General features: G+C 42.2%; 1 protein-coding gene and 1 long non-coding RNA gene across 5 annotated transcripts; one reads left to right on the forward strand and one right to left on the reverse strand.

Moving 5' to 3' along the window:
- The first annotated feature begins 1,010 nt into the window (after positions 1–1,010).
- Positions 1,011–9,942, forward strand: LOC134337528 (uncharacterized). Its single transcript, XR_010016019.1, has 3 exons — positions 1,011–1,256; positions 1,489–1,599; positions 6,046–9,942. It is a non-coding gene; the product is annotated as an uncharacterized LOC134337528 (long non-coding RNA).
- Positions 9,943–9,967: 25 nt separating this feature from the next.
- LOC134337527 (AN1-type zinc finger protein 5-like) lies at positions 9,968–52,385 on the reverse strand. 4 transcript variants are annotated; one of them, XR_010016018.1, is made up of 7 exons: positions 52,287–52,385; positions 27,042–27,226; positions 23,489–23,609; positions 21,918–22,018; positions 19,305–19,418; positions 17,183–17,670; positions 9,968–17,063 (listed from the first exon to the last, which is right to left on the reverse strand). XR_010016018.1 is itself a non-coding variant. In XM_063032615.1 (6 exons), the coding sequence occupies exons 2-6, from the start codon at positions 27,190–27,192 to the stop codon at positions 17,522–17,524; spliced, it is 633 nt and encodes a 210-aa protein (XP_062888685.1). In that variant the 5' UTR covers positions 27,193–27,226; positions 52,287–52,385; the 3' UTR covers positions 9,968–17,521. The 4 variants fall into 4 exon arrangements, 2 of the variants coding, with proteins under 2 accessions (XP_062888685.1, XP_062888684.1); XR_010016017.1 differs by having other exon boundaries at positions 9,972–12,621; positions 14,671–17,670; XM_063032615.1 differs by having other exon boundaries at positions 9,968–17,670; positions 23,489–23,606.
- Between the last annotated feature and the right edge of the window lie 19,704 nt (positions 52,386–72,089).

Consider the following 72,089-nt stretch of genomic DNA (forward strand, 5'->3'; position numbering starts at 1 on the left):
GATCTCCCCTTCCCACTTTCAAATCTCTTACTAGCTCTTCCTTCAGTTAGTCCTGACGAAGGGTCTCGGCTGCAAACGTCAACTGTACCTCTTCCTAGAGATGCTGCCTGGCCTGCTGCGTTCACCAGCAACTTTGATGAGCATTGTAATTTATCGTTTTTCTTTTGTTATATATTGCAATGTACTGCTGCTGATAAAACAACACGTTTCACCACAAGTGCCAGTGGTATTAAACCTCATTCAGATTTCAAAAGTGGTAAAGAAGCAAAGTAAACAGAGGGCCAAGTACATTGCAGACATCCCACCTCTCCCGGAACTTCCGGGAGTCTCCCTCATATTAATAGTGGCTCCCTGATGCCCGCAAATTATATACAATATCACAGAAATCAATTTTTTTGAGAGCGAGCGAGCAAGAGAAAACAAGAGAGAGCGCTTGAGAGCGACCACGAGAGAGAGAGAGCGAGAGAGAGAGAGCGCGCCATGGCAGAGTGTTCCAAAAAAATATAAAACGTACGTCACCCCAGACTACACTAAAGTGTACCCCTGCCTAATAGGGGTCAAAATAATGACAGTGTTGCTCGCCGCACTGTTTGCAACAGTGACTTTTCTATTGCCCACGGTGGGTTAAGACTGTAAAAGACATGTTGAGGTGAGTTTAATAGGTGTCATTCGTTCATTAGCATAGTTAACGTTATTTAAACCAGCTGGCCAGCTGCTAGGGAGCTACTCTATTGCAGACATCCCACCTCTCCCGGAAATTGATGGTGCTACCTCCCTGCAATGAGTTTTTGCAGGGTGGGATGTCTGACATTGGTTGAGATAAGGCATTATATTAGGTGATTCACGGCTATGTTTCGTGTCTCAGCAATGGTTGACAGAAAGTAGGCCACCATGCAATTAATTTGGATTTCAAAAGAACGGGGTGTAAAGTTGAAAAGGGAGCGCAATGTAGTAACCTACAGCAAGGGGAGGAATGGGGGGGGGTGTCTAGCTCTTACTCCTGTTGCTTGCTGTGTTCTGCCAAGCATTGCGGGTATGCCATGTTGATGCCAGAATGTGAAGTGACATGCTAATGGAGATGAGAAGTTGGTGACCTTGTCTTTCCGTTAGACAGACGAGCAGGATTGTGTCATTGAGCCCTGTTAAGTCTGATACACCATTCGATCATGGCTGATTTATTATCCCGCTCCTGCCTTCTCTCCTCCCCCCCAACCTTTGATGACCTTGATGAAGAAGGCAGAGTTTGTCATCAAAAAGTCAGTACCTGTACCCGGCTGGAAGCCTGAGAAGTGTGAGAGTGTGTGAAAGAGAGTGTGTGTGGGTGTGTGTGTGTGTGTGAGAGAGAGAGTGTGTGTGTGAGAGAGAGAGAGAGAGAGAGCGATTGATTATATTTATATATATATATATGTTTTTAAAATATTTATTTATTAAGGCCGGAGCAGAATTGAGAGGCCAGTTAGCCGACTCCTGTTTCTTATGTTCTTACAGCAGAAGGTCTTGAGGAATTATCTCCTATCTTTGGTCAGCTGCCTGATGTTAGACAATGGTTTCCAATGCTGTGTGGGTGTATTTGAGTGCTTTATTGCATTGAACAGCAAGGTAAGTGAAGTTCTATTGTCACATTTGCCCACACAAATTGCTGCTTAACTCTTACACTGCTTGGTGAGAGTAAGTGTTTTAGCTGTGTGGAAAATTCCAGATCTATTGCCAGAATAACCATTTCCAAAATTACAGTATAAAAAAAATTGAAGGGCAGTCTACCAAAATGCAAAGCAATTTTTCATGGCAACAGGACAACATTAAGTGTACATTTTTCTATTGTTGACATTGAATCATCATACCATAGCCAATGGTCAATCTGTGTGCCTGGGAAACCAGCCAGAGAGGGAAGATCAGAGGTGATGACTTGCTAGTTTGCAAAGCAGCAGGAGATAAAAGGTTCACTGTCCTTGAATTAGAGTTGCAGCGTGAAACAGCGTGTGGGATGGGGGACACATTAAGCAAAGTGAGCCAGGAATTGTTATTGTTGGACTTGATGCTTCAGAATACTCTGGAGACAACTTGTATTTGAACGACTGCAGCAGACAGTGGTAGTAATGTTCTAAGTTTAGGATTTTAAATGCCATTTAGAAATACAAATGATACACTGTACTGGTAGTTATACAAGGCTAAAATACAGCACAGGATGTGAGATTTATACTCTGAAATCTACAACAATAATTTGGTTATTGATGTTGAGAGATATACTGTTACACGTGGCATGTCAATGACCACTCTGCAACCTTTTTTAAAGACCAAATTTGACTATATATGTTTGTATAACTTTAATATTTGAATGTTGATAGATCAATTTAATATTGAAATAGTAGTTTGGGGTTTCTTTAAAGAAAAGCAATGTGAAATATAGCTTATAAGTAATGTATCAGCCACTTTTGTTGAATACAGTTCCCCTTCATTAAAGAATGTTTGGTTAGATGTATCTTTTTGCTGATAAAAATGCAGTGTAAAAGACCTTTGAGTGCTGAATAGCTGTTAACAGATCCACAGTTGTGTAATAAAATGTTTCCTTAGAGCAGCAGCCTGCAGTTATACTTAAAAAAAAATTAATTCAAAATTGATCTAGAAACAGCTGATTTCCTTATTTTTCTCGTGTCCCATTGTGCCAGCAACATTCTGTTAATAGCTGCAGCTGAAGCTGAATGTTATCTTGTGAGAAACACTGCAATTAACTACCCAATTATAATATGCAAACATGGTATTGGTACTAAATATATTATACATACATACATATACACACACAGTTAAAATGCCAAGTTGGCAAATGGCAACATGAATGGATTGAATAATACAGAATTTTACTGTGCAGGAACAGGCAAATTGCTTCAATCAATCCACCTGCATTTTCGCCACACAAAAATATCTTTCCATCCCATTTCTTCCTACTCTATCTGCATAAAGGCACACATTGAAGCCTACCTTACCTTTTTTTAAAAAAAAAATTCCCTAACGAGAAAATATGAAGATGCTGAAAGTCAAAGTAATACACACAAAACTGCTGGAGGAAAGGTTCAAAGGTTAATTTATTATCAAAGCATACAACTCTGAAATCCTTACTGGAGATATTTGAGGATATAATGAGCACAGTGGATAGAGGGAAACAGATGGACGTTATTTACGTGGATTTCCATGACACATTCAATAAGGTGAAGCATAAGACACTTACGTATAAGATAAGGATGCATAGAGTTGGGGGTGATGTATTAGCATGGATAGATGATTAGTTAACTAATAGAAAGCAGAGAGTTGGAGTATATGGGTGTGACTCTGGGTGGCAATCAGTGGTGAGTGGTGTGCCATAGTGTCCAATCCAGTACCCACAACGGTTTACGATATACATTAACGATCTGGAAGAGGGGACGAAGTGTGGTGTATCTAAGTTTGCTGATGTTACTAAATTGAGTGGAAAAGCAAATTGTGTAGAAGGTACGGAGAGTCTGCAGAGAGATATAGATAGGTTAAGTGAGTGGGCGAGGGTCTGGCAGATGTTAGTAAATGCGAGGTCATCCACTTTGGAAGGAAAAATGGAAGAGCAGATTATTATTTAACGGTAAATAAGTGCAGCATGCATGCTGTTGTGCAGAGGGATTGTACACAACTCCTCTGCACAGAGAGTCCTTTTGTGCATGAATCACAAAAGATTGGTTTGCAGGTGCTGCAGGCTATCAAGAAGAGAAATGGAATGTTGGCCTTCATTGCTAGAGCGATTGAATTTAAGAGCAGGGAGGTTATGCTGCAACTATACAGGGTAATGGTGAGGCCGCACCTGGAGTACTGCGTGCAGTTCTGGTCTCCTTACTTGAGGAAGGATATACTGGCTTTGGAGGCAGTGCAGAGGAGGCTCACCAGGTTGATTCCAGAGATTTGGGGGGGGCGCGGTGGGATAGACTATGAGGAGATATTGAGTCGCTTGGGACTGTACTCACTGGAATTTGGAAGAATGAGAGATCTTTTAGAAACACATAAAATTATGAAAGGGATAGATAAGATGGAGGCAGGAAAGTTGTTTCCACTGGTAGGTGAAACTAGAACTCGGGGACATAGCCTCAAGATTCGGGGGAAGTTGACTTAGGATGGAGATGAGGAAGAACTGCTTTTCCCAGAGAGTGGTGAATCTGTGGAATTCTCTGCCCAGTGAAGCAGTGGAGACTACCTCAGTAAATGTATTTAAGACAAGGTTGGATAGATTTTTGCATAGTAGGGAAATGAGAGTTATAGGGAAAAGGCAGGTGGGTGGAGATGAGTCCATGGCCAGATCAGCCATGATCTTATTGCATGGTGGAGCAGGCTCGAGGGGCCAGATGGCCTACTCCTGCTCCTATTTCTAATGTTTTTATGAAAAAATATATCTCAAGTCACTATGTTTTGAGCACTTTTACCAATAAAGTGGTGTTGGGGTGGAATTATACTTTATAATATGGAAGAAAATTAAAGCAGCATCAACCCGAGAGCATGGTTAGAGAGTAAATGAAATACTCTCTATGTATTGAATGAATGAAAATGAAATGAAATAGAAAGTCATGGGAGAAGACGAGGAATTGATACGGGGCCAGGGTCGGGATAGTGGGCGAGAGATGGGAGAGTGGGGCAGGTGAGGGACAGGAGAGTGGGCAAGTGATGGGAGTATGGGAGAGTAGGGTGAGGTACTGGCCAGTGGGGGGGGGGGTGAGGTTCAGGAGAATGAGAGAGAGGTAGAGGAGCATGGGATTGGGGCAATTATTCATTAGAGTGATAAGAACAAAGAAATACTTTGAGCATGAGAACAAGTGTGCCTTACAGAGCTGGTACAGTGATGGTTGTATTAAATTACCCAGATTTACAATCATGAGAGCGCCAAATGAATTCTGGATACTCAAATGTTGTGGCAAGAACTCCCCCACCCCCACTACTGGTCTACTGAGGAACAGCTTGTACAGAAAAGGGCAGCATGGTAGCATAGTGGTTACCACAACACTTTACAGTACCAGCAACTCAGGTACAATTCCGGCCACTGTCTGTAAGGAGTGTGTATGTTCTCCTCATAGCGTGTGGGTTTCCTCAGGTGCTTGGGTTTCCTCTCAGAGTCCAAAGACCAAAAGATATAGGAGCAGAAGTAGGCCATTCAGCCTGTCATGTCTGCTCTGCCACTCAATCATGGGCTGATCCAGTTCTTGTAGTCATCTCCACTCTCCTGCTTTCTCCCCATACCCTTTGATGCCCTGGCTAATCAAGAACCTATCTATCTCTGCCTCAAATGCACCCAATGACTTGGCCTCCACAGCTGCCCGAGGTAACAAATTCCACAGATTTACCACCCTCTGACTAAAGTAATTTCTTTGCATCTGTTCTAAATGGACGTCCTTCTATCCTGAAGTCGTGCCCTCTTGTCCTAGACTCCCCTACCATGGGAAATAACTTTTGCCCTATCTAATCTGTCCAGGCCTTTTAACATTCAGAATATTTCTATGAGATCCCCCCTCATTCTCCTGAACTCCAGGGAATACAGCCCAAGAGCTGCCAGACATTACTCATATGGTAACCCTTTCATTCCTGGAATCATTCTCATGAACCTTCTCTGAACCCTCTCCAATGTCAGTATATCCCTTCTAAAATAAGGAGCCCAAAACTGCACACAATACTCCAAGTGTGGTCTCAGGAGCACCTTATAGAGCCTCAACATCACATCCCTGCTCTTATATTCTATACCTCTAGAAATGAATGCCAATCTAGACTTTTCTTCTAGCCCAACCCAGGGTCATCTAGAGACTCCAGCCTTGGAACCACAGCTTCCTTACCTTTCTTTTTATTATTCACTTTTCTTGGTTCTTATTTGTTCAGGGAGTAGATCGATTATTATATTCTGTAAATTTCAATGATATACTAACTTAGAGAGAAAGACCATATATTTTGGGTATATACCTCAAGAATGGTTGAAAAGAGATAAATATAAATATTTAATGACTGTACTGCTGGTGACTGGTAAAAATCCCTTACTCACTCTTCCTTCAGTTAGTCCTGACGAAGGGTCTCGGCCTGAAACGTCGACTGCGCCTCTTCCTATAGATGCTGCCTGGCCTGCTGCGTTCACCAGCAACTTTGATGTGTGTTGCTTACCAGGAAATGGTTATCTCCGGAGAGCCCAACTTTAAATGTATGGATGGAAATTACAATGGACATTTACAAAATGGAGAAGATAACAACATCTGTTAATCATAAATTGGAACAATTTTATTCATACTGGAAAAGATGGTTTAATTACATAACATCTTATAGGCCTGATTTTATTCTCACAATCAATGAATATGTTGTTTAAAAAATCACTCCCTACTCTGTACATAGTTTTCTTCTTTCTATAGTATACTTCAGATAAACATTGTGGAGATTTGTGACAGATATGATTATATGATATATATGTACAGTATCTGAAATATATCTTATGGAAATGTTTGACGATGAAATTCAAAAAAAAAATTACAAAAATAGAAATGAATGCCATCATTTCATTTGCCTTCTTTGCCACCGACTCACCCTGGAGGTTAACCATTAGGGTATCCTGCACAAGGACTCCCAAGTCCCTTTGCATATCTGCATTTTGAATTCTCTCCCCATCTAAATAACAGGCTGCCCGTTTATTTCTTCCACCAAAGTGCATGACCATACACTTTCCAACATTGTAAGACTCCCTGTTTCCTCAGCATTACCTGCCCACTCACTGTTTGCATCATCTGCAAACTTGACCAAAAAGCCCTGAATTCCATCATCCAGATCATTAAAACATAATATGAAAAGCAGCAGACCAACAGACTGATTGGAACACTACCAATCACCAGCAGTCAACAGAAAAGACTCCCTTTGTTCACACAATTTGCTTTCTGCCAGTCAGCCAATCTTCTGTCCATGCTAGTATCTCTCCTTAGGTTCTTATCTTGTTTAGCAGCCGCATGTGTGGCACCTTGTCAGAGGTCTTCTGAAATTTAATATCCACTAATTCTTCTCTGTCTGTCCTGCCTGTTATTTCCTCAAAGGATTCCAACAAATTTGTCAGGTATGATTTCCCCTCAAGGAAACCATGCTGATTACAGCCTATTTTATCATGTGTCTTCATGTCTTTTGCCTCCATTCCTTCTTGAAGTGTGGAGTGACATTTGCAATTTCCAATCTTCCAGAAACATTCCAGAATCTAGTGATTCTTGAAAAATCATTACTAATGCCTCCACAATCTTTTCATCTTTCAGAACCATGAAATGAAATCATTCTGGTCCAGGTGACTTCTATACCTTTACACCTTTCAGCATCCCATGGTACTTCTCAGTAATAGCAACCATACTGATTCTTCCACCCGACACACTTGAATTTCTGACATGTGACATGAAATACTTATTCAGTTCACCCACCATTTCTTTGCTCCACATTACTATGCCTTCTCCAGTGTCATTTCCTAGTGGTCCAAAGTCCACTTTCGTTCTTCATATACCTGAAAAAAAAACTTCTGGTATCCTCTTCTATATTGGCTAGCTTATCTTTTCACTCTTTAATGCAGTTTTAGTTGCCTTCCGTTGGTTTTGAAAAGCTCCCAAGCTTCCCACTAATTTTGCAATATTGCATGCCTACTCTTTAGCTTACATGCTGTCTTTGACTTGCCTTGTCAGCCATAATTACCTCATCCTCCCTTTAGAATACCGCTTCTTCTTTGGTATGAACTGATCCTGCGTCTTCCGAGCTATTCCCAGAAGACTGCCGGTTTGAAGGTTAATAGGTCTTTGTAATTTGTCCTGTGATTAGGCTACGATTAAATTGGGGGGGGGGGGGGTGTGGAATCACTCAGCTCAAAAGGTCAGAAGGGCGTATTCCGTGTTGTATCACAATAAATGAGTAAGTGATAAGGAACTATGGTGATTTGTGCTTTGGCTTGCAGCAATTTCTTTTTTAGCATTTTAAAAATATGAGTTAATGTGTTGAAAGAATGATTTCAAATGCCAACATTGATCCCACTGCTAGTCAGAGTACAAAATCTCCTGTTCTACTGCTGTCCAATGATCATGGACACTAGAACTACCTCTAACACATGAGCATCAGCTGAGACAATACGTTAAAAGTAACTCCAGCATGTGATGTCACAAGACGATGTGGCACTTGAGGCCAAAACTATTTTAAAATGTTGCATGCGTCTTACTCAGAGGTTAAAATGCAATTGGAATTTTTAGTCCTTTCTACACGTTTTAATGAAATGGAGATCTACGTTAACAAAATGACACTTCATTAGATGGAAAAATTGTTCTAGCAAGTGGTGTTGTTCAACTATAATTACTTTTTTGGGAGATGGGCACAATAATAAATGGTCTACAACTATTATTCAGGAATCTGTCTTCATGATTTCTGGGTAAGTACCTCCAACAGTCTTTTAAAATTAGTGTAGTTTGTATGTTGTAATTTCAACTTGACATACAAAGTTCCATAAGCCCCTGGGATCAAATTTATCAGCCATACACATTACATATACAATTAATTTACTGTGGTGCTGGTCAGGGTGTGACATGCAACAAAAAAAACATTGAACAATTATAATAATTATACAAAATCAAGATTTGGAATAAAATGTACATAAATACCGATATGTATTTACAATGTAAACAGCATTACAAAACATTTAAAAGAGGTTGCAGCGCAGTGATGGGGGGTGGGCGGGAGAGAAGAAGAATAAATAGAGGGTGGGGTCAAACTTGAACGGTTGATCAGATCAACTGCCTGGGGGAAGAAACTTTTAAGATGGCGTGAAGTTCATACAAGTCCTGTGGTGTTGGTCGATTACAGCCAATGACCATTCTCTACACTTGAGTATTTAGCATTTCAACTTGGTTTTGTATCTTGCACTACTTTTTGTTGTGTAAACTAGATCCACCCAGTGGGTTTTGTTCAGAGGACAGCAGTGGTGACAGAGATTTGCTGTCATCTGCAAACACCTACATCTACCACAAATTCCAAATTTCATCTCCATTGCTAATCTGAAGCTATACTAGACCCAGGAAGCTTGACATTCAATTTACATCCAAGTTTCAATCTTCACTCAGGCCAGAGATTCATTTTCTTGTAGGCATTCACAATAGAATAAAGAAAGAAATAGAATCAATTAAAAACGGCACACAGAGTGACAATCCATGTGCAAAAGAAAAACTGTGCAAATGCAAAAGAAACAATAATAATAGTAATAAAATATGTCAATAATTAATACTGAGAACACAAGCTGCAGAGTCCTTGAAAGCAAGTCCATAAGTTGTGGAATCATTTGCCAAGTGCTAAGTATTGACCAATTCCAAAATGGTAAGACTGTAACCACATACCCATTGTATTCAATGGCATCACAATCTTGAACAGCTGGTTGACCCACTTGAATATAGTTCAAGTTAATGATCAAAGTACATAAATGTCTCTTTATACTACCTTGAGATTCATTTTCTTGTGGGCATTCACAGATACAAAGAAACACAATAAAATCACTGAAAATCTACAAAGCCAGACAGCCAAATTGTGCAAATACAAAAGAAAAATTAACAATAAATAAATAAATGATGCTGAGAACATGAGTTGTAGAGTCTTTGAAAGTGAATCAGTTCAGTGCTGAGGTGAGTGAAGTTATCCACACTGGTTCAGGAGCCTGATGGTTGAAATGTAATAACTGATCTTGAACCTGGTGGGGTGGGACATCCAGATGGCAGCTGTGAGAAGAGAGCATGGCCTGGATGGTGAGGGTCCTTTATGATGGATGCTTTCTTCAGGCAATGTTCCTTGGTAGATGTTTTCTGTGATGGACTGAGCAGTATCCACCACTTGTGTTTTTTCCATTCTTGGGCATTGGTGTTTCCATTCCAGGTCATGATGCAACTAGCCAGGATACTCTGCACTGGGCATCTGTAGAAGTTTGTCACACTGTTACAGCAAATTGAATTGTTATACTTTCAATAATTCTTGGCCAACGTCTGAAATGAACTAACCTTACCTTTAAGCTTAAAGATTTTCCATCACCTTTCCCATGTTGCTTGGTTCAAACAACTTGGGTGTCTAATCTTGATAAGACACAGGAAGCCGTGTATATGTCTTTTAATGGCCAATTTCCATCCACCCACCCTCCTACCCCATTCAACTCACAGATTAATTCAAGTGCCTGCTCCAGATATTTTATATCGTCACTAAATCACAAGGAACCTCAAAGTCTTTAAATGAAGATTTTAACTCAGGATATCTCACATCTCTACTCTGCAGATCTGTGCTCCAAAACTGAAAGGAACATATAATTCTATCAAAACTGAGCTGCAAGTTTTAATTAAATACTAGACTTTAAGATTTATTTAGCTTGGGAGATTCCTTAGGATAATTCTTTCGGTACTGCATTACAATCAGATATTTAACAGAGATCAGCCTTTGTCCATTTTGCAAATAGAAGCACAGCAGTTACAGAACCAGCGAGTCAATTTCGCATCGAGCAGGAGTGAAATCAATGAGGACGAGAGAAGGTAAGGTGGTGTTCCGCACCGTCTGCTGCACTTGACCAGTCAGTCTCTCCCTCTCGTTGCTGGAGTCTTGGGTAAAGTGTAATGAATGTGGTTTGTGGATTGGACACTAGTTCATGCTATGATGTTTCTGGGGTTTTTTTATTGCTATTTTGCACAATTCTGATCAGGGCAGCAGGCTCTGCAGCCTGCAGTCAACATAAGATACAGTGGTAAATTGAACTGAACATTCCCAGACTGCTTCAATGACTGTGACTTGTTGTTTTATATTCTATGTTTTTTGCTTTTTTTTTGCCATTTGTGTGATTTGTTCTTTTTATTTTGCGCGTTGGGTGAAATCTATTCTTGAGCTAGATAAATCATATTGTGTACAAATGAAACTACAAATTTTTAACTAGATGAGGGTGAAAAATCATGCAGTATTATGATTGAATTCCAATATGCTATTGCTACATTTTAAGCAGTCCTCTATTTTAGGCACCTTCATGCTTATTGGTAGAAATGTTGGTCGGCAAATAAAAGTCTGCTTTTAAGTCCTGGAGTCAGATACTGTGAACCTCTGCACAATTATACTTCTAATCTTGGTACACGGAGGCAAAGTACTACAATGCAGTACACAAATAACTCAGTTTAAACTTAGAACCAATGAGAGTTAAAAGAACACTCATACAAATTTAAATAGCTCTCCCATAAAGTGCAATTAATGCAAAATTGTTTCAACTTAAAGTCAATGCACACACTCCCATTTATAGTCACTCAACAGTACATGTGTCACTTCTATCAAAGGCTCCTATCCAACAGCAGTGCTTGGATGGAGTTACATCTCTATAATGTTCATTTGTTGGATATATCTAATTAACACAAAACTGGGACAATAGAATATTCTCATGTCTCTAGAGCAGAATTGTGTTATTTTGGGAAGAATGTGATAATTGCATAGGACAGACTATCTTTAAATCTATACAATGTTACATTTTAGTGTTTCAACAGAATAACCCTTAAGTGAAAACCAGGCAGTGTTAACAAGTCTCTGACAAGAAGTCACCTTATATGGTACCTTATATGTACAAGAATTTATTTACACATTGCATTTTCCAAACACAAGCTAAATCAAGTATTGCTTGAATATAATAAATTGTGCTCTGTACAAATTCAAAATCCTAGGGTTTTAGTGAATTAATGTACAATAAATGCAGTCAATATGTTGTAAAATATAACAAAAGTAAATGAAGTGTATGCACCAATTAAAACCAGAAGCCTGCATTTTGCTGGGCAAGAAACCACACATTGAAAATAAAACGCATTAAAGAGGGTCACTTATGAAGCAACTCATTAAATGAACATTAAACTATTCACCTCTAGTTTTGAAGTACAATAGAAAAACAGGTAATGTATGGTGACATTGCTGACCAGAGGCAATATTCCACTCCCATCAAAGAATAACAACCCAGTTTTATGGTACTGATGGTCATGGAAGCTTTGTTCAGAGTTTTCTGTATTTGCAGCACATCATATACCACTCTTCCAGAATATGGGTCATCGCAAAATGCATCTGCTCCCTCTCAAAAATTGCTAGGATTTCATTTGATTAGAGGCTGTATTAGCCCAGTTCTTTTTTTTTCCCCGTTTGCAGAAATATCCATCCTTAAAGTTTAGATCATGAATCAGTCAATTTCTTTATGAACCCTTACCAATTTCAGTGACTAATCCTGCCATGATTTATTATAGGGAAGCAGATAAAGTGAGGAAGATTAAAAATTTAAAAAAAAAGAGCAGCTAGTTAAATTTCAGTGCTGCCACCAAGTCACACACAAAAAATCAAAAATGCTACATGTAATCTAACTTCATTACAAGGAGCAGTGTACTAAAAGCCCACGTAATTATAAAAAAAAAATCCATTTCAAAAGGCACCATTAAGTCCAGTCTTTGAGGCTTCACGGGGACGTAATGAATCTTCATGTGCATCAGTTGGTCCCGTGATGGTTTCTTGCCTCCTGTGCAGCTGATGAAGTAATTCCACTCAGAAACCAGGCTCAGTTTATAGTGAAGATGCTTTTAGACTCAACCTTGTAAAACAAAACTGCTTAGCAGTGGAAAGATTACATAAAGTTAATTTGCGATGTGACAAAATTTATGTACTAAGAATTACGGACAGCACTTTTAAAGAGGCAAAATTAGCCACAATAGTAACCAGGCATTTCAAATAAAATGCAAGAATTAACAATGAAAGTGTTTCAGGAATTCTTAAGTATTCAAAACTTCAGCTATGAAGAACATATTTTAAGTTAAATGTAGCAAAATTCATATTCTCAACTCTAATCTAAAAAATTTAATCTTCCACACAAAAAAAGATATCTAGAATAAATTTATTTTATAAAACAAAATGAAGAATTCAATCCAGGTAGACCGACCCACAAAATCAAGTTATGTCTGGGATACCACATACTTGTGCGCATGCTTGGCAAAACCGCACCTTTCAAACTGAAAATCAAACTTGACAATCATATGATCAAATACTTCAGCTTTGATTTATGCATGTTATATTGCAACAATCAGTAGAGAAGAGTTTGGAAGCTAGGACAATGTTTCACTATGCTGCCGAAACAAGAATCTCTCATTCAGTCTTAAGAGTAAGGACATTTCCCACTGGACAAAAGAAAAAGGACATTAAAATGGTCATGTACTTTCCTTTAAAATATCATTGTGTATTTTGTCCTTTTTAAAAAGGGCTCTGAAATTTCAATAATGCAACTAATTGTCTAGTGATTTAAATGCCGAGTCACGTTTCACCTTACAGATGCTCATCCAAACCACTACTAAGCAAACTGAACATAAAAGTTCAGCATTTTCTGTACTTAAAGTTTCAATAAATAAAGATCAAAATTTTAGAGTATGATTGTTTCTCTGGGAAAATAAATAAGCACAAAAAGAGCTCCCTTTGACTTGCTGCATATTATCCAGAAGGAGAGGTTTTCAAAGTAAAAGTCCTTGTTACAGCATACTATTCACATTAAATTCTCACTGCCAGCTCCAAGTGTGACAAGTCACCTAAGACAATTTCTTGTCAGCAAGCTGTGTCCAAACGAAAGGTGAAGGGCAAAGGAAAGCAGCAGCTGGGGGCATGATGGATAAAACGAAGCAATATCTACATTGAAGACAAAGAGTGCTTCCCAATGGATAAGATGTGAATCATGAACAAAAGCAATGACTGTGAATAAACATTTTTATCCAAGTAAAAATGGGTTATATAGGCCTTTTTGAAAGTGCTTATAAAATGCTATGCAATTAGACAATAAATCAATGACACAAAATATGCTGCATCAAAAACAGGGCAAATACTTTGTGAAAACTATAGTCTCTACAGTTTTAAATGAACATTAAACACAGGAGACAGAAGGTTATAACACATTTTCACCTGCATGAATTTGAATTTAAAATAGCATTGTTCAGCCTTTTAATAGCAAAAGCCTACTTTCATTTTATATGTTAACCAATTCATGATATTTCCTCAACTGCTGAACACATTGTATTGCAGCATTAGTATTAACATGCAACAAAATGAGGAAGATAATTCTACTCAAGCCAGGAAATTTCTAAACATGACAAACACAATTCTTAGTGTTCAATACATTCTAGGAAACACTGCAGTATTGGAATTGCTGTTTAGAGTGACAATGTGGAGATCTTAACTGGTTGTCTCTAGTTCAGTTTGATGTTGAAATGCACCACAGAATTTTTCCAAGACAACTGGGAAGTTCTTTCCCTGTGCAGGCAACACTGCACACTCAACCTTTGCAGAGTGAAAATAATTGTTGATCCAGCCAGTGGTTAGTAAGCACCTTGCTGTGAAAGGACTGGCCGCTATGTTGGACAATTTACAACAAAACCCTTTGTTGAGACATGGTGAAGAGCTAAATACAGGGTAGGACTATTCAAACTTTGTTGATTCAGACAGAAATCCCCCTATCCAAAAGCTTGCACTGCAAAGATTTAATTTATGGGTAATTCAAGAAAAATGCATTAATGATAAACTATAAATGGAAGTTTATTCCTGAATGGTGTGCCAATCAGAGCAATAAGTATTGTTAATTTAACTAATGCTTTGACTAAAATTGATTTTGATATTTACCTGGGTTTATGTGGGGCACCAGTCATTTTGAGGACTGGCATCATATTGACACAGTCTAACTAAGACTCTTTAACATGGTAAATCCAATTAAGAATAATGCTAAATGAATTTTCTGAAATAAAAATCAGAAACATAATTAACAGTGGCTTTGTATTCTCTCCACAATTCATGCATACTGAAACAACTAACTTAAAGAGAATTTATGACATTACACAGTGTGAGGAAAATTCTTTAAACAAGTTTAAAAGCAGCAACATTAAAGATTGCTTCAAAAGAAAACCAGTCTTCTTTCATCAAAGTCACTGATTTTTAAAGAATTAAGTTTGGATAATAATAAACCATGGTGGTTGGCTCATACACTTCAGCCCTCTGCAGAGCTGGACTGGCTTGAGATTCAGCTACCATTCCCAAGATGAACATTGAAGTATTCCATCTTCATAATTCTCCTATAAATTTGCTGGATATGTAAATTTTCCACAAGCTGAGGTACAACTTGTACTTAATTTTCAACACAACTAAAACTGCAGCATCAATACAAGACTTAGTTGATGTCAACTGTGGTGCCTTTTTCTCCCCAGAATAGAAACAGCAACTCCATGATACTAGTAGGCAGTTTGAAGAGGCTAGGAGTGTTGAGTGAAGGAGTGATACTGATCTGATGTAATGCACATTTAACATTATTCGACTTTGTAAGAAGTTGCTTTTTTATTGGTTGTATTTTGCAGTTAAAAGTTTGTCATTATGATTGGAGTACATATTTCAATTGCATAGGAGTTGTAAGCTTTCAAAATTAAATGTTTCACCGACTAATATTGCTGGTGTTTATTAAAATATAACATTTGGATTTGCATTCCTCCGATATGCAATGAAAGTCTAGCACAGAAAGGCCAACAAAATTGATATGTGTTTGACTTCACAAAGTTCACATTAGTCTCAGGATTTGTGAAGGTGGAAATTGACCACAGCACAAAAACTTGAGGGAAAATTACTTTTACAAACTAAATTAACAGTGTGAAGCCTAAAATAAAAGTACATTATACTTTACCATCTCAATCCTAACTTGGACAAATAATTGCCTACTCAATTTTTTTTGCTCAGGATGTTTTGTCCTCAGTACCCCAATCCATTTACCAGGTATATATTGGATTGAACAGATTGTAAATCAAACTCTACTCCTGAGAAGCTACTTTCCTTTTTAAGTGCACACCATGAACTAGGGTCTCTAGATATTTTGCATGAAACATGGTGGCAATTGAATCAGTGCTTTGATTTGTTTTCCCCCATAATTTGTGTGTGGGCCAAGAAAGAAAAATATGTTTCACAAGAGATATAATGCTAACAGATCAGTTGCTTGGTTTGGATGTAATATACAGTGAAAGGCTACAGTTAAGAGCATGTGCACAACATCTGGTCAAAACTTCAGAAATCCAAAACTTAACTAACATGACCGGAAACACACAATTCAAGCAAACTACAATATATTATCATTTTATACCATACTTTTCATTAAAGGAAGGAAATCATGGGAAAAAGAAAAGCACACAACTAGCACCCAAGGCATTCAGTCATCAGCGTCTTCCACCCACATCCCTTTCCAATTTACAAGTTTAAACTGTACATTGTTACAAAGTGAGTAACTATCAAAGCTGAATTTAGTTATTAAAAAGGAAGGAGGGAGGAAAAAAAATAGGTATAAGACCGCAACACTGCAATTTATTTGCATGTAGCTCAGCTTGAAGTGTGCAGTGAACCGGGCCACACCCAAACCAGTGTCACATCCATTTGAGACAGAATGACCTTCTCTTGCTCCAGGTTGCCTCAAAATAAATCTGGATGCTACAACCCCAATGATTTTCATCCAAAATTCAATAAAGACAATAATACTGCAAAGAAAACCCAAGTCATTTGCCAGTCATGGATTTTTTTTTTTGTTTTCTGTTAAAGTCATGCTGTGAAGATCCCCACAAAAGTGGTTGACATTAAAAATAGATTGTGATCTTTTGGTATAATCCATCACTAAATCTGATACAGCAAGCTTACTAAAAAAAAGAGATACTGTCCCTCTAATTTGCCTGGGTAAAGACCCTTTTGGCTAACCCCTGCTTGCTATAAAGACCCATAAAAATACTTTAGAAATCTTGTCATTAATGTATCTATACTTACCTGTATGAATAAACCTTTTAAACTCAGAAAGCAGCCATGATACACAGCATAGTGTTTGACAGTTGCAATTTTTAGCTTTTTCATTTAACACTGAAAACTAATTTTAATTAGTTTATTAGATTGATTTCAACATCATTTCTTCTTGTGTACCATGGCAACTTCTAAGTCCATTCTTTCGGTCTGTAGAGTACTGGACAATTCCAGGTGCCTGTTATATATCAAGTAATTTCCTGAGGGGAGAAAAGGAATATAATCATCTAGATCAGACACACAAAGTTAATAGCTCATTAAAATAGAAGTAAACCAAATGAGGTCATTACTCAGGTAATGAAGGGGCACAAGTACCTACAGGCACATAAATGGGTACACTGGCCTGGTTCCCTGCAGACTTGATCTCAGTAGACTATTAAGGCAGAAGGCACAGTCAAAAGCCCACTGCTGAAAAAGGGACTGCATGTGTGGTACAGTTCACCTTATTCCTTTGCTGGTTGAACTTGCCACACTTGATAATATAGCTTCTTCATTTGTACCACAGGGCAAATTTCCACCAGCAGGAAGCCATTGACTAAACCATCTGCCAACCTCATGCCTATCCGTTTGCACAAAAACAGGATTTGTATTAAGCTGGGCTCTTCAAGATACCATGTTGGATTTTTCCCACATGAAAGTCTTGCTACAATATAGCAGTTCATAATTTCTGAATCTTTTCAGCCACCACAATGGGATTCTCTTTCCTGATCTTCTCTGCTGCTTCGGCCTTGTAATCATAAGGACAGCTGTGTTTGTCTGAATAGCGGTGAAGCCCGCAAAAAAGGTTTCCACATCGACAATCGAACCCTGTTGGACATAAAATTGGAGAACCTTAGAGAAAAAGCATTTCTCACCTATCTCTTCAATGAAAGTATGAATCTAGTTAACATTGTCCAAGCAACAGAACAAAACATTAAAAAAAATACATAAAACTTAGAAATAGACCATCGATTCGATACCACATGAAATTTTGCAGATGCTATAAATCCAATGCAACACACACACAAAACACTGGAGGAAACCAGCAGGTAAGACAGCATCTATGGAAATGAATAAACAATTGATGTTTCAGGTCCTGACGAAGAATCTCCGGCATGAAACATCGACTGCTTACCCACTTCCATAGATGCTGCCTGGCCTGCTGAGTTCCTCCAGCACTTTATGTGTTGCTACCAATTCAAGTACAGGTCCACAATCCCTTATCCGAAATCCTTGGGGCCAGTTGCATTTCGGAATTCAGAATTTTTTGGATATCAGACCCCCCCACCCCATACCAAAAAACACGTATGCTCAAGTCTCTTATTTAACCTGGCTCAGTGCGGTGGACTTTAGGACCCGGCGGTGCACCAAACCTACGCACATCCTCCCAAAAACTTCAAATCATCTCTAGATTACTTACAATACCTAATACAATGTAAATGCTATGTAAATAGTTGTTATACTGTATTGTTTAGGGAATAATGACAAGAAAAAAATTTCCAACAAAAACATTCAATAAAACATAAAAATATACAGCTCCAAACGAACCGAATCAAACACATGGTAAATGACTTTTTGGAATAAATGCAGAACGTCATTGTCACTATAAAACTTCAGTAACGTCATTGTTATACATAGGGGTATCTGAAGCTCTTTTTGACATTTTCACAGTGAAATTAAACACACAGTCAACAGTGAACACAAAATATCAGCGAACAGCAAATGCACGTGTAACCAGTACGAGCGCTGAGCCACAACTGACGTCTGGCGGCCTCTGCTAGTGCTGCCACGTCACATCTGAGTGATGTCTGCTGTTGGCGAAAAAAACTTAGGTTTTCAGAGCTTTTTCGATTTCAGAATTTCGGATAAAGGAATTTGCACCTGTACAAGAAATATTGCTGGAGTCAGAGGCCACTTTATTAGGTACACCTGTACACTTGCTCATTAATGCAAATATCTAAGCAGCCAATCATGTAGTAACAACTCAATGCATAAAAGCATGCAGACATGGTCAAGAGGTTCAGTTGTTGTTCACACCAAACATCAGTATGGGGACGAATTGTGATCTAAGTGACTTAGACTGTGGAATGATTGTTGGTGCTAGACAGGGCAGAGTGGTTTCAGTATCTCAGAAACTGTTGATCTCCTGGGACTTTCACACACAATAATCTCTGGAGTTTACAGAGAATGGTGCGGAAAAAAAAAAATCCAGTGAGCAGCAGTAGTGTCGGCAAAAACGCCTTGCAGGTGAGAGAGACCGGGGAGAATGGCCAGACTGGTCCAAACTGGCAGGAAGGCGCCAGTAACTGAAATGACCACATGTTACAACAGAGGTGTGCAGAAGACCACAAACAAACACTTAGCAGCCACTGTATTAGGTACAGGTGATACCAAATAAAGCATATATTCAGTGTAACAAATCTATGTAAAGATAATGTATCAATATTTAACATTATCCTTACCAGTCAATCCAACCTTCTTCCTGCAGGTAAAGCATCTGTTCTTCTTGGGCTTTGTTTTTTCTGGAACTTTCTCTCCTTCCGTGGAGCTCTCTGCAGTTTCTAAATTCACAGCAGCTAGAAATATGTTGAATAGATTCAAATTTGTAGATATGGCTAATGCAAGCAGAAGGTTGAATACTGCTTCTGCCAGCTTACAGATTAGAACAGATATATAACAGATTTGTGACAAGTTAAAGCCAAGTCATTTTCTACGTAGTAAGCAGCAGGCAGGAAACCAAGTCACAGCAAGCATGGGTTAGATTAGGGGTTCCCAACATGGGTCCACAGACGCCTCGGATAAAAAAAGGTTGTGAACCCGAGTTAGATCGATAAAGTGTCAATATAAACTTCCTTCTGTGGATATTTTTATTTTAAAAAAAGCAGTTGCCACTAGAATGATTGTGGAACAATTGTTAAATTATAGACAAGCTATGTTATCCGAGTTTATATTATAAAGTCATTTAATTGAGGTATTGGTAATTAACAGATTATCTAAGAGAAAGTAGAAGAAATCCAGTACACTCAAACTCAAGGAATTCTGCAGATGCTGGAAAACTTGAGTAACACACACAAAATACTGGAGGAACTCAGCAAGACAGGCAGCACCTATGGAGTGGAATAAATACTCAACTGTTCGGGCTGAGACACTTCATCAGGACTGGAAATGAAGGTGGAAGAAGCTAGCATTAAAAGAAAAGGTGGGGGGGGACAGGAAGAGCACATGCTGGCAGATGAGAGCAGATGAGTGGGAAAGTGGGTGGGGGGGAGACACTCACTAAGTTAGGTCAAATGAAAAAGACAAAACTGAGGTTGATAAGAATTTTCTTAGTGCATATTTTACTACAATATAAATGCAAGGTAAAATAAATCTGAGAGGCTGAATACCTACACCAGTTTCAGCATATGAATTCTGCAAGTACAACTGCAAGAAAAAGTTTGTGAACCCTTTGCAATTAACTGGTTTTCAGCATTAATTACTCATAAAATGTAATCTGATCTTCATCTAAGTCACAATAATAGACAAACACAATCTGCCTAAACTAATAACATACAAACAATTGTACTTTTCATGTCTTTATTGAACATATTGTTTAATTATTCAAAGTTCAGGCTGGAAAAAGTATGTTAACCCTTGTATTTAATAACTGGTAGAACCTCCTTCAGCAGCAATAACCTCCACCAAACATTTCCTGCAGCTGCTGATCAGACTTGCACAATGGCTAGGAGGAATTTTAGATCATTCCTCCATAGAACACTTTCAGTTCATCAATATTTCTGGGATACTTTGCATGAACAGCCCTCTTCAGGTCATTTGGGCTAAGGTCTGGACTCTGACTTGACCATTCCAAAACATGATTTTTCTTCTTTTTAAACCATTCTGCTGTGATCTACTTTTGTCTTTCAGATCACTGTTTTGTTCCATCATTCAACTTCTATTAAGCTTCAGGTGATGGTCCGCTACCCTGACATTCTCCTGTAAAATGTCTTGATACAATTTTGAATTCATTGTTCCCTCAACAACTGCAAGCTGTCCAGGTCCTGAGGCAGCAAAGCAGCCCCAAACCATGATGCTTCTCCTACCACGGTTCACAATTGAGATGAGGTTTTGGTGGAGTGCAGTGCCCTTTTTCCTCTATACATAGCATTGTGTATTTCTGCCAAAAAGTTCAACTTTTGTCTTATCTGTCCACAGAACATTGTCCCAGAAGTGTTGTGGAACATCCAGGTGGTCTTTTGCAAACTTGAGATGTACAGCAACTTTTTTTTTTTGCTTCCTCTGTGGTGTCCTTCCATGAACACCATTCTTGTTCAGTGTTTTTCAGATAGTGGACACATGAACAGAGCAAGTTATAGAGATCTCTGCAGGTCTTTTAGTGTTATTCTTGGTTTCTTTTGGTGTGATCCTTGCAGGTCGCCCACTCCTTAGGAGAGTAGCAACAGTACCAGATTTCCTGCATTTGTAGACAATTTCTCTTAATGTGGACTGGTTAACACTCAGGTCTTTAGAAATGCTTTTGTAGCCTTTTCCAGCTCCATGCATGTCTACAATGTCTAAGGTCTTCTGAAAGGTGTTTTGATCGAGGCATGGTAGACATAAACAGATCTTTCTTGAAGAGCAGGCTCTGTCAGTAAGCTGACTTTATGTATTTTTTTTATAGGGCAGGGCACCTCTACAACCCACGCTTCCAATGTCATCTCATTGATTGGAACACCTAGCTCCAAATAGCTTTCATAGAAGGCATAATCCCAGAGAGTCACATTCTTTTTTGAACCTAGACTGTGTTTACTTAAGTGGTGTACACAATATTAACGAGAAGTAGAATTGTTTGTGTGTTATTAGTTTAGGCAGATTGTGTTTGTCTACTATTGTGACTTAAATGAAGATTAGCTTACATTTTACAAGTAATTTATACAGAAAACCAGGTAATTGCAAAGGGTTCATAAACTTTTTCTTACAACTATACATTACCAAATTAAAATAAATATTTTCTTTACTTAGCAACTCTGCTGAATAAATGTCATGATTTTCACTAACAAACGCACTGCTCTTTAATTCACAGGAAGAAAGCCAACCTGATGCTGTGATGACTTCCACTTTTAGAGCTCCCTCACTTTCAGTGCTTGGTTCGTCTTGAGAGATACTCATTGCGGTCATCTGCTGTGTTACAGGAGTGCTAGAAAGGGGCGAGAGTGTTCAACATCAGAATCAGAACCAGGTTTAATATCATTGGCATATGTCGTGAAATTTGTTGTTATGCCGCTGCAGTACATTGTAATACATAATAAAAGCTGTAAATTAAAGTACATACACACATTTAAAGTGTTAAAAAAGTAGTGCAAAAAGAGAAAAAAAAAGTAGTGAGGTAGTGTTCATGGGTTCAATGTCCATTCAGTAATCTGATGGCACAGTGGAAGAAGCTGTTCCTGAATTACTGAGTGTGCGCCTTCAGACTCCCGTACCTCCTCCCTGATGGTAGCAATGAGAAGAGGGCATGTCCCCTGGGTGATGGGAGTCCAAATGATATCAAACGCCGGCTGGTTTACTGACATTGTATTCACTACTGATCAAAAACAATTAAAGCTTCCTGAAACAAGCACCAATCCATTCTAGTGGGTGCACTATTAATATTAGCAAACACTAATCTAACACTGCCAGGCACTCATTTGGCAGATATTAATGTACGGAGTGTTGGAAAACAATTTCTTACAACTTTGTGGGCAAAGAAATAGCCTCAAGTCAGGTGCATCATGTGCTTGCTGCATTGTTTCAACTGAACAAAACACTGTTTTACAATATCAGTCCAACTGTGTATATTATAGGTTGATACAGTCATAAAGGAAGCTTTTGGCACATTGGCCTTCATTAACAAAAGTACTGAGTACAGGAGATGGGACGTTCTGTTGAAGTTGTGGAAGACATCGGTGAGGCCTACTTTGGAGTCCAGGTACAATTTTGGTCACCTACCTACAGGAAAGATGTAAATAAAGTTGAAAGAGTACAGAGAAAATTTACAAAGATATTGTTGGGTCTGAATTTATAAGGAAATATTGAAATAGGTTAGGACTTCATTGCTTGGAACATAAAAGACTGAGAGGAGATTTGATAGAGGAATCATGAGGGGTAAAAGCAAGCAGGTTTTTGCCATTGAGGTTGGGTGGGACTACAACTACAGGTCAAGGCCAAGGGTGAAAGGAGAAAGTTTAAGGGGAACATAAGGGGGAACTTCTTCACTCAGAGGGTTGCAAGAGTATGGAACGAGCTGCCAGTGCAAGTGGTGCATGTGAGCTTGATTTCAACACTTAAGAGAAGTTTGGATAAGTACATGGATATGGAGGGCTATGGTCCCAGTGCAGGTCGATGGAAGTAGGCAGCTTAAATGGTTTGGCACAGACAAGATGGACTGACATTCCAGTTTCTGTGCTGTACTTTTGTTTGACTCTAATACAGAGAAGAGGTGATATTGCGATGGATGTTTTTATTCCATGCTGAGTTGCGAGATATTTCTGCTTATATACAGGAAATCATAGCTCAGCAATGCTCAAGGGAATAAGAACCAGGAGGGCCAAAACACTCCACAGCAATCCAGAGAAGTGTCACACTTCTCTCCTAGGTTGGTCATTAATCTCAAGGATACCATACATACCTAGTTTTGGCAGATGTGGCATTCACAGAGGTATCCGCCGACATTTCAGGGTTTTCTTCTGTACATTGAACTGGGATCGACTCTGTACTTGAAGTACTGTTACTACTGCCTCCACTAGCTGCTGGTAAGCAAAGAAAACACTAATGAAAATTCAGATTGTGTTTGAGTTGTTCATTTCAACTCTGACAGTCGCCAGGATGTAGGCTATAAATTATAATGGTAAGTAAAACAAGGCATGGGGATTTCCATTTGCAGCTCGATTGGGAAAATCAGGTTGATGCTGGATCCCAAGAATAGAAATTTGGAGAATGTCTATGAGATGTTTTTTTTTTTGAAAGAGCAGATTAGGGTTGAGCCCACTCAGCTAAAGGCAATTCTGGATTGGGTATTGTGTAATGAACCAGATTTAATTAGGGATCTTAAGGTAAAGGGACCCTTTGGAGGCAGTAATAATAACATGATTGAATTTATCCTGCAGTTTGAGAGGGAAAAGCTAAATAGAATATATCTGTATTCATCAACATCATTATGTGTTGTCTTACCTGACTTAAGTGATCATTGTCCGATGACCATTAATGTTCTTGGCAAATTTTTCTACAGAAGCGGTTTACCATTACCTCCTTCTGGGCAGCGTCTTTACAAGACAAGTGACCCCAGCCATTATCAATACTCCTCAAAGACTGTCTGCCTGGCATCATTGGTTGCCGGCTGCATAACCAGGACTTGTAATAACACGTGTTTTACTCCCATGGCTTCACGTGACCCTGATTTTGGGGGGGGGGTAGGGGGGGCTAAGCAGGTGTTGCACCTTGCTCAAGGGCGACTTGCAGGCTTGCAGAGGGAAGGAACACCTTGAACCTCCTTTGGTAGAAACTTATCTCCACCCTACCGCCCAAATATCGATATTACAGATGAGTAAAGTTAACTACAGAGGAACAATAGAGGAGCTGGCAAAAGTTGATTGGAAGGGAACACTAGCAGGGATTGATGACAAAGCGACAATAACTGGAGTTTCTGGGAGTCACTTGGAAAATGCAAGATTGATTCACCCTAAAAAAAATGCATTCCAAGGGAGGATGTGGTGACCATACAATATAGGAAAAATTAGTGGTAAGTTAGAGGATTGGGAAGCTTTAAAAAAATACAAAGCAAATAAAAAAGTAATACAGAGAAAATATTAAACACAAGGATAAGCTAGCTAATAATATAAAATAATATGGTTTGTTTCCAGATATATAAGAGAATAAAAGAGAGGCAAGAGTGGATATCAGACCTCTGGAAAATGATGCTGAAAAGGTAGTAATGGGGAACAAGAAATGGCAGACAAACTAAACAAGTATTTTGTGTCAGTCTTCACTATGGAAGACACTGGCACCATGCCAGAAATTCAAGGGCAGAAATGAGTGAGGTTGCTATTGGTAGGGAGATAGTATTAGTAGGAAGCTGAAGATCCGAAGGCAGATAAGTCACCTGGTCCAGATGGATTACATCCCAAGTTTCTGAAAGAGGTAACTCAAGTGACTGTGGAGGCATTAATAACTATCTTTCAAGAATCACTAGATTCTGCAATGGTTCTGGAGAAATGGAAAATTGCAAATGTCAAGTCATTGGGTATATTTGAAGCAGGAGTTTATAGTAAGGATATAGTAAGTTTATAGTGATTAGTAAGGACATCAAAGGCTGAGGGAAAGAGCAGAAGAAAAGGGTCAAGAGGGAAAATAAATCAGCCATGATGGAATGGCGGAACACACTTATGGACTGAAAGGTGGAGAAAACACTCCATTGGCTGAATGCCCTAATTCTGTTCCTATGTCTTTTACAAGAATACCAGTCAACTTCAGCATAGCCTTTTTTCATTATGGTTTTTTCAGCATCGCCAGTTTTTGATTTGAACCTATTTAGGAGTGCATTTTTTCCTTTCCTAGTAGGTCTAATACAATGTAAATCTGAATTTAGAGAATTAAGACATGAACCATTATAAATATACATCATCCTTCCTCAGGGTATGGAACTCTATTAGATGAAATGTAACAATTAATAGTTACAGAGGCAGACAATTTATATATACTAATCGCATTTCTTCAAAGTAAATTTTATTGCATGTATTAAAAAGTTCATTTTTTGAATTTCAGATGATACAGCTGTATGGGATACTAACTTGACAAAGGGTGTTTGGAATAAATTGAACCCCTTCACCAAGGAGCTAGCCACTTAGACGAAAAAGCACCTAACTTTGTTCAGATAGTGATTCTGTTCTGATGAAAATATTTGCATTCAGATAGGTCAAAGGGGCCATATTAGATTAGATTAGATTATGAGGACGCGCAGTCCTCTTTTATTGTTATTTAGTAATGCATGCATTAAGAAATGATACAATATTCCTCCGGTGTGATATCACAGAAACACTGGACAACAGATCAAGAGGTGCTACTAAGTGTGCACAAATTTCTCCTTTCTTAGGCAGAAATGGAAAAAGAATACAGTTGACATCACAGCCCAAAATACCAACCGTTTACTCTTTTCCATAGATGCTGCCTGGCCTGCTGAGTTCCTCCAGCATTTTGTGTGTGTTGTTAAGATGTAATAAAACAACTTTTTCCATCAATTATAGTTCTTCAAGTTTTTCCACAAAACTTTGCTCAAAGTAACAAGAAATACCAGCAGCTCCATAGTCATAGAGCACTACAGAACAGAAATAGCTCATCTATTCCATGCCAAACTATTATTCTGCCTAGTCCCATCAACCAGCACCCAGACCATTGGCCTCCACACCCTTCCTGTATATGTACTTATCCAAAGTTCTCTCAAATGTTGTAATCAAACCTACATTCACCACTTGCGCTGGCAACTCGTTCCACACACTCACCACTTTGAGTGAAGAAATTCCCCATCAGGGTCCCCTTAAACATTTCACTTTTCACCCTTAAACCCACGACCTCTGGTTCTAGTCTCACCCTACCTCAGTGGGAAAAAAAAACCTGCTTGCACTTAATATATATTTTGTGTATATCTGTCAAGTCTCTCCTCACTCCAGGGAATAAAGTCCTAACTTATTCAACTTTTCCATATAACCCATGCAGCAAAGTTGATTCCAATCATGTGGTATGAAGGAAAGATGTCACTTCCACAGGGCTAATCACAAACAAGAGAAATCTGCAGATGCTGAAAATCCCAGCAACAAATAAAATGCTGGAGGAACTCAGCAGGCCAGGCAGCATCTATGGAAAAGTGTCAACAGTCAAAGTTTCAGGCCAATATCCTTCATCAGGACTGGAAATGAAGGGGGAAGATGCCAGAATAATTGGGGAGAGGGGGAAAGAGGAGGCTAGCTGGAAGGTGATAGTTGAAGCCAGGAAGCCAAGATAAAAAGGGCTGGATAGAAGAGGGGAGTGGGGAGGGATTTTTTAAACAAAAAACAACTGGAAGGAGAAATCAATATTCACAGAGGCTGCCCAGTTTTTATTTTGGCTTACCAGAATTAAACAGGAAATCAGTGAAGTTTATGGCTCTCCCCAAGTCTCCTGACAAAGTTGTTCACGTGTTCCAAGCTTACCTGGTGGGCTTATCCGGCCACCATTCTGCTGTCTCTGCAGAAATTCTTTGTAGCAAACTGAGCACATTCCATTAGTCCTTGGGTTGCCGTAGAAACCACAGCCTGTGGTACACAGCATGGGGACCTGCGTCTGATTCGTCTCCTGGGCCATCTTGCCTTATGCACACGCGCACACAATGTGCAATCTGAAATGGGAAAGTGCGAGAACAAATTGAGTTACAATTCACATGAGAAACATTACAAACTAATATTGTAAACTGAACACATTTCACCAATACAGAAAAGGGCAATCTAAATCTAAATTTAATTAGGACAAAATTAAGATTACAAGAATAATCCACATAAAATTAAAATGTGTAAAAATGTTATCGGAAAATGCTTTTTGCCCCCTTTGCTTAAATGAGGATATGGTAAAAACCTTGACAGGAACAGGGAAGATTCTTTCCCTCATGCTAACCAAAACATCTTTTAATAACACTTGTTTCAGTCCCACATTTAAAGTTATGACAACTCCCCCAATTTTGTCACTGGCACGATAGTGCAGAAGTTATCACTCAGTATCTAATTAAAACAGTCAATTTCAATGCAGATTTGAGAATAAAAAGGATGGAGGTAAGAGAATTTTCACAGAAATATCACTGCAACAATTGTTACCTTTAAGCAGCATTAAGGGACTCCAAGAGAAATTTTAAAAGGTAGATGTAAGAATTTCCGGTACAGCATTGGTGCTGTGAATTTATTTCCCACTTATAAAAATATTTCTAGTTTTTAAGAATGCCAAAAGAAATGAAATAACACATTGCTTGGGGTGGTGGTAGAGGATGTTTAGATAGGCACATGAATGTGAGGAAAGTGGAAGGATATGGACATTGTGTAGATGGAGGGAATTAGTCAGGCTGGCCATTTTATTACTAAATTGGATTAGCACAAAATTGTGAGCTGAGTAACCTGTCCTATGTTCCATCGTTTCGAGAGGACTAGAATATAAAAGCAAGGATGGAATGCTGAGGTTTTGTAAAGTACTGCAAGGCTTCACTTGGAGTACTGAGAGCAGTTTTGGGTTCCTTATCTTAGAAAACACATTGGATACTGGAGAGGGTTCAAAGGAAGTTCATGAGAATGATGCTGGGATTGAACAGCTTGTCATATGAAGAGCACTTGATGGCTCTGGGCCTCTATTCACTGAAATTCAGAAGAATGAGGGGAGACCTAATTGAAACCTATGGAATGTTGAAAGGCCTTGATAGAGTGGATGTGGAGAGGATGTTTCCCGTGGTGGGACAGCCTAGGGCCCGAGGACACTGCCTCTGAATAGAGAAGCATCCTTTTAGAACAGAGATGAGGAGGAATTTCTTTAGCCAGAGAGTGGTGAATCTGTGGAATTCATTGCCACAGGTGGCCGTGGAGGCCAAGTCATTTGGTATATTTAAGACTGAAGTTGATAAGATTCTTGACTGGCCAAGCTATGAAGGGATACAAGAAGGCAGGAGATTGGGGCTGGGCAGGAAAATGGATCAGCCATATTGAAATAGCAGAGCAGACCTCGATGGGCCAAATGACACAATTCTGCTCCAATACCTAATGATATTATAGCAACATACATCAAAGTTGCTGGTGAACGCAGCAGGCCAAGCAGCATCTATAGGAAGAGGCGCAGTCGACGTTTCAGGCCAAGACCCTTCGTCAGGACTAACTGAAGGAAGAGTGAGTAAGGGATTTGAAAGCTGGAGGGGGAGGGGGAGATGCAAAATGATAGGAGAAGACAGGAGGGGGAGGGATAGAGCCGAGAGCTGGACAGGTGATAGGCAAAAGGGGATACGAGAGGATCATGGGACAGGAGGCCTAGGGAGAAAGCCGGGGGGGGGTGACCCAGAGGATGGGCAAGAGGTATATTCAGAGGGACAGAGGGAGAAAAAGGAGAGTGAGAGAAAGAATGTGTGCATAAAAAGGAGTAACAGCTGGGGTACGAGGGGGAGGTGGGGCCTAGCGGAAGTTAGAGAAGTCAATGTTCATGCCATCAGGTTGGAGGCTACCCAGACGGAATATAAGGTGTTGTTCCTCCAACCTGAGTGTGGCTTCATCTTTACAGTAGAGGAGGCCGTGGATAGACATGTCAGAATGGGAATGGGATGTGGAATTAAAATGTGTGGCCACTGGGAGATCCTGCTTTCTCTGGCGGACAGAGCGTAGATGTTCAGCAAAGCGGTCTCCCAGTCTGCGTCGGGTCTCACCAATATATAAAAGGCCACATCGGGAGCACTGGACGCAGTATATCACCCCAGTCGACTCACAGGTGAAGTGATGCCTCACCTGGAAGGACTGTTTGGGGCCCTGAATGGTGGTAAGGGAGGAAGTGTAAGGGCATGTGTAGCACTTGTTCCGCTTACACGGATAAGTGCCAGGAGGGAGATCAGTGGGGAGGGATGGGGGGGACGAATGGACAAGGGAGTTGTGTAGGGAGCGATCCTCGCCGAATGCAGAGAGGGGGGGGAGGGAAAGATGTGCTTAGTGGTGGGATCCCGTTGGAGGTGGCGGAAGTTACGGAGAATAATATGTTGGACCCGGAGGCTGGTGGGGTGGTAGGTGAGGACCAGGGGAACCCTATTCCTAGTGGGGTGGTGGGAGGATGGAGTGAGAGCAGATGTACGTGAAATGGAGGAGATGCGTTTAAGAGCAGAGTTGATAGTGGAGGAAGGGAAGCCCCTTTCTTTAAAAAATGAAGACATCTCCCTCGTCCTAGAATGAAAAGCCTCATCCTGAGAGCAGATGCGGCGGAGACGGAGGAATTGCGAGAAGGGGATGGCGTTTACCCCTTGTTCAATCCCTTCCGACCTATGTTCGTGACACTTCTCACGCTCTTAAACTTTTCGATGATTTTAAGTTCCCTGGCCCCCACCGCTTTATTTTCACCATGGATGTCCAGTCCTTATATACTTCCATCCCCCATCAGGAAGGTCTCAAAGCTCTACGCTTCTTTTTGGATTCCAGACCTAATCAGTTCCCCTCTACCACCACTCTGCTCCGTCTAGCGGAATTAGTCCTTACTCTTAATGATTTCTCCTTTTGCTCCTCCCATTTCCTCCAAACTAAAGGTGTAGCTATGGGCACCCGTATGGGTCCTAGCTATGCCTGCCTTTTTGTTGGGTTTGTGGAACAATCTATGTTCCGTGCCTATTCTGGTATCTGTCCCCCACTTTTCCTTCGCTATATCGACGACTGCATTGGCGCTGCTTCCTGCACGCATGCAGAACTCGTTGACTTTATTAACTTTGCCTCCAACTTTCACCCTGCCCTCAAGTTTACCTGGTCTATTTCCGACACCTCCCTCCCCTTTCTCGATCTTTCTGTCTCTGTCTCTGGAGACAGCTTATCCACTGATATCTACTATAAGCCTACTGACTCTCACAGCTATCTGGACTATTCCTCTTCTCACCCTGTCTCTTGCAAAAACGCCATCCCCTTCTCGCAATTCCTCCGTCTCCGCCGCATCTGCTCTCAGGATGAGGCTTTTCATTCTAGGACGAGGGAGATGTCTTCATTTTTTAAAGAAAGGGGCTTCCCTTCCTCCACTATCAACTCTGCTCTTAAACGCATCTCCTCCATTTCACGTACATCTGCTCTCACTCCATCCTCCCACCACCCCACTAGGAATAGGGTTCCCCTGGTCCTCACCTACCACCCCACCAGCCTCCGGGTCCAACATATTATTCTCCGTAACTTCCGCCACCTCCAACGGGATCCCACCACTAAGCACATCTTTCCCTCCCCCCCTCTCTCTGCATTCCGCAGGGATCGCTCCCTACACAACTCCCTTGTCCATTCGTCCCCCCCATCCCTCCCCACTGATCTCCCTCCTGGCACTTATCCGTGTAAGCGGAACAAGTGCTACACATGCCCTTACACTTCCTCCCTTACCACCATTCAGGGCCCCAAACAGTCCTTCCAGGTGAGGCATCACTTCACCTGTGAGTCGACTGGGGTGATATACTGCGTCCAGTGCTCCCGATGTGGCCTTTTATATATTGGTGAGACCCAACGCAGACTGGGAGACCGCTTTGCTGAACATCTACGCTCTGTCCGCCAGAGAAAGCAGGATCTCCCAGTGGCCACACATTTTAATTCCACATCCCATTCCCATTCTGACATGTCTATCCATGGCCCCCTCTACTGTAAAGATGAAGCCACACTCAGGTTGGAGGAACAACACCTTATATTCCGTCTGGGTAGCCTCCAACCTGATGGCATGAACATTGACTTCTCTAACTTCCGCTAGGCCCCACCTCCCCCTCGTACCCCAGCTGTTACTCCTTTTTATGCACACATTCTTTCTCTCACTCTCCTTTTTCTCCCTCTGTCCCTCTGAATATACCTCTTGCCCATCCTCTGGGTCACCCCCCCCGCCCCGTCTTTCTTCCCAGACCTCCTGTCCCATGATCCTCTCGTATCCCCTTTTGCCTATCACCTGTCCAGCTCTCGGCTCTATCCCTCCCCCTCCTGTCTTCTCCTATCATTTTGCATCTCCCCCTCCCCCTCCAGCTTTCAAATCCCTTACTCACTCTTCCTTCAGTTAGTCCTGACGAAGGGTCTCGGCCTGAAACGTCGACTGCGCCTCTTCCTATAGATGCTGCTTGGCCTATAGATGCAGCAACTTTGATGTATGTTGCTTGAATTTCCAGCATCTGCAGAATTCCTGTTGTTTACCTAATGATATTATGGTCTTTTTCAAAACAATGGCAATATCGACATATACCAAAGCAACACAGTAATTAGCACGATGTAGAAGATGTGATATTAGACAGTACCAACTGACACTATCCATTCATACTTAGATGCAAGAAATTGTAACAATGAAATATCAGCCATTTAGGTAGAAAGTTGCCAAATACATTCAAAGGCTTTCCCTATACCCAAAGATTCATTCAACCCCATCAAATGTTGGATTTGACATTCTGGCAAAGGGACTTTGATCTGAAACATGAACTGTTCCATTTTCCATAAATGCTTCTTTACATATTGAGCATTTCCAGAACAGTGTTTATTGTTCTGGATTTAGACTGGGCGAAAATATACCGCTGAACATGGGAAAATAGTGATTCCCAAAAAGCACTCCTCTTCTCAAAAGAAGCCACTCATCTCCAATCTCAAGGATACATACTGACATTGACCATGAAGATCAGCCAGTTTATTCACCAGACATATGAAAGGATCTCATCTGTAACCCATCAACATCTAATATTGAAAATTAAAATGCAGAATGGAATCACACGGCAGCTAAATCAGGCAGCGTCTATGGAGAAAGAGAAATAGTTAAAGATTCAGGACAATGACCCTTCATCGGAACTGAGAAAAGTGAGAACAAGTGCAGAAAGCAGATGCTACATTTCCAACAATAGTAGCAGAGATCTGGAGATTCTCTCCGGGAACTGCTAGCTGAATATTTCCCTCACAATGCACAACATGGCAATTTACTCAACCACTCCCATTTGTTAAATTCTACAAGCCCAAACAAGTTGTTTGTTGCATCTGATCCGTTACAAAAGCAATTTCACTTTCAAAGTATGTTCTTATTTGGATATACAGCGGGGAACAGCCCCTTCCAGTCCATTGAGCCACACTGCCCAGCAACCCACCTATTTAACACCAGCCTAATCACAGGACAATTTCCAATGACCAGTTCACCTACTAAAGTTATAAATTAACAGTAGGCCATACTAACAGATGTTGTACATCATTGTTCACTGATGCATTTTAATCAAATTCTAACATCTAAAACAAAGGGAACTCAACAAATATGTTACATTTGAGGGGGGGAATTTGGCAATACATGTAGAGGGCGAGCCGACAGCTCACACTAATTGTAACGTGTGTCGACTGACCAACTTCCCTACCCCCATAACTCCATACCACCTCAGGATTAAACATTATTGGGGCAGCACATAGCAATGTTGTTAGCATGCTATTACAGCACCAGCAACCCGGGTTCAATTCCTGCCACCGTCTGTAAGGAGTTTGTATGTTCTTCTCATGACCGTGTGCGTTTCCTCCAGGTGCTCCAGTTTTATCCCATATTCCAAAGGAATGAGGAGGGGAGGGGGTGGGGAATGAGGACAGGGGAGGGCGGGGGGAGGGGGAGGGGGTAGAAGACTGTTTAGCTGCCTGACCTGCTTAAGTTTCTTCCAGCGTTTTGTAAGTGTTGCTCTGCATATCCAGTATCTGCATAATCTGTACACCGATTTCACTCAGCAGTCTTCCTTGGGTAAAAAAAAGTCTGGCAACTATAGTGAATGGCAGATCTGGTACACATGTAATGCTCAGAAACGATTAAGTTTTAAGAATCAGCCCATCTTAAGCTTGATTGAAATTGGATTTGATGCACTGAAAAGATGTCATTTAACTTTCTGCAAGGACTGTTTTGCCAAAACAAACAAAGCAGCTCCAACTATAAAGATCTCATTGGTCATTCAAAGATTCAGTGTCAAACATACAGACTATGAAAGGCTAAAAAGTAAAACTTTGTAATTTCCTCACATAATTGGCAGCTGTTCATTTGCCTCTCCCACATACAACTTAGTGTAAAGGATTCTTTTCCCTTTCAAGATCAGATTGAGAAAAAAATTGCTTTGAATGATAGAAGAGAAGAAGCATTTGTGTTTAGAAATTTCCAAGTTTGTGCCAATGTTCAATAAAATTTGAGAGCTGGCAAGAGTTGAGATTCAAAATGAAAGGTCTTAAACAGTGCTGATGTCCCCAACAAAAGACCAAGTGAGAAGCCAATGCCCCCATATTCTACTTTCTACTGTTTCACAGGACCTTAATTTTATTTCCTGATTAAAATGCAGAATTCCAGACAATGCAGCATTCTCTCATACACTGCAAATAGATGATGAGCTCAAGTCCCAAATGGGAAATAAAAACAAAGCTCCTTCTCTAGCTACATATAGACCAAACCTCAACCCACAGGCAAAAGTAGTGCTTGCTACTGCCATTTGGTAGAAGGTACAAGAGCCTCAGGACTCACATCTCCAGCTTCAAGAACAGATATTACCCCTCAACCATCAGGCCCTTGAACAAAAAGGGATAACTGCACTCAACTTCACTTGCCCATCATTGAAATGCTCCCACAACCAATGAACTCACTTTCAAGGACTTTTTACCTCATGTTCCTGTTACTTATTGGTATTTATTTATATTTGCATTTTGCATTTGCACAGTTTGCTGTCTTCTGAATTCTGGCTGATCTTTCATTGATCCTGTTATAGTTACTTTTCTATAGATTTATTGAGTATGCTTGCAAGAAAGTGAATCTTAGGGCTGTATATGGTGACATATAAATTTACTTTGAACTTGAACTTTGAAAAGGGCTGCCACCAACACTGAAAACAACGGAGAATGTACAATTTTTCAAATATGGTAGGTAATGGACAATTTCCAGCAGAACTTCAACTTCCTGGGACTGAATTTTTTTTTAAAATAGGGAAGGACGGAATATAGGGTGCAGCAAGTTTATAAGCCAGAATGTTTATTCATGCATAAAGCAATTTATAGAGGGAGAACTACCAGTGCAGTGAAACTGAACTGAAGTTGTTACTCCTACATACCATTCTGTAAACTTATTCAAGTATGGAGATAACTTAAAATTAATCACAGAAACTTTACAATATAAAAACTAAATTGAAGCAGTTTTTTCCTTAATTACAGTATCTCTACTAGAATTGAATTACCTTCTTGGCAATAAACAGATTACCAATCCAATTCAGTCACTGCTTGTCTAAACATACTCCCTTCTTTTTTTTGTTTGGCTAGATGTTGAGAAGAACCAAGCTGTTTGGAACTTCTGAACAGAACCACTGGCATTCATCTGCTCCCAGTAAGCACATCCCAGATTTGCACAGTAAACATTGACAGCAAGTAGAGCCCTAACACAGATTTGCACAGTAAACATTGACAGCAAGTAGAGCCCTAACACGTTGCAATTCAACTGAATTATGCTGAGGAGTCTATTTTACTAACCACTTGCAACCAGACTCTGATGTAGTAGGAATTCCCAACTTTCAAGTTTATTGTCATCTGCCTATACATATATACAACCAAACAAAACATTCCCCCGGACCATGGTGCACCCACAAAGCATACATCACACGCAGCACATATACCAAAATAATACCATAAGTAAATTATAATTCAAAATGCATGTAGTGCACTGCACAGATATACAGTAAACAGCTTACTGTCCTAGTGACAGGACCTCTGTGGTGGCAGGGTAGGAAAAGTTCACTTTTACCAACCTGATCTCAATGTTGATATCTTCTAATTTTTTAAATGGGTTTTTAATCATTGAAAATATGGTAGAAGTTTTACGAGCCTCACATACTTCTGTTAGAGCCAGGGCTCAACCCTTTCAGGTGTGCTATCAGGGTTCCAGTGTCACAGCTGTGCAGCTGTGGCCTGGACAGAAATGATACTTTACAATACCTCCAGGCTCAGCATACAAGCATGCAAGATTAGTTTAGAAGTGTTGCATGACAAATCAGGCACAATTCAGCCCATTGTCTTGAGTTATTAAGAGAGACAACATTACATTCTGCTAGTTTCCAGACAACGGTTTGCACTAAACTGCACATGTCAGAAAGGCTAAAGAGGACAAGCTACAAGTGAGACACAGGAGGCTGCAGCAAAGAACCAAAATGATCAAAGATGAAGGATTAAAATATTAGCTTTGTCATATGTACATTGAAATGCTGGAAGAACTTAGCAGGTCAGACCTTGGCTTGAAACATCAACAGCTAACACTTTTCCATAGATGCTGCCTAACCTGCTGAGTTCCTTCATCATTTTGTGTGAGAAGCTTTGCATTTCCAGCATCTGCAGATTTTCTTCTGCTTATAGGTATACAAATTTAAAACTCCAGAAAGTCACTATTTAAGTATTCAGAAATCTTGCCGGTGTGACATCTAGCGTATTAGGTGATATTACCTATGCTCTCTTAAAACACATGCAAATCCCCTTTCCCAGGCTCTCCTTAAACTCGCAGGCCACAACAAAATTACAATACCGTCTAACACCTAAAAGGTAAATTTATAGGTGTGTTAGCGTATTAACACTCAATAGTCCAGGTAATTTCTCAGTTTACTACCAAAGCTGAATGTGTAGGATTATCAGAGTTTTATTGTAAATAGGCATAGTTTAAATTTGCACAATGCTCTGGAAGATTTTTGGATTTGTAGTAGCATGTGATGTTATTGTTGCTCAGAGGTGTTGCAGCCCTCATATCGAAGGGAACAAGAAGAATGATCAAGGATCATGCCCAATCTAATTCAGCATGACTAAGCATAACATATTCCAAGTGCAAACAACATGCTCATGGGTTCACGCAGAAAATAAACACATCTATTTTAGAGTACACTATCTTTCATTCTAGACCAAGCTGTTCTCAATGGCCAGTCAGCAATGAGGCTGCTGGATTAAAGTAGCATTTACCTGGCAAAGGGAAGCATATTATAAAAGAACTTACTGTTCTTTCCTGTGTGTGTGTGGGAACATTGGCTAGTGGGGGAACAGGACTCAGTGGTTCATGAAATCTAAGGCACTGATAGCTAGAAACCACACAAAAAGTTATCGGTGCATGTAATGAGGCGCTGTTGAATGAAACAAGACTATTTAGGAGAGGTGAGAATTAAGTTTCCACAATATTTGTTCAAAATATGCATTCAGTTGGAAGTCCCTTTGCCAAAATCTTTGATGGGTTTAAATTTTCAGTTAGGAAGGGTGTTTCATTCCACTGAACAACTCTCACATGCCAACATAGAACATGGGAATAAATTTTCATAGGATGCAAATACAAACTACATCAAACCTTTATTAAACACTATGTACTAGATGCCAAGCATTCCTCCAGAACATTAAATAAAAATTATTTATACAGTCTGGTCACTCCACTATAGGAAGGATGTTGAGGCTTTGGAGAGGGTGCAGAAGAGGTTGACCAGAATGCTGCCTGATTTAGAGGGCACGTGGTATCATGAGAGGCTAGACAAACTTGGGTTTTCTTTGGAGTAGCGGAGGTTGAGGGGAGATCTGATCGAGGTTTGTAAGATTAAGAGAGGCACAGATTTTACACCTCATATACCATCTAGGTAGTCTCCAGCCCCTTGGTATGAACATAGAATTCTCCAACTTCCGGTAATTCCCTACCCTTCCCTTCCTCTATCCCTATGTCACTCTGCCCCATCCCCCAGCTGCCTATCACCTCCCTCATGGTTCTGCCTCCTTCTACTACCCATTGTGTTTTCCTCTATTCTTTCTTCACCTTTCCTGCCTATCACCTCCCTGCTTCCCCTCCCCCATCCCTTTATCTTTCCCCTTACTGGTTTTTCACCTGGCACCTACCAGCCTTCTCCTTCCCACCCTCCCCCCACCTTCTTTATAAAGCCTCTGCCCCTTCCCTCTTCAGTCCTGACGAAGGGTTCCAGCCCGAAACGTTGACTGATCATTTCCATGGATGCTGCCCGACCTGCTGAGTTCCTCCAGCGTGTTGTGAGTACCTTTCCCCTGGGTAGAAAAGTCTAATACCAGAGGGCATGCATTGAAACAGAGGGTAGGTTCAAAGGACACGTGGAAGCAAGTTTTTTTTAAACTCAAGAGTCGTGGATACCTGGAATGCATTGCTTGGTATGGTGGTAGAGCCAAATACATTAGAGGCTTTTAAGAGATGTCTAGATAGGCACATGAAGTGTGATGGAGGGATATGGACATTGTGTAGCTCGGAGGGATTAGCTATTTTTTTGGGGGGGGGAAGGGGGTTTGACTTTTTAGCTGACTCAGCACAACATTGTGGGCCGAGGGACCTGATCCTCTTCTATGTTCCACTTCTGTACTATTTTCTTGTACCACCAACAGGGATAAAGCCAGGTTATGAATACCCAATTAACAGACACCTGTTCTTATGAACAAGCTTCCACAATATTACTCAAAAGCCCAACATATGCAAGTACACTCATGCCTTTGAGCAGAACTAGTTTCCTCTCACTTTAGTAAATTTCTTTATCAGTCATGTGCTTTTGATGCCATTCTTCACAATACTCTGGAGGTATGGTTGTAACATTGTGTCATTTTTGTGTATTTTTCCGGAGAAAACAGACATAAGGATGCCTGTAAAACAGAACCCACTTGTTACCAGGCAGGGTGTGTTTAATAAATATATTATTTTTACCAAATATTCTGTTCATTTTAACAAACTAATTGGATGTATACCATCCTTTTCCCCATTGTTGCAATTTCTTTCAAATCACTTAATATACATTTTTGCCAGTTGATGATTATTCTCAGAGAATAGTTTCACTGTGAATTCTATCATCTCATAAAATAAAAGCTGCCCCAAAAGGCTGAAAGAAGCATCTCAATACCTTTTATGCATGCTTTGAAAGGGAGAATGAAACTACATCTGTGCGAATCCCTGCAGCACTTGGTTACCCAGTGATCTGTCTCAGGCTGACGTCAGAACATCTTTCAAGAGGGTAAATCTGGCCCCAATGATGTACCTGGTAGGACACTGAAAATCTGTGCCAATCAACTGGTGGGAGTGTTTGAGATCTGCAGTCAGAGGTTCCCACCTGCTTCATGCCAGAGCCCAAAAAGAAGAGGGTGAGTTGCTTCAATGACTATCGCACTGTTGCACTCACATCTGGTATAATAAACTGGTTTTGAGAAGCTGGTCTTGGCCAGAATTAACTCCTGCCTGAGCAAGGACCTGGACCCACTGCAATATGCCTATCACCTCATTTGAGCCACAGAGGATACAATCTTACTTGGCCTTGAACCATCAGGATAACAGCAGTAACTATATCAAGCTTCTGTTTATTGATTACAGCTCAGCATTTAACAGCATTATATCCTCAATACTAAGCAAAAAGCTCCAAAACCTGGTCTCTGTACCTCCCTCTGCAACTGAATCCTTGACTTCCTCATTGGGAGACCACAGTCAGTCCGTGGATCAGATATAACATCTCCTCCTTGCTGACAATCAACACTGTCACACCTCAAGGATGTGTGCTTAGCACACTACTCTTCTCTCTCTACACCCACTAGGCGCAGCTCAAACACCATCTCACTGATTTCACCACTACTGTTGGCAGAATTTCAGATGGTGACGAGGTGGCGTACAGGAATGAAATATATCAGCTGGTTGAGTGATGTCGCAACAATAACCTTGTATTCAACGTCAGCAAAACCAAGGAACTGATCGGGCATGTCAAGAAAAGGAAGTTGAGGGAACACACACACACACACACAGTCCTCATCAAGAGATCAGCAGTGCTAAAGGCGAGTGGTTTCAAGTTCCTACTGCTTAAAGTTGCAGGCTCAGCTAGCTTCATCATGGGCACTAACCTCCCCAGCATCATGGACATCTTCAAAAAGATGATGCCTCAAAAAGCCTGCATCCATAATTAAGGACCCCCCCCACCACCAAGGACAAGTCCTCTTTTCATTGCTACCATCAAGGTGGAGGTGCAGGAACTTGAAAACACACACATGACGTTCTACAAACAGCTTCTCCCCCGCTGCCAACAGATTTCTGAATTGACAATGAACCCAAGTACACAACCTCAATATTTTCCCCCTCTCTTTTTACACTACTTAATTTTTGTAATACAGTACTGTGCAAAGGTCTTAAGCACCCAATATGTATGCATCTAAGACTTTTGCACAGTACTAAATATTTCCTGTTGTGATTTATAGTGCTTGGTTATGTATTGCAATGTACTGCTGCTGCAAAATAACAAATATCCCGAATTACGTCAGTGATATGAAACCTGATTCTGATTTTGCCTCTTAAATAATTGCTATCAGAAATATCATGCAGGATTTAGAGATAGCTGTATTTGTTGGGTTAGCAATGGAGTTGTGTCATCAGAAGGTTCAATATTATTTACCAGTGTCTCTATTGGCTAGGCACAGCAAAAGCTAAAAATTTATTATTGACCCAATATTCTATACATTTCACAGAATTGTTGAGACCCATGATACAATTGTGAGACTCTGCAATACTGTTACACATGGAAATTAATACAGCAACTGCATGTTTATCTATTTTGTGTTTACCTGCAGAAAGTAGAGATCTCAGTTCACCCATACAGACAATCTCCGTATAATTACTTAAACATTATACTAAGGTAACCCCAATTTGTGATGACTACGCACAGCACTGGATCCAGACTTCTGAGGTAGGCAGAGTGGAACTTCCCCATTGCAACGGTATCTTTGCTTTAAAAACTCACTTGCACAGGCTTCCTGCCATTGTTGGATATGATGGACAACCTACATAACTGTGCTCTAAATGCACTGTTAGTTACTGATGTCAAACTGAAACACAATAATACAGACTGAAACTATAAACTTTTCCATTAGAAAAGTTCTCTGAAACTATGGAGGCGTTTGTGTGCGTATCCACGTGGGTTTACAAAAACTCCAGCCAATTTTCGGCTCAGGGATCCCACTGAGATTTGCTTAGTCAACACAAGCTTCTTTTGGTCAATATAATCCAGCAAGAGCAGTGTGTAATTAATCTGTTACACTTGTCAGGAAACTGAATTGCCAGCAGCATTTCAGTAAAGTACAGAAGGTGGTGAGGCTTATATATCGACAATTCTTGCCAAGTACAAGTAGCATTATACTTTTCAACTTATACACATACACTAGATTCAATTATACTTCCTCCAATTTAATCTAAACCGGAATCTGGTTTATTATCACTAACATGTCATGAAATTTCTTGACTTGCGGCAGCAGTACAATGCAATACATTAAAATTTAATGTCATTTTATATTTCTTATTCTAAGTAGTGCAAAAAGACAGCAAAGTAGTGAGGTAGTGTTTATGGACTCTTCAGAAATCTGACAGCGGAGGAGAAAAGCTGCTCCTAAAACACTGAGTCTGTGCCACCTCCCTGATGGTAGTAATGAGAAGAGGGCATGTCCTGGGTGGTGACAATCCTTAATGATGGATGCTGCCCTTCTGAGACAACTAATTTTGAAGATGTCCTCAATAGTGGGGAGGTTTATCTCCATGATGGAGCTGGCTGAATTTGCAACCCTCTGCTGTTTTTCAGATTCTGTGTAGTGGCCCCTCCATACCAGATGGTTCAAACTTCAAAGTAAATTTATTGGCGAAGTACATATGTCATCATATACAACCCTGAGATTCATTTTCTTGCCAGCATGTTCAATAAATCCATAAAAGAGTAATAACCATAACCAATTCAGCAAGACTGCACCAACTGGCCGTACAACCAGTGTGTAAAAGACAGAATAAGAAATAAAATAATAATAATAAATAAGCAATAAATATTGAGATGAAGAGTCCTTGAAAGTGAGTTCATAGGTTGTGGAAATATTTCAATGATGGGGCAAGTGAAGTTGCAAGAAGTTATCCCTTTTGGTTCAAGAGTCTGACGGCTGAGAGGTAATAATCTTGGTGGTGAGAGTCCTGAGGCTACTGACCACCTTCTTGATGACAGCATTAAGAAAGCATGACCTGGGTGGCGGGGGTCCCTGATGATGAGTGCCACTTTCCTATGACAATGTTTCAAGTAGATGTGCTCAATGGTGGGGAGGGCTTTACGATGATGGATAGGCTGTAACCACTACTTTTTGTAGGATTTTCCATTCAAGGGCATTGGTGTTTCCATACTAGGCTGTGTTGCAGTCAATCATTATACTTTCCACTGCACATCTATAGAAGTTTGTCAAAGTTTTAGATATCATGCTGAATTTTTGCAGACTCCTAAGGAAGCAGAGATGCACTTGCATGCTCGGCCCAGGGCAGGTCTTCCAAAATAACACCTAGGAATTTAAAGCTGCTCACACTCTTATGAGGACTGGCTCACAGACCACTGGTTTGCCTGATAGAGTTCTTTGAGGAGGTGACCAGGCATATAGATGAGGATAATGCAGTGGATGTGATCTATATGGATTTTAGTAAGGCATTTGACAAGGTTCCACACAGTAGACTTATTCAGAAAGTCAGAAGGCATGGGATCCAGGGAAGTTTGGCCAGGTGGATTCAAAATTGGCTTGCCTGCAAAAGGCAGAGGGTGGTGGTGGAAGGAGTACATTCAGATTGGAGGGTTGTGACTAGTGGTGTCCCACAAGGATCGGTTCTGGGACCTCTACTTTTCGTGATTTTTATTAACAACCTGGATGGGGGGGGGGGTAGAAGGGTGGGTTGGCAAGTTTGCAGACGACACAAAGGTTGGTGGTATTGTAGATAGTGTAGAGGATTGTCGAAGATTGCAGAGAGACATTGATAGGTTGCAGAAGTGGGCTGAAAAGTGGCAGATGGAGTTCAACCCGGAGAAGTGTGAGGTGGTATACTTTGGAAGGACAAACTCCAAGGCAGAGTACAAAGTAAATGGCAGAATACTTGGTAGTGTGGAGGAGCAGAGGGATCTGGGGGTACAAGTCCACAGATCCCTGAAAGTTGCCTCACAGGTAGATAGGGTAGTTAAGAAAGCTTATGAGGTGTTAGCTTTCATAAGTTGAAGAATAGAGTTTAAGAGTCGCCAGGTAATGATGCAGCTCTATAAAACTCTGGTTAGGCCACACTTGGAGTACTGTGTCCAGTTCTGGTCGCCTCACTATAGGAAGAATGTGGAAGCATTGGAAAGGGTACAGAGATTTACCAGGATGCTGCCTGGTTTAGAGAGTATGCATTATGATCAGAGATCAAGGGAGTTAGGGCTTTACTCTTTAGAGAGAAGGAGGATGAGAGGAGACATGGTAGAGGTATACAAGATATTAAGAGGAATAGGTAGAGTGGGTAGCCAGCGCCTCTTCCCCAGGGCACCACTGCTCAATACAATGGGACATGGCTTTAAGGTAAGGGGTGGGAAGTTCAAGGAGGATATTAGAGGAAGGTTTTTTTACTCAGAGAGTGGTTGGTGCGTGGAATACCCTGCCTGAGTCAGTGGTGGAGGCAGATACACTAGTGAAATTTAAGAGACTAATAGACAGGTATATGGAGGAATTTAAGGTGGGGGGGGGGTTATATGGGAGGCAGGGTTTGAGGGTTGGCACAACAATGTGGGCTGAAGGGCCTGTACTGTGCTGTACTATTCTATGTTCTCTTGAAGTCAATAATCAGTTCCTTGGTCTTGCTGCCATTGAATAAGAGGTTGTGGTTATGGAACTATTCATATATAATTTCAATCTCCCTTTCTCTCTCCTTTGGACTTAACCACAGTTACAAGGGTAAAGCGAGTAGAGCAGGGGGCTAAGCATACAAACTTGTGGTGCACCTGTGCTGATGGAGATTGTGGAGGAGATATTGTTGTCAGTCTGAACTGACTGGGCTCCGCAAGTGAGGAAATCCAGGATCCAATTGCTCAATAAGGTATAGAGGTCAAGGTCTTGAAGTTTTTGGTTAGTTTTGAGGGGATAATGCAGTCAAAAATATGCATTTTTCTGTCTAGAAGTTTCAGGGTTGAGTGAAGAGCCAATGAGATGGCAGCTGCTGTGGAGCTGTTGCTCCAGTCGGAAAACAGGAGCCGATCCTAGTTGCTTCTCAATCAGGAGTTGACATGTTTCATCACCAACATCTCACATCTCAAACACTTCATCACATTGGATGCAAGTGCTACTGGATGACGGTCAGTGAGGCAGATTACCACGATCTTTTGGGGCACTGGTATAACTGAAGCCTGCTTGAAGCAGGTTGGTACCTCAGAATGCCAAAGTGAGAGGATAAAGATCTCAGTGAACACTCCAGCCAGTTGATCAGCACAGGATTTTAAACACTTTGTCAGGTACCCCACCTGGGCCAGATGTAGTTTGCGGATATACTCTCCTGAAGGCTGCCTGCACTATGGCCTCAGAGACTAAGATCACAGGATCATCCGGGGCTGTGGGAGTTTGTGATTGTTCCTCCATGTTTTGACAGTTTGAGCAAGCATAGAAGGCATTGAGCTCATCCAGAAGGGAAGCCCTGTTGTCCCTGAAGCCCTGATTTAACAAGAGGTGGTAGTATTCAAGTCCTGCCACAACTGTAGAGCATCCTTCACTGATTCAAGTTTAGTCCAGAGTCATACCAGGATCTCTTGTAGCTTCCATGGTCACTAGACTTGAATGCCTCTGATCTGGTCCTCAGCAGATTGCAGATCCACAGATGAGTCCTTGAACACAGCCCAGTCCATTGACTTGAAGCAATCCTGTAGCTGCTCCTGCCTCCTACAACCACCTCTTTGTTGTCCTAATCTCTGGAGCTTTGATCTTTAGCCTTTGCCTGTATGCAGGTAGAAGGACAGCAAAGGGATCTGATGTACAGAACTGTGGTCTGGTCATGTAACTGTAAGCATTCCTTACTTTAGTATAACAGTGGTCTAGTGTGTTGTAACCTCTGGTGTTATGGCTTACAATGCTGATGGTAATTGAGTAGGCCTTTCCCCGCCCCCCCCCCGCCACCAAAACAAGCTGGTTGAAGTCCCTAACTATGATTTAAAATACATCAGCGATGGACTGTTGTGAAGATGGCATCATGCAGTATCTCAAGCACTTGATTATAGTCGGCTGCTGGTGATATGTAAACTGCGCTCAGGATAATGGAGGAGAATTCCCTAGGTAAGTAAAATTCACAGCACTTGACTGATAGGTGTTCAAAGTCAAGGGAACAAGAGTTTGACAAAACCACCACATCAAAGTACCACCGAGAGTTTATTGTGAAACACACACCTTCACCTTTTGCCTTTTCCGAATCAGCAGTTCAGTCCATTTGGAAGATCGAAAAGCCTTCTGGTCTGACTGCTGTATCTGGCATGGGGGAAAGCCATGTCTTGGCTCAGACATAGAACATAACAATCTCTCATTTCCCTCCAATATAGCAATCTTGCCCTCAGGACCTTAATTTTGTTCACCAGCGACTGTACATTTGCTAACAAGATTTTGGGTAGAGGAGGCCTCATCCCTCTGCATTTCAGCCTGGCTTGGAGTCACCCCTTCCTGCCTTGCTTCCGGACATGGTGATGAACCTTTGATCACTTACAGGTGCTGTACCTGCTTGGTCCACCAAATCCTTCAGAAGTTTATGAAATCTATACATCATTAAGTTGATTTAAAAATACATTTCTTAAAGAGAAATTACATGCTGCAGATTACAGTGAAAGTAATTCAAAAGGGGTATATTTAGAGGTTTTGTACGTAGCCCACCCGCAGAATGTCGCCGTGGTTCACCTGCATCATCTTGCTTTCTTGGTGGTGCAAACAGTTAGAATTCTCTCTATGGTACGTCTGTAGAAGTTTGATAGAATCTTTGGCGACATACTGCATCTCCTCAAACTCCTAATGAAATACAGATGCTGGTGTGACTTTGCCATAACTGCATCAATATTTTGGGCCCAAGATAGATCTTCAGAGATGTTAACACCCAGGAACTTGAAACTGCTCACGCTTTCCATTGCTAATCCCTCGATGAGGACTGGCAAGTGTTCTCCTGACCTCCCCTTCATGAAATCCACAATTAATTCCTTGGTCTTACTGCCTTTGAGTGCAACACCACTCAACCAGCTGATCACCTCACTCCTTCTGTAATACCTCATCTCAGCTGTCATCAGCAAAATTGCAGGCGGTGTTTGAGCTCTGTGTAGCCTCACAGTGCTATTACACATTTCATATTCGGCATTTGGTCTTCATGCCCACAATAGAGAAACCAAACACAGATTGGGTGTCTACATTGTGGAGCACATATATTTTGACTGTGAGCTTCCAGTTGCCCCTCACTAATTCTGCATCCCACTCTCACATTATCTGTGGCCCCATGTGCTGATATTAATGGTATTAACGCAAGTTTGGGCACAGCATCTTCTCGTGTTTGAGCATCTTATCTTGACAGGTTGCAATCTTCTGCATTCAATATCAAATTTAATAACTTCCAGTAACTTGCTTTATATCAGAATTGGCCAATTCTGCTATGAGTCATCTACCTGAAAGCGTGGCTCTCTCTCCACCAGTTCAGCTGGGCATTTCTTAAGTTTGTTTTTGTTACTCTCATGTATATCATTATTTGATTTCATTAATCACAATAGGTCATAATTGTGGCACAGTATCCCCACCCTCTAAGAGACATTTCCCATCCAATCCAACAATAAGATTGTTTTCTCACTTTTTCCAGTTCTAAGAAAGGGTATTCAACCTAAAATATTAACCCCATTTCCTTTTCCTCAGACAGGTATGACCCTTTAGAACAGAGATGAGGAGGAATTTCTTTAGTCAGAGGGTGGTGAATCTGTGGACTTCATAGCCACAGAAGGCTGTGGAGGCCAATCACTGAGTACATTTAAAGCAGAAGTTGATAGGTTCCTGATTAGTAAGAGTGTCAAAGGTTATGGAGAGAGGGCAGGACAATGTGGATGAGATGGCACTGGTGAATCTCAGCAACTTCTGGCTGGTGACCAACGAAACAAGGAAAACAACTACATACTTTGTTAAATCACTCTTCTGGTAAAAAAAAATCATTGCAAACAATAGTCTATAACTTCCCTTTGGACTTGGAGGCAATTTGATGTGGCAGAAATGAGACGAGACAAGACGAGGCAGCAGGCACATTGCTGAGAGCAGGAAAGGTTCAATCGATTTAAGCACCAGACTGAAGTTGAAAGGTTGGGAACAGCCGAATTGAGGCAGCATGATCCAGTCCCCAGAGCATATCGAAGCAACAGAACCAGATGTTTGGATGACGACTTAAGCACCATGCTGAATTGGAAAGGTTGGGTACAGGCTGAATCGAGGCAGTGGGATCCAGATCCCAGAACATATCGAAGAAACAGAACCCAATGTCTGGATGATGATTTAAGTGCCAGGCTGAATCGGAAAGGTCTGTATAGGCAGAATCAAAGCAGCGGGGTCCAAGTCCGAGAACGTACTGAAGCGAAAGAACCCGATATCCAGATGACGACTGAGGCGCTGGAACAGATTGAAAAGGTCAGGGTGTCAGGGCATGAGGCGAGGGATGGGCTGCTCCACCCTGCACTGAACTAAGGGTCTGGGGATGGATTCTCTTTGAGGACTTCAGATCAGAATGCCATTTGCTTGTGTTTACTGTTTGCATGATTTTTTATCTCTACACATTGGGTGGGTGCTTCAGTCTTTCTTCAATATGTGTTCCTTTTGGATTTTTCATGGCCGCCTGATTGGAGATGGATCTCAAGATTGTATAATGTATAAATACTTTGATTATAAATGTATTTTGAACTTTGAAACCAGCCATAATGCAATGATGGAGCAATAGACCAATTCTGTGACTATGTCTTATGCTGAGCATTGCCAACATCTTGTTTTTAAAGAAATTTCATTGCCACCCTGTTAACCTATGACAACACACAAAAAGATGGAGGATCTCAGCAGGTTAGGCAGCATCTATGGAAGGAAAAGGTCAGTCCACGTCTCAGGTTGCTCTTTTGAACTCCTAGGCCTTCAGGAAAACTTCAATGAAATTTTGCATGTGGAACTAAAGTCAAAATGTAAATTAATCAAATTGCACTATCACAACAGCACCAAGTGGTACACAAATAAGAACACTTCGAATTCAGAAATTTGTGAGGTATTTATGAGAGAGTTCATTTACTATCAGTTATACATCATGGAAATAAATTATAGGCCCAGAGTCTGTGCTGACAACACACACACACACTTATCTTCCTTTTTTAATCTTCCACATATTTCCATCAATTTGAACTTCACAAGTATAAAATAAATATTTAAACAATCACCAAAAGCAAAAACTACTGTAAAAAAATTGCACTAAGTAAACTTTCAATGTCAAAACGTTTCTATAGGCATAATATTCAGCTGGAAATGATCCGGGCTAGGACAAAATAAACTCCACCATGGATGGTTCCAAGTCCGACTGCAAGAGGAGGAGGGCTAGCAACCCCATCCTATAAAAACCCGGTGCTACAGAAACACTGGAGGATCTGGAGATCTCATCCCTGGGAAAGGAAGGAGAAGATGGGCTAAACCTGTGATAACTTGGGAGACTGGCCTTGGACAGGGGACTCTGGTGAGCTGCTGTCAGAGACCTTTGTCCCAGTAGGGGTGATGGGCTCAAGAAAGGAAGATGAAATAATTGAAATGGAAATTTCCTCCACCTCAAAATCAAAAACAAAAGACTTAAAACAATAATCAAATAGACAACAATGAATATATAAAACAATGAAAATTTGTGGACATCCAAGTTTTCAAATGCCAACCATCAGAAAGTGGAGTTTCCCAGCATAAAACCTAGATTCTGCTCACCAGGAAGTGCCGCCTTCACTGGTGCAGCAACAGAAATCACTCTGTTTAAAAACCTTCAAGGAAATTATCTAGGATTGCTGTTTATGACTCTTCTGTAATTAGAAATCCTACATGCAGACCATATTTGACTCAGCCTCAAGTTTTAGTTCAAACAAACTTTTGTGGGACCTTTGGAATTCAAGTTAAATATAATTTACCAAGACTGAGAAAACTCTTTCTCATCCCCACCCTCAGCACAGAAACTGGGATATTAAAGATGTAAGAGCATTTAGACAAGCACTAATGTTAGCAGTGGCAAATATACACTCAGTGGCCACTTTAGCCTCCAAATAAAGTGGTCACTTTTTTGCCACCACCTGTACCAAATAAAGTGGCCACTGAGTGTATGTTTGTGGTCTTCTACTGCTGTAGGTTTGACGTGTTGTGCAGTCAGAGATGCTTTTCTGCACACCACTATTAGCTGAGATACTGTCACCTTGAACCAGTCTGGCCATTTTCCTCTGACTTCTCTCATTAACAAGGCTTTTTCGCCCCCTAGAACTGTCACCCACTGGATATTTCTTGTTTTTCACACCACTCCTTGTAAACTTTAGCAGGAGTTCTCAACCTGGGGCCCAGGGATCCCTTGCTTAATGGTATTGGTCCACGGCATAAAAATAGTTTGGGAACCCCTACTCCAAAGACTGTTGCTGCCACATGATTGGGTGATCAGATACTTGCATTAATGAGGTGTGCAGGTGTACCTAAAAAAGTGGCCACTGTGTGCTACTGAAAGTTTAAGTTAAATAAAAATAATTAATGATTTGAAAACAATACTGCTGTTTTTTTTAAGCAACTCCATACTATGAACAAAGACCACAGTAACTTGCCATGTAACACCTTTATTAAAAGACACTACAATGAAGATTAGGGAAACATTTACTCCTCTTTTGTCATTGGCAAAAAGGGTGCAACCGGTGCTCATGAGGATCATAAATCCAAGAACGGATCAGCTGGACTGAGTGGTATATGCCAAACGTCATCGGGAAGCGGCAAGGAGAGGGAGAGAACAAGAATCGGATGAGGCCAGGGCCGTATGACTCCAGGATCAAAGAGTCAGGACAAAAAAAGACAAGAGAAGAAGAGACAGAGGAGGAGAGGCATGCACGTCTCCAGGATCAGAGACAAACAACAAACAGAAGAGATGAAGAGACGGGGGGATGAAAGGGCTGCACGTCTCCAGAATGACAAAAACAGGCACAGGAGGAAGAGAGAGAAAGAGACAAAGGAGCTGAGAAATGCACGTCTCCAGGATCAGAGATAAAGAACAAACAGCAGAGATGAAGAGACGGGGGATGAAAGGACTGCAGATCTCCAGAATGACAACGAGAGGCATAAGGATGGCAGATAAACCAGAAATGATGCCATCAAAAGTGTCCTTCGTTAAACGAGGAGCTATACTGTATTTGCTTTGCTACGCATTGTTCTTCTTTAATAAACTGAGGTTTTCTACTTCAGTTTCCAAAGCAAAACGATACCAATAGCATTCAGGAAAATTTAATGTTCATTCTGGTCACATCAGATTGCACTACCCTTTTCTCAAAGGGTGCCCCAACGGGTCACCCCATTGTCTAGTAAATTAATGAATCTGAATTAATTGGGAAACCACTAAAAGGCCAAAATCATATCTCGAGAAGTATATTACCTCAAAGATCGACAAGAACATTCAACTGCAGGAACAAACACATTCAGGATTGTAGGGAGTCATCATCATCATCATGCCCTATGATGTAGGCCACAGGATTCTCAACCTATTATGCCATGGACCCCTTATCATTAACCATGTTTGCCTGTGTTGGGGTTTCCCAACCAGGGGCCCACCGAACGGTCCATAGACCCCAGGTTAGGAACCCGTAACAAAGGTGATCACGGACTTTGTCCATGATCATTCTAGGCAAATCTTTCTACAGAAGTGGTTTGCCATTCTGGGTAGTGTCTTCACAAGATGAGTGACCCCAGCCACTATCAATATGTGCCATGTCATATGATGTAGGCCAGGGGTTCCCAACCTTTTTATGCCATTGAATTGAATTGAATTGACTTTATTACCTACATCCTTCATATACATGAGGAGTAAAAATCTTTATACTACATCTCTGTCTAAATGTGCAATTATAGTATTTTATAATAAATATTACGTATTATGTACAACAGGATAGTCAATATAACATAGAAATACAGTTGCGTCAGCATGAATTAAACAGTCTGATGGCCTGGTGGAAGAAGCTGTCCCAGAGCCTGTTGGTCCTGGCTTTTATGCTGCGGTACCGTTTCCCGGATGGTAGTAGTTGGAACAGCTTGTGGTTGGGGTGACTCGGGTCTCCAATGATCCTTCACGCCCTTTTTACACACCTGTCTTTGTAAACGCCCTGAATAGTGGGAAATTCACATCCACAGATGCGCTGGGCTGTCCGCACCACTCTCTGCTCTCCGGCAACTACTATTAACCGAGGAGTCCGTGAACCCCAGGTTGGGAGCCCTTGACCATGACTGATCTCGGCAAAGTTTTCTACAGATGCGGTTTGTCATTGCCTTCTTCTGGGCAGTGGCTTTACAAGACGGGTGGCCCTAATCATTATCAGAGATTATCTGCCTGGTGTCAGTGATTGCATAACCAGGATGTGATATGAGCCAGCTGCTCATACGACCACCCACCACCTGCTCCCACAGCTTCACGTGACTCTGATCGGTGGGGTGGGGGAAGAGGGTGCTAAGCAAGGTTACACCTTTCCCAAGGATGACTCGCAGGTTAGCGGAGGGAAGGATGCCTTACACTTCCTTTGGTAGAGAAGCATCTCCACTCCGCCACCCAGTTGTAGGAGGAACTGCCTTATACAAAAAGGAGAGGTAGGGAGGGAAGAGTTGAGTCCAAAGTTACAGAAAATAAAGAGGGAAAACAGATAGGTTGTCATTCAAGGACTGCACAAGTCAGTGGCAACAATTCTATAGGAAATCTTTCTACACCTTTATCATATTTTTTCTAAAATGTAGCCCTTAGTATCAGTAATTAAATTCATGGAATTTATACTCAGCAACTTGCTGCCAAGAAAGACAGTACAATGGAACAAGCAGTCATTGTAATGTATACAATCACTTTAACAAGGCCCAGAACATATCTACAAAGTACAGGACTAAGTAGCGAAGATTAAAGCCACAATGACTTTAAACCCAATTCCCTCCAAAGAAATGTTACAAGTTACTGTGAAAAACACCATTGCTTTTTCATTTAAATCCCTGCCACTGACCAAACAATTATTGGTTTTAAAAATTAAACGATTGCCCTTAACGATTCAAAAACTGTAATAAGGTTTTAACTAACACATTAGTGCCCTAACAATCCATTTTCGACACTTTGGGCTGACATTAATGGGGAAAAAACTGAATCAGCCTCAGTAATAGACTGTTGCAAATCAAACAATAGAAACAATACAACTTTAAACCAAGCAGGGAACAAAGAACAAGGAAAGACCATTAACCGCGAATGTCCAGAAAATGTCTATCAGCCCCAGGCACCAACAGCGCCTTAACTGACAGCGCGGCCACCCAATTGAGAGTGAAGCATACGGCGAATGTGTCCAATCAGCACGGGGCCAGTGGGCGGGACTTTCCCCGCAGCCAGTACGAACTGGTCTGGGTTAATCCCATTGAACGGCTGAGCCTCAACTTCCAGCCCGGAGGGGCAGCCGCTAACTTCACCCCGGGGCTTGGAGGGCCTCCGGTGGAAGCTGTGGGAGAACGGAGGATGGCAGTCACCCCCCCGGGGGAACAGTAATAACCTGCCCCTGTTGTGACGTGTGCAGCAGCCATGGCGACGGGCCGCTCCGCCCGAATGAACCAGCAATATTTTCCTCTCTCTCGCACCCCATAACGTCCGGCTGCTGACCCGCTCACCCGGCTAACCGGGCCGCCGAACGGACTCTCCTTTACCTGAACTGGCGGCCCGATGACACCGCCGAACCGCTCCGCTCCTCTCCCGGCCGCTGACACTGATTGTTCTTTGCGTCCGGCCTTTCCCCCCCTCCCCACCCCCCCACTTCCCACAAAGGATGCCGACGTCACCGTCGACGTCACGTTCCTGGCTCTTGTTACGACAGCTGTATATGTGACGTCACTCGCTGGGCACCTTCCTGATGTTGTGGAAGAACAGAGCATGTGATTTTTGCAAAAACAAACCTGCAGATGATTAAAAAGCTGAAATTAAAAAAGTAGAATTTATTGTCATCAGAATCAAGGTACATTTATTGTCAAAGTATGTATACAGTATACAACTGAGATTTGTCTTCCCGCAGACAGCCACAAAACAAAGAAAGCCATGAAGTCCATTCAAGGAAGAATATCAACCCCCACCTCAAGCAAAATTAACAAATCGCACAAATGGCAACACGAAAGGACAAGCAAAAACCACAGAAAATAAAACACAAAATTGAAAAAAATCCATATTCAGTTCTCAGAGTTCATTAGTCTAATTCACAAACCGCAGACTCAGAACTCCAGTACATCCCTCAACAGCATCAAGGAGAGAGAGAGACCTTTCGAATGTAGGAACCTTCCCTCTGGAAACAGCAGAGGCGAGAGAGAGAGAGCATCACACACAGACACTTCCCTCTGGCAGCAGCGAGTGAGAGACAGGTACGCAGCACTGAACACTTGCTCGCTAGCCTTCCGCACTCGCCTCAGTGTTTCAATCTTCCTTGACGCTTCAATCGGTGAGATCGGCCAGAAATGGAGTCAATCGTGGGTTCGTGGCCCCTCTCTAAGCTGCTTGGCCTCGAGGCCTCCCGGAACCTTCTTCCCAGATTGCTCAATCAGCCCATCAAACTGACTCCAACAGTGGCAGAAGCACATTTAGAAGGGAAAAAAAGATGTAAAAGTGAAAGAAATGGTTTTGTGGACCATCTTAACAGTGGCCAAACACTTTGACTCTGATTCCCATTCCCATGCCAATATGCCAACATCCACCAGAATGTCGCCCATGTTCACTGGCACTCTCTTCCTCCAGATTTACTATCAATGACCTGGATGGCATTGAAATTGTCGCTTTGCAGCAGTTACAGTACACAAAACTGCCAGAAATCACACAAACGGTTGATTGGAGCAAACAAGAGGAATGATGATATAGTGTTCCCCTTGCACAGACATTAGTTACAGGGTAATTTCCACCTCACTACACTCCATATGAAGAGTGCAATCAGAAATAAGTTTGTATATAGCATGAACACGAGGAAATCTGCAGATGCTGGAAATTCAAGCAACACACACACAAAATGCTGGTGGAACGCAGCAGGCCAGGCAGCATCTATAGGAAGAGGTACAGTCCTGACGAAGGGTCTCGGCCCAAAATGTCAACTGTACCTCTTCCCATAGATGCTGCCTGGCCTGCTGCGTTCCACCAGCATTTTTTGTGTGTGTTGCTTATATATGGCGTGAAATTTGTTTTGTAGCAGCAGCAGAGTGCAAAGACATAAAGTTGGTATAAATCATAAAAATAAATACTGCAAAAAAAAAGAAATAAGGAGGCAGACTTCATCTCAGGTCTCAGCCCAAAACATTGACTGTTTACTCTTTTCCATAGGTGCTGCCTGACCTGCTGAGTTCCTCCGGCATTTTGTGTGTGTTGCTCTGGTTTTCCAGCATCTGCAGACTTTCTTGTGTTTATGATAAAGATTGTATTCCTGGGTTCATGGGCTATTCAGAAATCTGATGGTGGAGGGGAAGAGGCAGTTTCTGAATCACTGAGTGTGATTCTTCAGGCTTCTGTAGCTCCTTCCAGATGGTAGGAATGAGAAGTGAGCATGTCCTGGGTGATGGGGGTCCTTCATAAAGGATGCCATGTGCAAAATATTACTCACAGTATCATTACAGGCACATAAATCACTTCACTAGAAAAATAAATTAAGAACATACATTATTCCAGAAAGAACACAATAAGAAAAAGCAAAACACACATAATGCTGGAGGAACTCAGCAGTCAGGTAGCATCTATGGAAATGAATAAGCAGTCAATGTTTCAGGCCAAGACCCTTCATCAGGACCGGAAAGAAGGGGGAAGATGAAAGAATAAGAAGGTGGGGGGAAGGGAAGGAGGCTAGCTGGAGGGTGATGGGTGAAGCCAGGTGAGTGGGAAAGGTCAAGGGCTGGAGAGGAAGGAATCTGATAGGAGAGGAGAGTGGACCATTGGAGAAAGGGAAGGAGGAGGGGAACCGGGGGAAAGCGATAGGCAGATGAGAAGAGGTAAGAGGCCAGAGTAGGGAATAGTAGAAGAGGGGAGCGGAGTAGAAAAAATGTTTTACTGGAAGGAAAAATCGATATTCATGCATCAGGTTGGAAGCTACCCAGGTGGAATAAAAGGTGACAAACAAGAGAAAATCTGCAGATGCTGGAAATCCAAACTCACACAAAATGCTGGAGGAACTCAGCAGGCCTGGCAGTGTGTGTGGAAAAAAGTACAGTCAATGTTTCCGGAAGTGTCGACTGTGCTTTTTTCCATGGATGCTGCCTGGCCTGCTGAGTTCCTCTGGCATATAAAAGGTGTTGCTCCTCCATCCTGAGGCTTTTGGCACAAGGGGAGGCCATGGACCGACATATTGGCATGAGAATGGGAATCAGAGTTAAAGTGTTTGGCCACTTAAGTTCCACTTCTGGCGGACAGAGCATAGGTACTCGTCAAAGTGGTCCCCCAATTTACGACGGGTCTCACCAATGTAGAGGAGGCCTCATGGGGAGCACCAGACACGATAGACAACCCCAGCAGATTCACAGGTGAAGTGTTGCCTCACCTGGAAGGACTGTTTGGGGCTCTGAACAGAGGTGAGGGAGGAGGTGAATGGGCAGGTGTAGCACTTAAACCACTTCCAGGGATAAGTGCCGGGTGGCAGATTAGTGGGGAGGGATGAATGGACAAGGGAGTCATGGAGGGAGCAATCCCTGCAGAAAGTGGAGCTGGTGGGGGGAAGGTAAAGATACGTTTCATGGTGCGATCCCTTTGGAGATGGCAGAAGTCGTGGAGGATGATATGTTGAATGCGGAGGCTCTTAGGGCGGTAGGTAAGGACAAGGGTATCTCTGTGACTCTAAAGGTGATAGGAAGATGGGGTGAAAACGGATGATCGGGAAATGGAGGGGATGCAGGTGAGGACAGCATCAATGGTGTAGGAAGGGAAACCCTGCTCTTTGAAGAAAGACATCTCTGATGTCCTGGAATGAAAGGCCGTGGCAGAAGGGAAGAAACTGAGAAAAAATAGCATTTTTAGAGGAATTAGGGTGGGAAGAGGTATAGTCAAGATAACTGTGGGAATCAGTAGGTTTATAAAAGGAATCAGTTGACAGTTTTGTCTCCAGAGCTGAAGGTAGAGATATTGAGAAAGGGGAGAGAAGTGTCAGAGATGGACCAAGTAAATTTAAGGGCAAGGTGGAAGTTAGTGGCAAAGTTGATGAAATTGACGAGTTCAGGATGGGTGCGTGAAACAGCACCAGTGCAGTGGAGGGAGTGTTGGGGAGTATTGCCAGGGAAGGCTTTGAACATGGACTGATCTACATAGCCGACGAAAAGACAGGCTTAGCTGGGGTCCATTCAGGTGCCCGTGGCTACTCCTCATGATTAGAGAAAGCAGGAAGAGCCGAAGGAAAAATTGTTGAGGGCGAGGACCAGTTCTGCTGGACAGCGAAGGGTGGTGGTGGAGGGGGAATGGTTGGCTCTTTTGCCAAGTAAGAAACAGAGAGCTTTAAGCCCTTCTTGATGGGGGATAGAAGTGTATAGGGACTGGACATCCATGGTGAAAATGAGGCGGTGAGCGTCAGGGAACTGAAAGTTAGGAAATCGTGAGCATGAGAGGTGTCGCAGATGTAGGTGGGGAGGAACTGAACCAAGGGGCATAGAATGGAATCAAGGTATGAGGACACGAGTTCAGTGGGGCAGGAGCAGGTGGAGATATTAGGTTTACCTGGACGGTCTGGTTTATGCATCTTGGGTAGGAGGTAGGAGGGAGCAGTGCAGGGTAAGGGACCTACGAGTTTGGTGGCAGTGGATGGGAGTTCTCCAGAATTGATGAGGTCAGTGATGGTGTCAAAGACAGTTTTCAAACGGTCCAGAGTGGGGTCTCCTTCAAGGGGTAGGGTTGAGGAGATGTCTAAGAGTTGCCATCTGCCTTAGCGAGGTAGAGGTCAGTGCGCCCCCTCTGTCTGCGGGTTTGATGGTAAGGTTGGGATTGGTGCGGAGAGAGTGGAAGGCGGTGCGTTCAGAGGGGGTGAGGTTCGAGATAGGGTGAAGGGTGCTGAAGCCAAGATGGTTGATGTCTTGTTGGCAGTTTGTGATGACACAACCCAGAGCTGGCAGAGAAAAAAAATGCATTTTAGTTCAAAAGTGTTTATACCTTTGCTCTACCGAGACTATAAGACTATAAGGCACAGGAGCAGAATGAGGCCATTCAGCCCATCGAGTCTGCTATTCCATCATTGGTTGATTTATTATCCCTCTCAACCCCATTCTCCTGCCTTCTCCCCAGAACCTTCAACACCCTGACTAATAAAGAGTCTATCAATGTCCGATTTAAATATAACCATTCATTTGTCCTCCACAGCTGTCTATGTCCATGAATTCCTCAGACTGACCGCCCTCTGGCAAAAGAAATTCCTCCTCATCTCGGTTCTATTGGGACGTACTTGTATTTTGAAGCCGTTCCCTCTGGTTCTAGACTCGCCCACTATTGGAAACATCCTCTCCACACCCACTCTATCGAGGTGTTGGTTGTGATTAGAGTTATGATGGAGTTTGAACTATCTTACTCCTCATTGTCCTGCATAACACAGGCTTGCTCTCAGAAATGTTATCACAGTGTAGTCTTGGAGAAGGGTACTGGTAACACAAATCCAGCAGGAAGTGTGGTGATTGACACGTACGGATGAAAATACACTTTCCAAAGAGTGATGTAGGTCTAGTGCATTAAGCAGGGAGCGAAACTGGAGCTGCTTTCAATGGACTGGGGCATTTTTGCTATACCAAGACTCACTGACCTTGAGAAGGCAACTGACACACTCGATTGAAGTCCTTGAGAGGAGAAACTTTGCATTCTGTTTCCACCTCCATTTCAGTACTTTCTGCCTCCTTGTAGTAGGAGGTCATGAATCCTAATCTCTGCCCTGCTAACCACGCCTTCAGGCCCAGTGTCAGAAATTTAGAGTGAATGCAGTTACCTCTGGTGTGAGGTCACAAAGAACACCCAACCCTCTCCCTTTAACTCATGTGGCTATAAGGCATAGGAACAGAATCTAGCTTTAGTCAACGTCTTCTATCCCACAGAACTGGGTGTAATGTTGAAGCAGGTTCACAGTTTGGTGAGTGAGACAGAAAGCACTGACTGCAAGTAAGTATATTAATCATTTATTTACAAACAGTAAAAATTTGACCAAACATTTAAGCCCCCCGCCCCCCCAAGTTACATTACCACAGAACTAAATAATCCACTAACATACTTCCTTTCCGATGGTTCTGGGGGTAAAGGGAGAGAGAGAGAGAAAATCTCTCACATGTGCTATTCTTTATACCCCCGAGGTATTTGAAACTGGACACTAGGTGCCATAGCACACAAGCCAACCAATGGGAAGAGCAGCTGTAGTTTTTAAACTGACCAATCACGATGGAAGCAGCTTTCAACCAGCAAATATGCCGCACCCCCTACAGGACACTGGGCCATGTGGTAATGTGCCAGGACCCCCACAGGAATAACACTGGACTGTTCAAAAAGCGCCTGTCAAGTGGGAAGAGCTAATTGTCCATTGTGCTCCCAGAGTCCCTTTACCAGCAACATTCAATTTAACCCCAACAAAAAACTTCTACAGGTCAAACAGCATCTATGGAGATGCTGTAGATCTATAGCTGTGTGGTGGAGAGTATATTGACTGGCTGCATCACAGCCTGGTTTGAACAGCAAATCCTACAAAAAATAGCAGGTTTAGCCCAGTAAGTCATGAGTAAAGCCCTCCCAACCATTGAGTACATCTACACGAGGCACTGGTGTGGAAGGGCAGCATCCATCATCAGAGATCTTCACCACCCAGGCCATGCTCTCTTCTCACTGCTGCCATCAGGTAGGAGGTACAGGAGTCTCAGGACTCTCAGCACCAGGTTCAGGAACAGTTATTACCTGTGGTAAACCATATATATATGTTGTAACATACATCAAAGTTGCTGGTGAACGCAGCAGGCCAAGCAGCATCTATAGGAAGAGGCGCAGTCGACGTTTCAGGCCGAGACCCTTCGTGACGAAGGGTCTCGGCCTGAAACGTCGACTGCGCCTCTTCCTATAGATGCTGCTTGGCCTGCTGCGTTCACCAGCAACTTTGATGTATGTTGCTTGAATTTCCAGCATCTGCAGAATTCCTGTTGTTTATATATGTTGTAACTGGGTTACCTGTCTGGACACACCCCTCTGCTGACTGCCCCTGTGGCTCCTCCCACAGACCCCTGAATAAAGGCGATTGTACCACTGCTCCTCCTCTCAGTCCAGGGGCAGATATTCAGCATGGACGAGGACCCATTTTACTGTTAATAAAAGCCTTTCAGTATTTTCTCTACTTCCAATCTTTTGGAGTAATTGATAGTGCATCATTACCCCTCAACCATCAGGCTCCTGAGCCAAAAGGGATTATCACTCAATTTCCATTACCCCATCACTGCAATGTTTCCACAACCTGTGGACTCAGTTTCAAGGACTCCTTATCTCATGGTCTCGTTATTTATTTATATTTGCATTTGCGCAGTTAGTTATCTTCTGCACTCTGGTTGATCTTTCACTGATCCTGTTATGGTTACTATTCTATAGATTTGTTGAGTCTGCCTGCACAAAAATGAATGGCAGGGTGAATGGTGACATATATGAACTTTGATAGTAAAATTTACTTCGAACTTTGAAAGAGTCGAAGGTTCAGGAACAGTTATTACCTTCAACCATCAGGCTCCTGAACCAGAGGGGATAACTTCACTTATCTTAAAGCTGAACAGATTCCACAACCTATGGACTCACTTTCAAGGACTCCGCCACTTACGTTCTCAACATTTATTTATTTATTTATTTATTTGTTTGTTTGTTCATCTATCCATTCAGTCATACACTATTTATTATTTATTCTTTTTTGTATTTGCAGTTTGTCTTCATTTACGCACTGGTTGTCTGTCAGTCTCTGTGTGTAGTTTTTCGCTGATTCTATCGTATTTTCTTGTTCTACTGTGAATGCCTGAAAAAATGAATATAAACGTACTTTGATAATAAATTTACTTTGAACTTACAACATGTTGCAACAAGACCTTTCATTAGATCATGATAAAAGGTCTAGACCCAAAAAGTCGACCCTTTATCCCTCTCCATAGACACTATCTGACCTGGCTATGTTTCTCCAGCATCTTGTGTGTGTGTACACGGTCCTCTGCTGCTGTAACCCATCTACTTCAAGGTTTGATGTGTTGTGCATTCAGAGATGCATGCCACTGTTGTAATGTGTGGTTATTTGAGTTACTGTCACCTTCCTGTCAGCCTGAACCGGTCTGACCATTCTCCTCTGACCAGTCTCATTAACAAAGGCATTTCCATCCACAGAACTGCCGCTCACTGGATGATTTTTGTTTTTTTGCATCATCCTCTGTAAACTCTAGAGACTGTTGTGTGTGAAAATCCCAGGAGATCAGCGGTCTCTTTGAGATACTCAAACCACCCTGTCTGGCACCAACAATCATTCCACAGCTAGATCACATTTCTTCACCATTCTGATGTTTGGTCTGAGCAACAACTGAACCTCTTGACCATGTCTGCATGCTTTTATGCATTGAGTTGCTGCCACATGAGTGGCTGACTGGATATTTGTATTAACAAGCAGAGGTACAAGTGTACCTAATAAAGTGGCCACTGAGTTTACGTTGCTGCTTCGATGTCATTACATATTAAACATTCCAGAGATGCCTTTGGTATACTGACCTTCATCAATCAGAGTATTCAGCACAGGAGTTCGGATGTTGTGTTGATGTTGTATAAGACACTGGTTGAGGCCAAATTTGGAATATTCTGTGTAGTTTTGGTCACCTACCTACATTGGTTGAAAGAGTACCGAGAACATTTAAAAGGGTGTGGCTGGGACTTAAGGGCCTGAATTATAGAGAAAGTTTGAACAGGTTAGGACTTTTTGCTAGAATGATGGGAGATTTGATAGCGGTGTACAAAATTAAGAGGGATATAGATAGGGTATATGCAAGCAGACTTTTTCCATTGAGATTGGGTGAGAGGAGAACAAGCGGTCATGGGTTAAGGGTGAAAGGTGAAATGTTGAAGGGGGACATGAGGGGGAACTTCTTCACTCGGAAGGTAGTGAGAGTGTGGAATGAGCTCCCAGCGGAAACTAAGGACGCTGTTTGATTTCAACATTTAAGAGAAGTTTGGATAGGCACATGGAGAGGAGGGGTATGGAGGCTCACGGTCCAGCTGCAGGTCAATGGGACTAGGCAGATTAACAGTTCAGCATGGACTTGCTGGGCCGAAAGGCCTATTTCTGTGCTGTAATGCTCTGTGACTCTAATATACTGCACTTAACTCGAAAATCAGAACACTTCAGTACATTTTATTCCTGTGTTGACTAGAGCCACAGTTCAATTCCCCTGAGAAAAATGTGAGTTCTAACTTACTTGCAAATGTTATATCTAAGTCAAGGTAAAATTAATTACGGAAGTACACATACATTGCCATTACACTACCTTGAAAATTCATTTTCTTGAAGGCATTTACCAAAAACTAAAGAAATATAAAAGAATTTGTGAAAATCTATGCATAAGTAAAGACTGACAAACAACCAATGTGCAACAGAAGTCAAATGGTGCAAATTTTTAAAAATACCGAGAACATGAATTGTAAAGTCCTTGAAAGTGAGTCTGTAGGTTATAGGATTGGTTTAAAGTGGTGTTGAGTGAAGTTAATTATGCCGGTCAGGAGCGTGATGGTACATGTGACAGTAGTAAATCAATACCATCACCAATATTAACCCTTAAAATAAGCATCCCAAGTGTTAGGGTGTTGTACAGAAGCGGATTTGTGGGTTCGGTAAGAGAAACAGCAGATGCTGATTGTGGGTAAGTACAGCAGTTGTTAATTCACAGGCAAGCAATGAAACACTTTACTCAATGTCAGTCAAACAAGCATTCCAACTACAAAATCCGTTAACACTAAACATACAATACACTTGTTAAATCTGTCCAGGTTACACAAGTTTAAACAAGCGATAAACAACTACTTTACCAGGCGTGGGCTCGAAACACGAGCCCCTCCCCCTATTAACTGTAACACACCTTCCAAATGGTTTCTCCAGCGCTGCCCATGGCTCACAGCCTGGAGTGGCTTGGGGTTGAGAGAGAGAGAGAGGGCACACGAGCGTTCACATTCGTATACCCGAAGACTGGAAACCAGTTGCAGGGGTTGCAGCATGTGATCTGGGACCAGAAACCGGTTCCGCTGGGACTGGGAGATAACCAATGGGAAGGTGGCTACACACCTCCAGCAACCAGCGCAGTGGAAGTGACTTTCAGAACAATGTTCGACCAGCAAATCAGTTGACATTTCATTTCACACAGGGATGGACCTCAGGCCAGAACCAGACCCTAAATTTGGGTCAAACTGACAGATTGCTGGAAGAACTTGGTAGGTGAAGCAACCACTGATGCACAGTCCAGACACAGGTTTCTGACCTGAAACCTTGACTTATACCTTTGGTTAAAAAATATCCTTCCCACTTCCCTCTTCTCTATTCCCCACTCTGGCTTCTTACCTTTTCTCACCTGCATTTTACTTCACCCTGGGCCCCTCTTCCATCCCTTTCTCCTGAGGTCCACTCTCCTCTCCTATCAGATTCCTTCACCTCTAGCCCTTTACCTTTCCCACCCACTTGGCTTCACCAATCACCTTCCAGCTACCCTCCTTCTCCTCAATGACTTACAGGGTTCGAGGATGTGCTGGCAGCCTGTAAACATCTCACTCATCCTAACCTGTCCATTTTTGGAATGTGGGACACAGATGGAGCACCCGGAGGAAACCCATGTGGTCACGGGGAGAACATCCAAACTCCTTACAGACAGCTGCAGAAATTGAGGCCCGGTTGCTGGTGCTGTAGAGCATTACGCTGGCTAGTACACTAACATGCACTGTTGTGATAAATTGATTTGTATGGATGGTGTGTGAGACGAGGGAGATTGAAAATCTGGCTGAGTAGTGCCACAACAACAACCTCTCACTCAATGTCAGTAAGACCAAGGAGTTGATGATTGACTTCAGGAGGAGGAAACAGGAGGTCCCTAAGTCAGTCCTCATAAGGAGACCAGAGGTGGAGAGGGTCAGCAACTTTAAATTCCTCAGTGTTATCATTTCAGATGATCTGTTCCAGGCCCAGCACGTAAGGGCAATTACGAAGAAAGCATGGCAGTGTCTCTACTTCCTTAGGAGTTTGCGAGGTTTTGGCAAGTTATTATGATGTCAAACTTCTACAGATGTGTGGTGGAGAGAATATTGATTGACTGCATCACAGCCTGGTATGGAAACACTAATGCCCCTAAGTGGAAAATCCTACAAAAAGTAATGGATTACAGACCAGCCCATTACAGGTAAAGCCCTTCCCATCATTGAGCACATCTACCTGGGGCGTTGTCACAGGAAAGCGGCTTCCTTCATCAAAGACCCCACCAACTAGGCCATGCTCTCTTCTCACTGCTGCCATCAGAAAGAAGATACAGGAGACTTAGGAACCACACCAGCAGTTTCAGGAACAGCTATTATCCCTCAACCATCAGGTTCTTGAACCAGAGGGGATAACTTCATTCAACTTCACCTACTGCAATACTGAATTGTTCCCACAGCCTATGGGCCCACTTTCAAGGACACTTCATCTTATGTTCTCAATATTTATTGCTTCTTTATTTATTATTATTATTATTTTGTGTTTTTTTTTCTCTTTGTATTTGCGCAGTTTGTTGTCTTTTGCACACTGGTTGTTTGCCAGTCTTGAGTGCTGTTATTTCATTAATTCTATTGTGATTCTTTGTAATTACTGAGAATGCCCACAAGAAAATGAATCTCGGGGTAGTATAAGGTGGCATGTATGTACTTTGAGAATGAATGTACTTTGAACGCTGGCTTCCCTCACAGTTAGTTGTACTGACAATTAGTTTCACTTTATTTACTTATTTTGTAATGCGGTGTGGAAGAACAGTGCTGGAATTGAGCTCCAAGCTGCAATAACATTGTACTAACTGCTACACTACCATGGTGCCCCCTTTAGTGAGCAATTTTCTTACTCATTTTTTTGGAATCTGATCTGTCCACCTTGTTCAATCATCATGATCTTACGTGGACACACATGGTCTCATGACCATGATTGCTCTTGGCAAATTTTTCTACAGAAGTGGTTTGCCATTGCCTTCTTCTGGGCAGTGTCTTTACAAGACGGGTGACCCCAGCTTATCAATACTCTTCAGAGATTGTCTGCCTGGCATCAGTGATCGCATAACCAGGACTTGTGGTGTGCACCAGCTGCTCATACGACCATCTACCACCTGCTCCCATGGATTCATGTGACCCTGACTGAGGAGCTAATCAGGTGCTACACCTTGCCCAAGGGTGACCTGAAGGCTAGCAGAGGGAAGGAGTGCCTTACACCTCCTTTGGTAGAGACGCATCTCCACCCCACCACCTTATTCCATACCCCAGACAAACTGAACCGACAAAGCCAATCTCACAAGCAATTCTTTAGGTCCATCTCAGAATGCTACATAGTTTGCACACGACACGTTCAGGGAAGATCTCACTTGGTTTAACAGATTAGCTCCACAGTTGAAAATGAGATTCAGCGAAATAACCAGCAGAGGGCTCTCTCCTTCATTATTTCAGAAAGAACTGTCACTGCACAGAAAACACTAGACACAAGAGATTCTGCAGATGCTAGAAGTCTTAAAGCAATGCACACAAAATACTGGAGGAACTCAACAGTTCAGGCAGCATCCATGGAGGGAAAGAAACAGTTGCCGTTTTGGGTCACCACTTTCATCACTTCAGAAGTTTGTGGATGAGTCTGCCATAGTTGGATGCATCAGCAAGGGAGATGAGGCTGAGTACAGGGCTACGGCAGGAAACTTTGTCACATGGTGTGAGCAGAACTATCTGCAGCATAATGTGAAAAAGACTAAGGAGCTGGTGGTAGACCTGAGGAGAGCTAAGGTACCGGTGACCTCTGTTTCCATCCAGGGGGTCAGTGTGGACATGGTGGAGGATTACAAATACCTGGGGATACGAATTGACAATAAACTGGACTGGTCAAAGAACACTGAGGCTGTCTACAAGAAGGGTCAGAGCTGTCTCTATTTCCTGAGGAGACTGAGGTCCTTTAACATCTGCCAGACGATGCTGAGGATGTTCTACGAGTCTGTGGTGGCCAGTGCGATCATGTTTGCTGTTGTGTGCTGGGGCAGCAGGCTGAGGGTAGCAGACACCAACAGAATCAACAAACTCATTCGTAAGGCCAGTGATGTTGTGGGGATGGAACTGGACTCTCTGACGGTGGTGTCTGAAAAGAGGATGCTGTCCAAGTTGCATGCCATCTTGGTCAATGTCTCCCATCCACTACATAATGTACTGGGTGGGCACAGGAGTACATTCAGCCAGAGACTCATTCCACCGAGATGCAACACAGAGCGTCATAGGAAGTCATTCCTGCCTGTGGCCATCAAACTTTACAATTCCTCCCTTGGAGGGTCAGACACCCTGAGCCAATAGGCTGGTCCTGGACTTATTTCATAATTTACTGGCATAATTTACATATTACTATTTAACTTTATGGTTCTATTACTATTTATTATTTATGGTGCAACTGTAACGAAAATCAATTTCCCCCGGGATCAATAAAGTATGACTATGACTATGTCATCAGGGTCCTGATGAAGAGTCTTGGTCCGAAACGTCAACAGTCTGTTCATTTCCATAGATGCTGCCTGGCCTGCTGAGTTCCTCCGGCATTCTGTGTGTGTTGTACATGCTTCAATACCTTAGAGGCTGTTGATTTGTCTGTATAACTGTCTGTCCATAGCTTTGTCTTGCATTCTAAGTTACTCATTTGTTGCAAAATACTTTGAATCAGAAAGAAGTCTGCATTCGATTTTATGGATGAATGAAACTCTTTCACAGGCCAGGTGACATGACGTATGTAATCCTGGCCTTAGAACCTTTTTCCATGGCCAACAATTGCAAATACCAGAGGATACCTGCTTAAGGGGAATGGAGGGAAGTTTAGGGGAGATGTCAGAGGTTAGGTTTGTTTACACAAAGAGTGATAGATACCTGGAAAGCACTCCTAGGGCTGGCATTAGAAATCTGCAATTTCTAAGATACTCAAACTGCCCTGTCTGGCACCAGCAATCGTTTCATAGTCAAAGTCATTTAGATCCCACTTCTTCCCCATTCTGATGTTTGATCTGATCAACAGCTGAACCTCTTGACTACGTCACCATGCTTTTATGCATTGAGTTGCTGCCACATGGTCGGATATTTACATTAACAAGGGTGGCGGGGTGGAAATATATCGCTACCAAAGCAGGTGTAAGGCACTTCTACCCTCTGCTAGCCTGCAGGTCACCCTTGGGCAAGGTGTAGCACCTGCTTAGTCCCCCCAGTCAGGCTCACGTGAAGCCATGGGAGCAGGTGGTGGATGGTCGTATGAGCAGCTGGTGCACATCACAAGTCCTGGTTATGTGACCACTGACGCTAGACCGACAATCTCTGAGGAGTATTGATAATGGCTGGGGCCACCTGTCTTGTAAAGACACTGCTCAGAAGAAAGCAAACCACATCTGTAGAAAAATTTGCCAAGAAACAATCATGGCTATGGAGATCGTGATCGCCCACGTCATACAACATGGCTCATAACGATGGTGATGATGAATGACCAGGTGTACAGGTGTATCTAATAATATATGATTTCTGATTCCAGTTTCACCATTTACTAAGGTCCCCAACCACTATAAGATTTACTGAATTGTTTCTGGGAAGAAGTGGTTTTCCAGAGAGAAGCGATTGAGGGTGTTTTCTCACTGGTACTCAGTGAAAATATTCACACTGCAATATTTGAGTCTAACAGTGGGACGAGTAAGGAAGAGTTCTCTGCAGAACAGTGGAAGATGAGAAACAATTTGATTGATAGAGGTGTACAAGATGGTAAGAGGCAGGGATTAGGTGGTTAGTCAGAGACCAGGGCAGATATAACTAATACCGGGGGGCATTATTTTAGGGTGATTGGTGGGAAGTATAGGGGGAATGTCAGAGTTAAGTTTATTTTTACACAGAGAGTGGTAGGTGTGTGGAACACCCTGCCTGGGGTGGTGGTAGAAACAGATACATCAGGGGCATTTAAGAAACTCTCAGATAGGCAGGCACAAAACGCTGGAGGAACTCAGCAGGTCAGGCAGCATCTATGGAAAGGAATAAACAGTCGACATTTTGGGCCAAGAGCTTTCATCTGCTCTGGAAAGGAAGGAGAAGAAGCCAGAATAAGCAGGTGGGAAGGATAACATGGGAGATAGAATAATTGAGGGCTATTTAGGAGGAAAAGGTTAGATTGATCCTAGAGTTGGTTAAAATGTTGGTCACCTCAGGATAGAGAGCTGGTCACCTCGGGGTAGAGGGCTGGTCACCTCGGGATAGAGAGAGCTGGTCACCTCAGGGTAGAGAGAGCTGGTCACCACAGGATAGAGGGCTGGTCACCTCGGGGTAGAGGGTTGGTCACCTCAGGGTAGAGAGAGCTGGTCACCTCAGGGTAGAGAGAGCTGGTCACCTCAGGAGAGAGAGCTGGTCATCTCAGGACCCAGAACTAGATTCATCTTACAATAGAGAGCTGGTCACGTGAAGACCCAGAACTAGATCTATCTCAGGACAGAGGGCTGGTCACCTCAGGATAGGAGATCAAGATTCAAGATTGTTTAATGTCATTTTCAGTACACAAGTGTAAGGAGAATGAAATAATTATTACTCCAGATGCAATGCAGCTCAATAAAAACACAATGAGATAAAGAACACAATAATAATACAAAAAATAAATATAAATATGTAAGATAGCTTATATACACAGATTGATTGTATGTCCACAAAGTGACGCTAGGCACAGGAAGGTCTGCACATACGGAAATGATAAAGTGGTGGTGGCTGGGGGTGTGGAGGGGTGGGTTAGTGGCTGGAGCCTCACTGCTTGGGGAAAGTAACTGTTTATGAGTCTGGTGGTCCTGATGTAGAAGCTATGCACATCCTTGTGGTGAAGGATCTGTGTAGTCCACAGTGCTGTACTGATAGTAAAAAAGCTTTTTGGGATATCAGGAATCTGGGGAATGGTATGAACGTAACACTGGGCTGGAATACTAGTTGCCACTTGTTTCAACTTCGCAGTCAATCCTTAGTTGTGAATTGCACACCTTCTCCTACTTTTCCTCGGCAATAGTCACTCTTCTCTTGATTCATAATATCTGGCGTCCCAGAGAGCCACCTATACACCCTGTTGTTGACCCTGTTGGTTCTTCAGCCTTGCGTATGGGAGGAACAAAGTCACCCTCCATACAACATGTCGGTCCATGGCTTCCTCTTCTGCCATGATGAGGTCACCCTCAAGTTGGAGGAGCAACACCTCTCGGTAGCCTCCAACCTGATGGTGTGAACATGGATTTCTCCAACTTCTGTACAAACTCCTCACAGGCAGTGCAGAAAGTGAGCCCAAAACTAGGTCCAGCTGGTTTAACTGCTACACTATCGCGTCACCATGGAATTTTGTCTAGAACAGCATACATATCATTTTAAGTTATAAGTTGTATTATTTTATTATGTTCATTCTGCATCCTTCCCTACCACGGCAGTGTAGTGGTTAGCCTAACGCTATTGCAACTTGAGGCATCAGAGTTCAGATTTCAATTCTGACGCTCTCTGTAATGAGTTCATACGTTCTCTCCGTGACCACAGGGGCTTCCTCTGGCTCCAGTTTCCATCAATTGTCCAAAGACGTACTGGTTAGTAGGTTAGTTGGCCACTGTAAATCTTTCTGTGATTGGGCCTGGGTTAAAAGGCAGGTTGCTGGGCAGCACAGCTTGTTGGATCAGAAGGGTCTGTTCCGTGCTGTTTCTCGAAATAATCAAAAGTAAAATAATAGTGACAGAAGCTATAAATGACAGGAAAACGCGCAGGTTTCCAACCTGGTGAGACGAAGGAGGGGCCAGGCCCGGAGTCACCCCATAGTGCCCGGAACCTCCAAGTGTTGCAAACTAATCCCTCGAACATGAAGTCTAACAGGAGGCAGATCAAATGGCCTGCAGCTAACATGACTTCACTGTGGAAGCAGTTTGATGAAGATGTTAACCAAATTCTGGAGGCAATGGCGAAGGGAGGGGTTGATGGGAAGCTGCAAGCCATGACAACAATTATTATCAGTATCGCAGCTGAACGGTTCGGAGAAGAGGAGAAGGAAGGCTCCAAAACATCCTACTCGAAGAACCAAAGAGCATTGAGGATAAGCAAGTGGTGCTGCTGGAGCTGACAGTCCCATGGGAAGATAGCTTGGAAGAGGCCTTTGAAAGGAAGCTCTCCAAGTACGCAGGACTGGTCAGCAACTGTCAGCAGGCTGGATGGAGAGCGAGGTGACTCCCAGTGGAGGTTGGTTGTAGGGGATTTGTAGCCTGTTCCTTAGTTAGAGCCTTCAGCATTTTGGGCATCGAGGGAGAGAGGAAGAGGAGAGCCATCCGCAGTACCACCAATGCGGCAGAGAGGGCCTCAAGATGGCTGTGGCTCAAAAGAGGGGAGCCATGGAGTCATAAGTAGCTAGCCATCTGGACACAAGCTGGGGTCTGATCAGCCCCGGCTGGGTCACCTGGAGGAGGTTGTATGATGTTGAAAGACCCGAAACACCCGATGATTCCAGGAACGTCACTGAAGATGTGTCCAGAAGCATCAACAGATGTATGGACACAGCTACTACTCATTGCCCCTCCATGCTATTCTCAGTCTAACCACTTGGGGATGCTGTTGAGCTGAGCACTGTGTGCATTCTTTAAGAAGGTGTCCCTTCCTCTTCAGCAGCTTGGACTTAGCAGTTTGGGAGTAGCAGATCCCCTGCCCAAAGAAATGGCTGAAAAAAATCAGTTTGCTGTGCAGGAACTTAAAGTAGGACTACAGAACTGGCTCTTCCAGCTCAATGCACTCCGTAATGATTTGGTCTGAATGCAAGACGAGCTTTTCATTGTATCTTGGTGCATGTGACAATAATAAACCAATTGTCACCATGTGTGCTGACAATTCGGTCTCCTAGTGTGAGGGAAAGACCGACTCCGATGTAGAGACGGCGACCAAAGTTTATTCATTAGAATTCCAAAAGGACATCGGTGGCTCGGCTGAGCAACATTGTGAAACAAATCATTCTCAAAGCAAAGACCCCGCGATTAGCGCTAATCGGGCGTCCGCTTAAATAACACAAGTAACACGGAATCCTCGAGCCTATCAAAATAAACTTAACAAGTTTAAACAGAAAGCACTAGGAAACCACGTAACAAAGAGCAAGTCACTTGTGAAAAAACACAAGGGAATCTAAACGATTAGTAACTCTCCTTAAACAACAATTCACCAGTTCAGGTGCTCTGAAAACCTCAGAGCTCAATGATTTCCAGCACCCCACACATGTCCAAAGAGCTCATTACACCAACACCAATACCATTCTAGGTCAATGCACTGTGTAATGATTTGTTCTGTATATAACCATATGAAAGACAAGCTTTTCACTTTATCTTGGTACACGAGACAGTAATAAACCAATACCAATACCAAGTATTAATGATAGATTATCTGTTATAATTAGCATTGAAAGTGTAGGAATTGCAGGCACCAAACTTGAAGGTGATCAGCAGGAAAAACAAAGCAGTCAGATCTAGAGGTTCTCTGGAGGCTGGTAATCGTACTTAGTATTAGGAGTGTCAGATATGGAACATCTTTGAGAGGTGTTTTGTCAATCAAAATATGCTCCCACTGTAAATATATACTTCAGTGGAACCATTTGTCAGACACAAACTATTGAAGTAAATTACAGTATTTCATTGTAGCTGAGGGCCTCCGTTGATCAGAGCTGACTATGGATATTGTGTCCTAGCTGTCTAGGTATGTGAGCCTGGGCAGTACAATTCGGACAGCGAGCTGTTTTTCCAGGTAGCAAGCTCCCCCTCTCCGTGCAGCTGATGAACCCAAAGAAACGGCAGAGACCGATACAGTTTGACGCCAGCAGCGTCGCAGGAGTTACCAGTCAGCATTGAACTCAATGTTAGGACTGCCTTAGGGACTCCAGTTTCGGAGTTTTCCCTCGGGGTTTACTCCCGAAGCCTTCCCCATGAGTGGGTATAGCTGCAAGGTTTGAGATCAGAGTTTTCCTTCTCTTAGATGAGCTGCCAACCACAGCTGATGAGCCCCATCTGCCCGAAGCAAATGGTTTTAAGGTGCCAGTATCATATAAATATATATGCATGTATTTAGTTAAGTTAAAAAGTAGTGCATAGAGAGAAACAAAAAGATAGTGAGGTAGTGTTCATGGGTTCGATGTCCATTCAGAAATCTGATGGCAGAGGGGAAGAAGCTGTTCCTGAATTGTCGTATCTTTCACATCCGCCAGTCTCTCCGGTGACTTAGTCACAGTCACGACAATTGGCAGGTAATCCTCATGCTTTTGTGGTCAGTCATGTGGCCAGTGACCTCTGTTGTCTGGGGGGGGGGTGAGTATTTTTTATTGTAGCCTCTTGTACTTCAATCTGCTTGACTCAATGTTCACAAGATCGAGCTTTTGATACACCACAGAGAACTGGGGAGTTAGCGCAGCCTCAGAATAAAAGGATAACCCTTTGTGACAGAGATGAAGAAGATTGAGATGGACAAGGACATGCCATCTTCTCGTTGCTACCAACTGGGAGGAGGAACAGAAACATGAAGACACAAACTCAATGATTCAGGAACAACTTCTTCTCCTCTGCCACTAGATTTCTGAATAGTCCATGACTTCCTCTTTTCCACTATATATGAGAGGAGAAGATGGTGGCGTGATGCAGCTCACAGCGGCCACTCCAGTGAATGATATCTGTTATTTGTCAAGTAGGATGCCGTGCACAATCCTGATTTGATAGAGATGGACGTGAGAGCACAAAGGAACATCTGGTGAAACTTCTGAAATGCCTGTTTTGCTGCCACTGTTACTGTGTGATCCAGATTCTCCGAAGGGGAAGGCCCCGAATCCTCGGCTTTGCTTGTTGCTCGTCGGCCGGGGTGGGGTCGAAGCGCTCAGCAGAGATGGTGCTGGGTGTCGGAGGGCTGGTCGGAGGCTCGAAGTTTTTGGATGGACTCAGAGTCGGCTGTGGTTGGGTGCTTCTGGGGTGCTGCATTGGCAAGTTTGCAGCATTGGAGGTTCATGGCAGGGAGAGTTTCTCCCCTCTACCGTCTGCATGAGATGATGGGGCTATCGGGACTTCGAGACTTTTTTTTTTACCGTGCCCATAGTCTGCTCTTTATCAAATTACGGTACTGCTTTGCATTGTTGTAACTATATGTTATAATTATGTGGTTTTTGTCAGTTTTAGTCTTGGTCTGTCCTGTGTTTCTGTGATATCATACTGGAGGAACATTGTATCATTTCTTAATGCATGCATTTCTAAATGACAATA

Source organism: Mobula hypostoma, chromosome 24 (genome assembly GCF_963921235.1).
Source record: "Mobula hypostoma chromosome 24, sMobHyp1.1, whole genome shotgun sequence".
Lineage (NCBI taxonomy): Eukaryota > Metazoa > Chordata > Chondrichthyes > Myliobatiformes > Myliobatidae > Mobula > Mobula hypostoma.

What these genes read in the sequence shown, in the direction of transcription:
- LOC134337527 (XM_063032614.1), bottom strand. Translation starts at nt 27,192, where the DNA reads ATGGCCCAGGAGACGAATCAGACGCAGGTCCCCATGCTGTGTACCACA. An exon ending in TGGCCGGATAAGCCCACCAG is followed by an intron (nt 23,610 to 27,041) that starts GTAAGCTTGGAA and finishes TTTGCTTACCAG; the next exon opens with CAGCTAGTGGAGGCAGTAGT. An exon ending in GAAGAAGGTTGGATTGACTG is followed by an intron (nt 17,671 to 19,304) that starts GTAAGGATAATG and finishes TATGTCCAACAG; the next exon opens with GGTTCGATTGTCGATGTGGA.